Source organism: Bubalus kerabau, chromosome 12 (genome assembly GCF_029407905.1).
Source record: "Bubalus kerabau isolate K-KA32 ecotype Philippines breed swamp buffalo chromosome 12, PCC_UOA_SB_1v2, whole genome shotgun sequence".
Lineage (NCBI taxonomy): Eukaryota > Metazoa > Chordata > Mammalia > Artiodactyla > Bovidae > Bubalus > Bubalus kerabau.
Window position 1 is genome coordinate 83,366,478 of NC_073635.1, and position 72,089 is coordinate 83,438,566.

Genomic DNA, 72,089 nt, shown 5'->3' on the forward strand with positions numbered 1-72,089 from the left:
AATTAAATTAATTTATTTATTTTTTAAATTTTATTTTATTTTTAAACTTTACATAATTGTATTAGTTTTGCCAAATATCAAAATGAATCCACCATAGGTATACATGTGTTTAATTAGGTCCCATTTGTTTATTTTTGCTTTTATTTCCAATATTCTGGGAGGTGGGTCATAGAGGATCCTGCTGTGATGTATGTCGGAGAGTGTTTTGCCTATGTTCTCCTCTAGGAGTTTTATAGTTTCTGGTCTTACGTTTAGATCTTTAATCCATTTTGAGTTTATTTTTGTGTATGGTGTTAGAAAGTGCTCTAGTTTCATTCTTTTACAAGTGGTTGACCAGTTTTCCCAGCACCACTTGTTAAAGAGATTGTCTTTAATCCATTGTATATTCTTGCCTCCTTTGTCAAAGATAAGGTGTCCATATGTGCGTGGATTTATCTCTGGGCTTTCTATTTTGTTCCATTGATCTATATTTCTGTCTTTGTGCCAGTACCATACTGTCTTGATGACTGTGGCTTTGTAGGAGAGCCTGAAGTCAGGTAGGTTGATTCCTTTTTTTTTTTTTAAGAGAAAAAATTCTTAACCATTTTTAACTGAACCATTGTGTAGTTTAGTGGTGTTAAATTCATTCGCAATGTTGTGTGACCATCACCACCATCCATTTACATAGCTTCATTTTGTGGAACTGAAGCTCTATACCCGTTCAACAATAACCCCTAGTCCCTGAGGAACCACTATTTTACTTTCTGTCTCTATAACTTTGACTACTCTAAGCATCTCATATAAATAGAATCATGAAATATTTGTCCCTTTGTGACTGACTTCTTTCACTTAGCACAGTATCCTCAAGGTTCATCCATGTCATAGCATATTTCAGAATTTCCTCTGGGAGCTGTCTAATATTTACAGTATACATGCACTGCATTTTCATCTGTTGATGAATACTTGGGCAGCTCCCACATTTTAACTATTGTGAATAATGCTGTTAGGAACATGAGTGTAGAGAGATCTCATTGAGACCCTGCTTTAAATTCTCTTGGGTATATATCCAGAAACAGAATCGCTGGATTACATGGTATTTCTATTTTTAATTTTTTGAAGAACTGCCATACCATTTTTCTTAGCTGTACATTTTATATTCCCCTCAATAGGGCACGAGGGTTCTGATTCTCTACATCCTCACCAAACACTTATTTTCTGTTTTGTTTTTGGTAGTAGCTATCCTAATTGTTATGAGATGATATCTCATGGTAGCTTTTGATTTGCATTTTTCTGATAATTAGGGATCTGAAGCTTCTTTTCATCTGTTTATTGACCATTTGTATATCTTCTTTAGAGAAATGCCTGTTCAAGTCGTTTGCCTGATTTTTAATTGGCTTGTTTGTTTTTCTGGTGTGTTGTGTTTAGAAAATCTCATTTTATTCTGGGATTAATCCCTTATTAGGCATGCAGCTTGCAATATTTTCTTCTATTCTATGGGTTGCCTTTCTACTCTAATAGTGTCTTTTGAAGCATAAAAATTTTTAAATTTGCATGAAGTTCAGTTTGTCTTTGTTTGTTATTGTTGCATGTTCCTTTGGTATCAATATCCAAGAAGTCATGGCTAAATCCATTGTTGTGAAACTTTTGTCTCATTTGTTCTTTTAACAGTTTTATAGCTTTAGGTCTTACATTTAATTATTAGATGGTTTTGAGTTCATTTTTGTGTGTGGTATTAGATAAGAGTCTAGTTTCATGCTTTTGCATGTTGATATCCAGTTTTCCCAGCATTGTTTATTGAAAAGACTGTCCTTTCCCCATTGAATGATAGTGGCACCCTTGTCAAAACTCATTCTTCCTGGGCTCTCTATTCTAATCCACTGTTCTCTATTTCTGTCTTTATGCCAGTAACTCCTTATTTTGATGACTGTAGCTTTGTAGTAAGTTTTGAAACCAGAAAATCTGAGCCCTCCAGCATTGTTCTTTCCAAGATTGTTTTAGCTATTCAGGGTCCCTTGAGATTCCATATGAATTTTAGGGTGGGTGTTGCTGTTTCTGCAAAAAAAGTCTCTGAAATTTTGATAAGTGTTATATTGAATCTGTAGCTTGCTTAAAGGTAGTATTGATATCTTAATACTGAGTCATCTAATCCATGAGCATGGGATGTGCTTCTTTATTTATGTTTTCATTGATTTTTTCAAAGCAATGTTTCATAGTTTTCATTGCATAAGTCTTTCACCTCCTTGGTTAAGTTCATTCCTAAGTATTTTATTATTTTTTTATGCTCTTAGAATGGAATCATCTCTATGATTTCCTTTTCATATTTTGTGTTGTTAGTGTTCAGACATGTGGGTTATTTGTGAATGTTAACTTTGCATGCTGGTACTTTGCTTTGTGAGTTCGATCCCTGGGTCAGGAAGAGCCTCTGGAGGAGGGTAGTGCAACCCATTCCGGTATTCTTGCCTGGGGAATCCCATGAACAGAGGAACCTACAGGACTGCAGTCAATGGGGTTGCAAAGAGTCGGACACGACTGAAGCGGCTTGGTGTGCACGCACTTTGTTGAGCTAGTTCTAACAGTTTTTGTGTGTATGTGATCTTTAAGGTTTCCCCCTCATAAGATCATATGATCTGCATACAGAGATAATTTTATTTTTTCCTTTCCAAACTGGATGTCTTCTATTGCTTCACCATGGAATTTTCAAGCCTTTAATAGACTTCAGATTTCCAAAATAGTTATTGTGGACAGATTCGGCCAGAACAATCGTCATTTAGGTTGGGAGATAAATTTCAGGTGGTTCTTACTCTGCTATTTTCTAGAATCCTCCTCAATGTACAGCTTTTATATCTTCAGTTGTGTGAAAGTTGTGGTTATTCTCATAGGTTGACTTATTCAGGCTGTAGTGAATATTTTTGGAAGATGTAGTTGCTTTAATATCATTAGCTATGTCAGCTATGGACTTTTTTCCAACAATGGATCTGAGATCAAAAAATCTAGTCAATGTATTTTTGGAAGGAATAGCTGCAATATTCCAGATAGTTCTTGAAACACATAGGTGGGCAAGGAATTCCATAGACGTTACATTTTAGTCATTTATCTTGTAAAGGTTAAAAATCTGGTCAAACAAGTTGAAAGTATGGAGAAATGTAACAATGAAATATTAAAATAATACTTAAATAGAAAGACTAGAAGGACTATAAAAAAAGCAGTATAAAATAAATTGATAAATGAATAATACAGGTGTTAACTGCTAGAAGATTTCAAAGGAGGGAGACATCACTTTTATGTAACTAATTGGGAAAGGCTTCATGAAGGTGGCAGAATTTTTAGTTTTTAATTTTCCAAATCTTTGCTCAGATTTTTTTTTTTGCTTTTTCCGTTTATATAAATTCTGACAGAAAAATCCATAACGAATCCCAGATTTTATGGAATGATATTCAGAACACTGAGCTATGCATTCAGGTGACCTTTTAGGAGAGTTTTAAATGAAACTAGGATTCATTGATTTTTGTGTGTGCATGTGTATGAGAGAAAGACTTGGAAGTTTCAAATATTATGAGATTATAGACACAGTAAAAAGTGAAAAGTGTCAGTTGCTCTGCATGTCTGACTCTTTGCAGCCCCATGCCTGCCATACTCCTCTGTCCTTGGGATTCTCCAGGCAAGAATACTGGAGTGGGTTGCCATTTCCTTCTCCAGGGGATCTTTCCCATCCAGGAATCGAACCCAGGTCTCCTGCATTGCAGGTGAGTTCTTTACTATCTGAGCCACCAGGGAAGTCCCAGACACACCGGAAAAAAATCATAATGTTTAGCAGCTTGCAGACATGAATAAATCCAAAAGCTACCCCTTGGGAAGTAGTGGAATAGAATTTTCCTCAACGAATAGCTGAGAAAATTGAAGAATAGAAGCAGAAACCAATTTCTCACGTATGCGCATGAAGGCTGAAAAAAGCAGTCTGAAATTTAGTTCTTGATTTAGAATCTTGAACATGAAATGGGCTGGACACTCAGTAGGCATGTTGTTCCTATAAAATCCACCTCAGCCTTTGCTTAGTTGCCTTTGGTATGATGTATTTCATTTTTCTGTTATAATGAGAGTAGCACATTTTGATCCACTTTGCTTAATAAAGTGAGCAGCTATTTCATAGGTTAATTCCCATGCTGTTAACACCTCATAAATTAAAGTATATTTAGAATGAGATCACCTTGCTTGATTAGTTCTCACCTTTTTTCCAAACCATGCTTGAACGCCTTTATCAGACAGGCGTCTGAAAATTCACCTTCTTACCTTTTTAAAGTTTCTGCTACTCTAAACTGGTAGCAGATTGAGGCCACCATGGATTAAAAAAAAAATCAATCAGACATTTAAATAGTTTTTTCAGAAGTTTTCCTTTCACATGGAGCCACATGTGACTTGTTTGACTGTGCATTTTTCTTTTGGCAGGGGGCAGGGTGGGGGCAGGGTGCGGATTTCCAGAATAAAGTGAAGAAAATTAGAAACCTGTTGGATCAGCCAGATGAATTTAATGGTCCCCAAGATGTCCTGGTAGGGAAAAAAAAATGACCAGGAATGGAAGATTCATTTTTTAAAAAGTCTTTATTGAATTTGTTATAATGTTGATTCTGCTTTATGCTTTGGTGTTTCGGCTATGAGGTATACGGGATCTCAGTTCCCTGACCAGGGATGGAACCCGAACCCTCTGTGCTGAAAGTCGAAGTCTTAACTACTGAACCACCAAGCAAATCCCAGAAGACTCGTTTTGAATGAAAGTCTAAACAGAAGCATTGGTGCTTCTTTTATGTTGTCAGAAATACCAGAAAGAAATAAGACAGAGAATAGATATAAGTATGAATTTCAAATTTACTTCCTTTCCTTCAGGTTAGACAAACCTCATTTATCCCTGATGGCTCAGTGTCTCCAATGCTGGAGACTCGAGGTCAATCCCTGGGTACTGGAAGATCCCCTGGAGGAGGAAATGGCAACCCACCCCAGTCCCCAGTATTCTTGTCTGGAGAATCCCACGGACAGAGGAGCCTGGTGGGCTACAGTCCATGGGGTCACAAAGAGTTGGACACGACTGAGCAATTAAAACTGGGCATTCATGACGATGCTGTTCACCATTTCTTTTCTTTCTGTGTCACTTCTGAGAGTCACTTCATTGCTGTGTTACTCCCTCCAACACCAGAGGGCTTCAGGGACATCCTGATAACTTAGCATCCATGAGGTCCTCTGGATGGATATCTTTGTTATGAACATCAAGGATCTACCCTGTAATTACAGGTTCAGCCATCATTCTTCTTATTTTAATTCAAAATTGAATTGTAAGTTCTGTAAGGGACTGTGTTTTACATACTCTTATGTGCATCGTCTTCCTACAGTGTCTTTAGCAGAGGTTGGGCCCATAATAGATGTATCTGAGTAAATGAATTATTTTAGAAAAACTGTTTATGTTTTTAATTTTGCAAAATAAGTACATATTTGGAGAGTTGTAAATGCCTTCAGTTTCTAAAAAGCTTTGATGTGAATTTTTCAGAGTCACGTTTTAACACAGTATTTCACACAGAATAATGCAGAGGAAGACATCCTACAAATATAAGAATTTATGATAATATTGGAGGTGAAATTCTGTAACACATTCTTGCTCATTCTGCTGACCTTTTTGTGACAATGCAAAAAGAAGAAAATAGGAGATTATCTCAATTTAAAGCACTTCTGGCTTCCTAATATTCACTTTGACAAACCCAAAGCATGCATTTATGGTAACCATATCATAATTTAGCAAACTCATAATAGTCAAAGACATTTTTAGTTTCTTCTTGATTTAATAAAAAAAGTCATTTTCATAGAATGTGTTTTAGATTTACTAAGTTACACATTTTGCTGTTCATGCTATTTTTTTTAAGTGGAAACTTATACTTTAACTAAAATCAATGACTTTACCAGATAGGAGCACACTACATTTTTAGACCTCTTCTGCATCTTTGTATGTGCAGCTCAATGCATTAAAAACAGTTCACTCAATTGTTAATCATTCCTTTACCTCTATGGAAAGTGGCATCTTGTTATTCACATTCTGTAAAGAGGGAGTGAAGTTGCATTTGGGTCAAGGGTGCCAAAGACCCAAGATATGTTGAATAGTAATCTTGAGGGTGCTGGGTTTTGAGGTGCATTGGGAAAGCTTGCTTACTCCATGGGGCCCTATAATTCCTTCCTTAGGCCTTATACCTGCATTAAAGGAGAGAATTCTCACCATGAAATAAATTGAAAATGTTAGTTGCTCAGTAATGTCCTACTCTTTGTGACCCCATGGACTCTAGCCCACCGTGCTCCTCTGTCCATGGAATGCTCCAGGCAAGAATACTGGAGAGGGTTATCATTCCTTTCTCCAGGGGAACCTCTCAACCCAGGGATTGAACCTGGTCTTCTGCATTGCAGGCAGATTCTTAACCATCTTAGTCACCAGGGAATTTGCAAATACTACTAGAGCGAGTAGCCAATTAGGCCACAACAATTTACTGCAAATTCTTTGAAACAGTTGAGAGTCTGAGAACATTAAACAGCCAAGAGGTGAAATGTCACCTTATACTAGATCCAGGTCCCTTCCTCGAGGCTTGAGTGCCCTTGCCGTACTATACAGTTTCCATTTTCCAGTAATGTGTTCAGTTTATCCACACTGGAAAGATTAGTGTAGTTCATTGGCCCTTCAATGTCTAATTGTAGAAAGATGAGAAGATCCTGTGGTCAAATTAATTTGAAAAATGATGGAGTAAATAAAACCAAATTGAGTTGTTTCCCACTGATTGCTGGGAAACTGTGAGATCATCAGAAATGTATGACATTGGGAAAATTGTATTTACTGCAAGTTTAGTTGTCAGAAATTGGGTGAGTTACTGTGATATGCCTAGATTTCCACGTGTAAGAGTCTATCCCATGCAGTTCCCCTTGTAATGAAATAACTTGATATAAAGGACAAAGTACTGTTTTGTTTAGTTGCTAAGTCATATAAGACTTTCTTGTGACCCCATGGGCTATAGCCCTCCAGGCTTTTCTGTCCAAAATATTTTCCAGGCAAGAATACTGGAGTGGTTTGTCATTTCGTTCCCCAGGGGATCTCCTCAACCCAGGGATTGAACCCAGGTCTCTCGCTTTGGCAGGTGGATTCTTTACTACTGAGTCACCAGGAAAGCCCAAGGGACCAAGCACAGGACCATCCATAAAGGACTGGAACATGGTGGGTGCTTCTGGAATATTGGTTTTCTCCTCCTTTACTTTTTCTCCTTTTGCTTTCTGGAAAGTCAAGAACTTCAGATCAGTACTAAATAGAAATTAGCATATTGTAATTTTGACTTTTTATCAATTGGCTTGTAGACCTTTCCAAAGAATTTTTGTTAGATTTTTTGTTAGGAAATATATTAATCCTTTTCTATTACACATTTGATTAATATAATACTTCTGTTCATTTCCTGAAGGTTTTTATATATGAATTTATTTATGTGAAGATTAATATTTAAAGGATATGGTAATAGTTCTATATAAAAGTGCATGGCAGATTTGAAGTATTTTAAGATAATTATTGACACCAGCCTTATGGCAGAAAGTAAAGAGGAACTCAAAAGCCTCTTGATGAAAGTGGAAGTGGAGAGTGAAAAAGTGGGCTTAAAGCTCAACATTCAGAAAACGAAGATCATGGCATCTGGTCCCATCACTTCATGGGAAATAGATGTGGAAACAGTGGAAATAGTGTCAGACTTTATTTTTCTGGGCTCCAAAATCACTACAGATGGTGACTGCAGCCATGAAATTAAAAGACGCTTACTCCTTGGAAGGAAAGTTATGACCAACCTAGATAGCATATTCAAAAGCAGAGACATTACTTTGCCAACAAAGGTCTATCTAGTCAAGGCTATGGTTTTTCCTGTGGTCATGTATGGATGTGAGAGTTGGACTGTGAAGAAGGCTGAGCGCCGAAGAATTGATGCTTTTGAACTGTGGTGTTGGAGAAGACTCTTGAGAGTCCCTTGGACTGCAAGGAGATCCAACCAGTCCATTCTGAAGGAGATCAGCCCTGGGATTTCTTTGGAAGGAATGATGCTAAAGCTGAAACTCCAGTACTTTGGCCACCTCATGCGAAGAGTTGACTCTTTGGAAAAGACTCTGAAGATGGGAGGGATTGGGGGCAGGAGGAGAAGGGGACGACAGAGGATGAGATGGCTGGATGGCATCACTGACTCGATGGACTTGAGTCTGAGTGAACTCTGGGAGTTGGTGATGGACAGGGAGGCCTAGTGTGCTGTGATTCATGGGGTCGCAAAGAGTCAGACAGGACTGAGCGACTGATCTGATCTGATCTGAAGATAATTATTGTTGGTCTTTTGCTAGTTACTTAGATCATGCAAATTTGAAATAGACTATTAAATAGATGATATTAAAATTTATTGAGTATATGTTATAGGCTGGATATAATTTGTCCATTTAAAATCAATTTTTTTAGTTTCAGATTGCAACAAGTGTTAAAATTTTTGTAGGTTTTGTCTGGTCATCTGAAATGAAAACTGAGTTCCCAAGGCATGTTTTTGTTTACTTGCTAAGTTGTGTCCAACTCTTTTGCAACCCATGGACTGTAGCCCTCCAGGCTCCTGTCTCTTCCTATGAGAAATCATAGGATTTCTCAGCAAGAATACTGGAGTGGATTGCCATTTCCTTCTTCAGAGGATCTTCCTGACCCAGGGATCAAGCCCATACCTCCTGCGTGGCAAGTGAATTCTTTACCACTGAGCCATCTGGGAAGCCCCTCCCAAGGCATACTTATGTGCATTTCTTAGAATTTGTTTTTAAAAGAAAATCGAGGTTAATGATTATAAGAAGTGACATTCAAGAGCATTTGATGAAAACTAAGAAATTCTTCAAAAAAGTAGCAGCTTTACAGTTATTGAAAAGACTATGACAGAAACTGAAATTCTATGTATAAGAGTTTTTGAAGCAGCCATCTTTTATTTCAGTGTAATCTTTTAGGATATCTCTGGGTCAATATGGCATTTACTGGTGGTTCAACCCAAATGAACATCCAGGTAAATAGATTCGGAAGGATGATGACAGCCTACAGGTGCTCTAGCCTTACTAAATGCCACACTCCTTCATGTTTAATTCACTTATTGAGATGTCATTTCCAAGTTGATTTTTCAATTGTCCCAGCCATTGTAATGGAACAAAAGAGCCCTTTATAGCTCTTAAGGACAGTATTGCAAGAAGATTGGCTCAGATTTAGGATAACTAGACATCTATGCTCTTCTGATAAACAGCAGTTTTCAGAAACATTTCTCAGTTCATTGTGCAAAGTTGTTGACATTTTGCCATTGTAATCCTTTTAATGTTGTAGCCCTTTGAAATTTGTGTAAAGGCTTTGCCTCACATCAAAGTAGATGAGAATATAGGGAGCGACCAAAAATAACATCTCTGAGAGCACGCCTGGTATTGTAGGGATTTATGATGCTATCACAACATCTATGGATCAGTGAACATGAATTTGTTAAAAACAAAATAAAAAAGCATAGTTACCAGGAGAGTTTCAGAGAGACTGTTTAAAGCCTGATAAACAAAATCCACCAGTGGGGCACACCGCTGCTGCTGCTAAGTCGCTTCAGTCGTGTCCGACTCTGTGCGACCCCGGAGATGGCAGCCCACCAGACTCCCCCGTCCCTGGGATTCTCCAGGCAAGAACACTGGAGTGGGTTGCCATTTCCTTCTCCAATGCATGAAGGTGAAAAGTGAAAGTGAAGTGAACTAAATACTATATCTTCTTTATCCATTTCTCGGTTGAGGGTCATTTAGGTTGCTTCCATGTCTTGGCTATTGTAAATAGTGCTGCCATAGGGTTGGGAAGATCTCTGGAGAAGGGAACGGCTATCCAGTCCAGTATTCTGGCCTGGAGAATTCCATGGACTGTATAGTACATGGAGTCACAAAGAGTCAGACATGACTGTGTGACTTTCACTTGGAAGGAGGTGAGCTCAGAGTCTTCCTACTCTGTCATCTTAGCCAAGCTCCCTCATGTATTATTATTATTAATGAACATTGGGGTGCATGTATCTTTTTGAATTAGAGTTTTCTACAGATACATGCAAAGGAGTGGGAATGCTGGATCATATGGTAACTCTATTTTTAGTTTTCTAAGGAAGCTCCATATTGTTCTCCTTAGTGGCCACACTAATATACACTCCCCCCACAGCATAGGAGGATTCCTTTTCCTCCGCACCCTCTCCAGTATTTGTTCCGTAGACTTTTTAATGATGGCCATTCTGACTGGTTTGAGGGGATACCTCACAGAAGCGTTTTTAATTCAGTTAGCCACTGTCTTCTCCCTAGCAGTCTGTCTTATGTGACTTACACAGCAGTTCAGGCCAGCCTCTTCATTCTACACTATTTGCGTATCTTAATTCATAAGTGAAAGTGAAGTCCCTTAGTCATATCCAACTCTTTGTGACCTCATGGACTGTAGCCCACTAGGCTCCTCTGTCCATGGGATTTTCCAGGCAAGAATACTGGAGTGGGTTGCCATTGCCTTCTCTAGGGGATCTTCCTGACCCAGGGATCGAACCCAGGCCTCCTGCATTGCAGACAGACGCCTTACCTTCTGAGCCACCAGGAAGCCCACCTTAGTTCATAAGAAGTCTCAAATGCCCAGTACAACCCTGTGCAACTCATTAAGAATCGAGTGGAGGACATCGAATGACTCTTCTTATGCGTCCTGTTCCCAGGCCTCCATCTTCTTTTCCTCTCAGAACGTAACTGCCTGTCCTGACCTTCAGAAACTAGGCTGATGATGAGCTTTGTGGTTTCTCTGTCATCCTCTGCTGCTTAATAGAAATCCTTCTGCTGCAAGTTGAGCCCTTTTCACTCTTCAGCAGCGTTTTCCTTTCTTGGTCTACACCATGGCTTCTCCATCTCAGGCTTAGGGACATTTGGGGCCGGATGAATCTGTGGTGGAGGGTGTGTCTCGTGCACTGTCGGATGCCTAGTCACTGAAAGTCGGTGTCATCCTCCTCCCGTGTGACTAAAGTGTCTGCAGACATCACCAGCTGTCCCCTGGGGGATCAGAGCTCCGCTGCTGAGAACCACTGGGCTCCACATGCTCTCCAGAACTCCGTGGACATCTAGGTGTCTGATGTGGCCGAGCCGGTGCCTTGTTCAGCATCTGTATCCTTCCTACTGGTCACGCCAGCTCCCTGGGTACCGCCCTGCCCCGAGTCAGAAAAACACTGAAGGCGCCAGCTGTGAGGTCATCTTTTGCCCTTTGTAGCTGTTGAAACTGTGGAGAGTTTTCTCTGGGGCTCACTGACTTTCACTTGTAGCATCCTTGAAACTCAGAGGTGGTGATGTGTTGGGCAATGATCAAACCTCATGTCCACACTTCTGTGGGTTTCTCTCTAACATGGAAAGGACATGAGCTGAAAAAAGACCAGCGAGAACCTTGATTTCAATTTAATTTCTTGGAAAAGAAATCATTTTTATACGTCTATTCATGTTATATACTTTGTAAACAGTTTTACTTTTTTTCATGCACCAGGTGGGATCTTAGTTCCCCAACCAGAAATCGAACCTGTGGCCCCTATAGTGGAAGCTTAGAGTCTTAGCCATTGGAACACCAGGGAGGTCGCAAGCTATATCTTCTTAAGCCTGCTGTTCTTCTCAATGTATAACTTTGCTTCTGAAGGGAATTTAATAGAAACAAAAGAACGAGGCTCAGAATCTGGCAAGTTTTTCCTTCCTCTCCTTGCGTTCCACTCATTGCACACCCTGGGTGCCTCTTCACTGAATACCTTCAGCATCTGTGGGCTTGTTTCCTTCTTGCCCTTCTGCTTACACGCTGAACTCTCTTACAGATCTCTGTTTGTCCTGTTTTCCTAGCCTGGTTACAGCTGAGGATCTATTTTTCACCTGCATTTGACTGTCTTTGCTTTTGCCACTTAATAATATTTGTTGTGCGAGGATTGTGTTTCAAGAGTCGTTCCCCCTCAGGAGACAGGCTTCCTGCTGTCTGCTGTGTTTGAATGACCGTGTCTTTAACTCTTCTGCCGTCCCTTTGGTCTCTCTGACAAATTCAGAGCAGCGGTTTGGAATATTTAGCGCAGGGTTTCTCTCACTGAAGTTAAAAGGGAAGTGCCTCTGTGAACCTTCCTTCTGAGGTTCACGGCGCAGCCTTGTTTTCCAAACAACGTCTCTCCTGGGTGGCAGCGGCCGTGGGTGGTGCTCCACTTTCTCTGAGGTAAAAATGTCTTAGAGAGGCGTCTTAATTTTTCTGGGCTGATTTTCCCCTGATACCATTTCTCCAGTGGGTCTGAAAATGTTAGCACAGTTCTTCACACACACACACACACACACTGACACAGGCCTCCTATATTTCCAAATGCAAGAACAGGCGACCTCAGCTGAGCATCTGAAGCCAGGGCCCTGTGTCCTGGCCTCTGTGGGATGGTAGGAAGGGGCCTAGTCCAGGTGGTTCTCGCCTCCTTGCCCACACTGTCGTTGTTCCCACTTCCCTTGCTCCTCTCAAGCCCCTATGGGTCCCCCACCCTAATCTCCTTTTCCCTCTAGAACGCTCCATTGCAGGGAGAGATAGTTAGGGACTGTGGGATGGACAGATACACTCTGCTGCATTGAAAACGGAGAACCAACAAGGACCTGCTGTAGAGCACAGGGAACTCTGCTTGACGTTGTGTGGCAGCCTGGATGGGAGCGGAGTTTGGGGGAGAATGCTGCTAAGTCGCTTCAGTTGTGTCCGACTCTGTGCGACCCCATAGACGGCAGCCCACCAGGCTCCCCTGTCGCTGGGATTGTCCAGGCGAGAACACTGGAGTGGGCTGCCATTTCCTCCTCAACTGGGCGAGAATGCATGCATGTATATTTAGGCCGTGTCCCTGTGCTGTCCATCTGAAACTATCACAATATTGGCTATGCTCCAATACAAAGGGAAAAGTTTAGGAAAAAAATAAAGAAAATGCTCCATTGCTGTGTACAAACTGGAGTTAACTCCACACTGATGTCTGTCTCTTCCTTAGAGCAGCACTATATTATAGCTTAAAATCCATCCTTACCACTTTAACTAGCAGCCAGCATTGTTTATCACTGATGATGGCTATTTAGACCCTAATATCCTTGGGTCAGTCTGAGGTCTCCGTATTTGGTAACAACAGGTGGGCGATGAAAACAGAGTTAACAGAGCTTCTGAAAATAGCAGATCGAAATACCACGATCAGATAGGCCCCACCTAGCGTGGCAGATGGGTTATCCTTCGGTTTTCTAGCTCCTTGCTAGCCGAACTCTCTGAAGCTTTACAGGGGATGTCATGGACTGATTCCTGCTTCACCTGCCACCTTCAAACCCTGTCACAGGAGTTCTAATTTTCCAGCAAGCAAGAGACGGCTCTGGTTTCCTTTCTCCAATTAAGTTCTATACAGGTGACCTAGAAATGATGGAAATGTCCTTGTGAGATGCTTTATGCAATCTAGTTTAAGAGAACATTCTAATTCTGCAGATATCATTCCCAAGAGCTGCAGCTTTTGGTTGAAAGGACTCTGCTGTTTTTCGCCTGCAGCTCTGTTGAGGTATGGTTGACAAATAAAAATTATACATACTTAAGGTGTGCGGCCTGGTGTTTCGATCTATGTACATATTGTGAGATGATTACCACCACCAAGCTAATTAACATATCCATCACTTCGCATAGCTACCACGGTGTGTAGGTGTGTGTGACGACAGTATCAGAGATCTATTATCTTAGAGAACTTCAAACACACAGCACAGTATTGTTAATTACAGTCGCCGTGCTGTTCATGTTCATTCCGGAGCTTGTTTGTCTTCTAACTCAGTGTGGGTTCCCACTGACTGACATCCCTTTTTCCCACTCCTCAGTCCCTGGAAACAACCATTCGACTCTGTTACTGTGTTGTTTTTGTTGTTGTTCAGTGAGTTTGACATTTTTAGATTTCCTCCCTGTAAGTGAAGGGGGTTGTTTTTCTGTGTCTCGCTTATTTCAGACACGTAATGTTCTCCAGGTTTATCCATGATGTTGCAAGAGGCAGGATTCAAGTCTGAAAGAGTTCTATCATCTTTCAAGTTTGAGTGTCTTAAGGGATCAAAAGCTAAAATTCTGAGACACTTAGCTCCTCAAAATTTACTCCACTGATTAAATTTTACCCAACAACCGCTAACTGATTTAGTGACATCTTCAAAATTCACCATATTCTTCACTCCTCTGTGCCATTGGTTCTCAAAACTGAAAATGCAGAATCACCAGGAGGGATTGTTAAAAACACCAATTCTAAAAGATATATGCACCCCAATATTCACTGTGGCATTATTCACAATAACCAGGACATTGAAGCAACCCAAATGTCCATTAACAGATGAATGGAAAAAGACGTGGTACATATATACAATGGAATATTACTCAGCCATGCAAAAGAATGAAATACTGCCATTTGAAGCAACACAGATGGACCTACAGATTATTATACTAAGTGAAGTAAGTCAGACAGAGAAAGACAAACATCATATGATATCACTCATATGTGGACTCTAAAAAATAACACAAATGAACTTATTTGCAAAACAGAAATAGACTCACAGATACAAAAAGCAAACATAAGGTTATCAAAGGGGATAGAAGGGGGTCGGAGTGGAGAAATAAATTAGGAGTCTGGGATTAACAGATACACAGTACCAACAAAGTCCTACTGTATAGCACAGGGAACCCTACTCAATATCCTATAATAGCCTATAATGGAAAAGAATCTGGAAAAGAATATAAATATATGTGTATAACTGAATCACTTTTATGTACACCTGAAAGTAATATAACATTGAAAATTAACTACACTTTGAAAGAAAATCAAAGCAAACAAACAAACAGAAAACCCGTTGCTGGGACCCACCATCAGAGTTCCTGATTGGTGGGTCTGGGGTGGGTCTAGGAATATGCATTTCTAATCAGTTTCCAGGTCATCCTGATGCTGCTGGGTCAGGGGCCACACTTTGAGAACCACCGCTCTGCACCGATCTTAGTAGTAAGAAGGCTATGTTTTTAAGGTTATATTTTGGGGAAAAGAAGAAACTGAGCTATGGTCTGTGGAGTAAGGGAAGTAATTGAGAAAATTGGATCTCCAGGTGAGAAGCCGGGAGACTTGAACCTGGGTACGGACAGTCAGGGGACTGGAAGGACCGGTGAGGTTAGAACATTCTGACTTCAGGTGAAGTCACCAGCAGGCTGGGGGTGTGGGCCAGGGCAGAGGTAGGGGGTCTCCTCCCCAAGCAGTTTTCAGCTGATGGCGTGACTGATGGACCCCAGGAGTTGCATGAATCAACTCTGCCTACTTAGAAACTCTAGGCTAATGTTCACAGTCCTGCCTGCTCTTTAGTATCACCTGGAGAACTTTAAAAACTACCCATGCCCAGGCCACTGCAAAGCAATTAAATTCACTCCCAAGGCTGCCATGTGGGCAGTGGAAGGTTTCAGAAGCAAATCGATTTGGCAGCAAAGATGTGGCTCAGATGGTAAAGACTCTGCCTGCAACGCAGGACATGCATGTTCCAGCCCTAGGTCGGGAAGGCCCCTGGAGGGAGGAATGGCCTCCAACGCTAGTACTCTTTCCTGGAACCTTCCATGGACAGGGAAGCCTGGTGGGCTACAGTCCATGGGGTCACAAAGAGTCAGACATGACTGAGCAACCAGCACTTTCTTTATGGCTGTGCCCCACCTCAGAGACGCTGGTTTAATTGACCTGGGGGTGGGGAGGAGCATTTTGAGAATTATCCAGTATTTGTGGTTTTGAGAGCCTCATCAGTGACTCTAATGCTCACTTGGGTGAAAGGACAGCAGTGTGCAGTAGACTCCATGAGGCTGAGGGTTTGGGCCTCTGCCATCTGTGTGCTCAGCCTCTTGTGCTGTATCTGGCTCGGAGGACCTCAGTCAACACGTGGTGAGTGTGTTCATTAATGATTTCTGTAGTGTTAAGCCCTTAGGAGGCAGGAACACTGATAAAAAAACATCTTAGGACCTGCCTCTCTTTCTCTTTTTGTCAACATGGCTCTTAGGACATTTCGCTTATGAGTGGCTCATGTTTTGATGAGAAGTAAAAAAATGAGATGCTCTGGGCATAGGTGGGATTTGCAGTTCTTTTTTCATTTAGCCAGGGGTTTAAATCTACAGCCTGAGGGCCACATCTGGCCCATTGCTTTTTTTTTTTTTAATTAAACCAATGTTATTATTTATTTTGGATGTGCTGGGTCTTCTTGCTGTGCAGACTTTTCTATTTGCATGAGTGGTGTTGGGGGATATGCTGCTTTTCGTTGTGGTATGCCAGCTTCTCATTGGAGTGGCTTTTCTAGCTGCAGAGCATGGGCTCTAGGGAAGGCAAGCTTCAGTAGTTGTGGCTCCTGGGCTCTAGAGGGCAGGCTCAACAGTTGTGGCTCACTGGCTTGGTTACCCCGCCACGTGTGGGATCTTCCCAGAGCAGGGATCGAACCTGTGTCTCCTGCATTGGCAGACAGATTCTTTACCACTGAGTCACAAGGGAAGCCCTGGCTCACTGCCTGCTTTTGGACAGCTTGCAAGCTCAGAACAGATTTTACATTTTTAGGTGATTGGAAAAAAAAGCAAAAGAGAGATAATATTGCATATGAAAGTCAAACGTCAGTGTCAGTAAGTTTCATCGGAACAATCACGTCCATTCATTGTCGTGTTGTTGATGGAGATTTTTGTGTGACAACAACGGATTGAGTACTGGCTGCTGAGACCACGGGGCCTTGCAAGACCAGCAGTGCTTACTCTAAGGCTCTTCCTGTAAAAGTCTGCTAACCCTTCACTGAAAGCCTTAGCCCTCCCTAGAAACACACTGGTTACAGTGGAACGTTGCCCAGCTTGCTGTCTCTAGGTCTTCTATGATGCTTCCCAGTAGAGCTCTTTTTCAAGCAGAAAAGGACAAGAGGATTGTTTTATTCATTCAGGTCCCAGTGGACCTCTTTGCCAAGTGTATAGCATCGCTTTTTTTAAATTGAGGAAGATTAAAATCTGTGGACCAAAGACAACATGTGGTCACGAATGCATGGTCCCTGGGGCGTCCTGAGTTTATCTAAAGCGGCTGAAGATGTCTGTGAGGCGTGATGCTCTTTAATCTGGAAAGACAGCCACTCCGGTTGTCATTTAGGGACAGGCGGCCATCTTTCCTTTTTTCCTTTTCCCAGCCCCGCTTGCTCGCTCTCTTGCTCTGCACGTGGACAGTGAAAGGGAGAGGTGACTGTGGTTTTCAAGCTGTGGGTGGACACATCCTGAGGCATCTGTCTCAAAGTGACGGGCCTTTGTCTCCAGAGCAGTTCAAGGCCCCAAGGGACCACATCAAATCAACCTCATTTTTGAGACCATTTCAGGCACTTTAGAAGTGCTTTGGACTTCTTCTCTTGTCTCCTCTAACATTGCTTTTGAATATTCCAGCTCTTTAAAAAAAAAAAAAAAAGAAGAGCAATTAAATGTTTGGGAAGTCTCTGGAGGTCCAGTGGTTAGGACTCAGGGCTCTCACTGCCAGGACCCATTTCTTCCCTTTCAGGGAACTAAGATCCCACAAGCTGCTCGGTGGGGCCAAAAAAATAAAAAGCAATGGAATGTTCCAGCTCCTCATAATTACCTGTTTTGCCTTTATTTCCGTCCCCTTATAAACTAACCTTCACCCTGTCTTTAGAATTTCTCCCAAATTTCTTGCAGATTCTAAGAGCTACATAAAGACTTGGGTGTCAGCAGACAGTGAAAGGCAAACAAAGGGCTGCTCAAGGGCTGAGGCTGGTACGGGGAGGGGGTCTCTACTGGACACACCTGTAAAATTGTACATCGTTGACACTTTCACCTCTGGGACTAACCAGTGACCAGGATCGCCTTGCTTCCCTGGTGGCTCAGTGAGTAAAGAATCCACCTGCCAACCAGGAGACATAGATTTGATCCCTGGGTCAGGAAGATCCCCTGGAAGAGGAAATGGCAACCCACTGTAGTATTCTTGCCTGGGAAATCCCATGAACAGAGGAGCCTTGTCAGCTACAGTCCATGTGGTCGCAAAGAATCAGACACGACTGAGTAACTAAACCACCACCACCAAGAAGATTGCCTTAACATTCTCCTTAGCTTACTTCTTGCTGACTTCAGGCTCCTGACCTCCCTTTTCTCACAGCATTTCCTTGAGAACATTGCAGTTGTTCATTCTGCCTTGCCCCTTTGGGATGTAAATCTTCTACAACCCAGCAATGTCTTTCGCAAGGACCTGGGAGCCATCCCTTGGAATACAATTATTAAGAAAGCTAGTGCCCCATCTACTGGTCTCTGTGGGTGGGTATGAGCCTAAGTGCCATCAGCAACAATCGGCCAGCACAGATGCTTCATCACATGAGCCAAACTCCTCAATAACGTTCTTCAGTATTTTTCCACCAGCTTACTCCTGTGCTTAAAACATCCCTTGTGTTTCAGTGGAGCTAAGCTTGATCTCTCCCACCTATTTCAATAGTCTTGATCTCCTCTCTCTTGCAAAATCTTGTCTAACTTGTCCATGCAATTTTCCTTACACCAGTTACCTTGTGAGTTGTTATTTTTGTTGTTGAGTCGCTTAGCTGTGTCCAACTCTTTGCTAACCCAAGGACTGAAGCACACCAGGCTCCTCTGTCCACGGGATTCTCCAGGCAAGAAGACTGAAGTGGGTTGCCATTTCCTTCTCCAGAGGATGTTCCCGACCCAGGGGTCTAACCTGAGTCTCCTTCATTGGCAGGAGGATTCTTCAACCACTGACCCACCTGGGAAGCCCTGTAGTGAGTTGAATTGTCCCCATCAAAGGTATGGTTCCTATGAATGTGACCTTATTTGGAACTAAGTCAATGTAGACATCATGGAAATATAAGTGAAGATGGAGTCATCCTGGAGGGCAGGGGACCCTTGATCCAGTGTGGCTGTTGTCCTTATGAGAAGAGGCAGAGATAAACACAGAGGAGAGAAGGCCCTATGGAGATGAGACAGAGATAAGAAGGATGTGGCTACCAGCCAAGGAACATCCAGGATGCCTGGCAAACATTGGAAAGCAGGAGAGAAGCATGGACGAGCTTCTCTGTCAGAGCTTCTGACAGGGACCAACACAATACCTTTTTTTTTTTTTTCCAAACACAAGTTTTCACATATTTATTACTGAGCCACAAGAACACTAGTGAGGAAACACCAAGAGTCAAACATTCCATTTCTCCCATGAGCTGTTCAGACAGCAGTGATGCTCTGTGATTCAGTTAAGATGCAACAGACCTTGACGCAGCAAAAGTGTGTGCCACTTTGTATATGAGGCTCCTGATAGACCCAGTTTGGTTCTCCAGTGTCTTCTCTTGGAGTTGTTCAGTCTCAAAGTCGTGTCTGACTCTTTGTGACCCCAGGGACTGCATGCAGCACACCAGACTTCCCTGTCCTTCAGTATCTCCTGGAGTTTGCTCACACTCATGTCCATTGAGTTGGTGATGCCATTCAAACATCTCATTCTTGGAATTGGACCTGAATTTATGACCGGTTTTCTTTCGAATACATTGGGAAATGGAACAACTCTGCTTCTGTTTCTTGGCCAGGGATCACTTGACTCTGAAAGTTTTGTGAGAAGACATGGTGAGGAGCAAATTCAGCTGTGCACAGGAGAGTGGAGAGGAGAAAAGAGGGGCAGCCAGAACCTTGATTTCAGATTTCTAGCCTCCAGGATCATGAGAGAATAAACTTCTGTTGCTTTAAGCCACCTCGCTTGCGGTACTGTGCTACAGCCATCCTGGGAGACGAATGCGCCTAGAACACAGAGACTTTCACCAGCCCGTTTGGATGCCCAACACTTTCCGTCAGCGCCTGGTGCTCACGTCCTAACTTCCACACTGTGGTCTCGCCCATGTCCACGGTCTTTCCCATTTAGATACGTCTGCCAGGAGGACCTCACCCCCCATCCCTGTTCCCCCTCCCCATGGCTGCTTGGCAAAGTCCTATTTGTCCTTGAAGACACAGCATAAAGAGAGCCTCCTCTGGGGGTCCCTTCGATCTATGGGACAGTTTGCTGCCCTGTCGTCTGAGCTGATGTGTGACATGGTCACGCATCTACACACCTCCCCTTGTATCAAAATTGACTGGTGGTTGTGACTCTCTTTCCCCAGATTTTGCAGCCTTGTCTCCTTTATTGTTAGGAAAAAAAAAATTATTTTTAAGGGAACGCCCTTGCCCTTTCTGACTTCCTGGTAGAACAGTGGTAAAGGATCCACTTGCCAATGCAAGAGACATAGGAGATTCGGGTTTGATCCCTGGGTGGGGAAGATCCCCTGGAGAAGGAAATGGCAGCCCGCTCTGGTATTCTTGCCCGGGAAATCCCATGGACAGAGGTGCCTGGACAGTCCATGGGGTCACACATGACTGAGGGACTGAGCGCATGCACACACGCCCTTCCCTCTCAGAAAACATTGGTGGGTGAATGGAGCTAGGTGAGGAGGGGGCTGCAGAGGAGGGTCTTCTTTTTCTCCTCTGTGTGGGATGGAGAGGCCAGGGTGCCTCTTAAATCGGGTCTGGAGGAGAGACTCATCAGGTATCACTTCTTAAATACACAGTCAGCATGAAAAAGGACTAATCGTTTAAGAAAAGCAAGCCCCATAAATCAGAAAGGAGCACCATCCATTCCCACGAACATGTCCACTGGTCTTGCATCTTGTTTGCTAAAGGACCACGCGGTGATATAGACCTGCTCGGTAGATTTTAAGTTTTTATTGGAAAGGCTAAAGGAATAGCCTTTCCTTTAGAATAAAGGAATTTCCTAGAATAAAATGAGGTTTGTTTGTTCTGGTGGCTGTTTGTTTAATTTGTTTTTAGTGAGCTGAGGAAATGATCCTTGAAAGGAGTTGGTCCTTTTCCCCAGGTTTCCAGCCTTGGGGAGGCTATCTCGCCCTCCACTGTCTCCAGGCCTCAGATCTTTGTTTCCTCTTCTGCGATTGAAGAGGAAGGAATGACATAACAAGTCTTTTTCTTTAATTGCGTTTTATCAGGCTTCCCAGGTGGGCTCAGTGGGAAAAGAATCTGCCTGCAATGCAGGAGATGCAGGAGATGTGGGTTCTATCCCTGCATTGGGAAGATCCCCTAGAGGAGGGCATGGCAACCCACTCCAGTACTCTTGCCTGGAGAATCCCATGGACAGAGGAGCCTGGCGGGCTGCACTCCATGAGGTCATGACGGAAGCCACTGAGCCTGTAGCGTGCACGTTACTGGAGTATAGCTGACTTACAATATTGTGTTAATTTCAGGTGAATCAGTTATGCATATACTAAAGTATATGCAGTTGTACATATACTAAAGAAAAATCTAAAAGATTCTTTTCCTATATAGGCCATTACAGAGTACTGAGTAGAGCTCCCTCTGCTAGACAACAGGTCCTTATTACTATCTATTTTATGTATAGTAGAGTGTATGTGTCAATCCCAATCTCCCAGTTTATCCCTCCCTCCTTCCCCCTTGGTAACCATAAGTTTGTTTTCTGTGTCTGTGCCTCTCTTCTTGTTTAGTAAATAAGTTCATTTCTACCATTTTTTTTAGACTCCCCATGGAAGTGTAACTCCTTTTGTGGATGATACAAGGCTTCTCTGCTCTCAGAGCATCTCCTCTCAGCTCTCACCCCTCTCCGCCTCCCTGAGCTCCCAGAGAACTCCGATGCCTCTATCTGGGGAGGAAGTGCTTACAGGCCTTGTGGGGTTAGAAGCCCCAGGGACCTCTCCTGATCTTGACTGCCCCTGTTGTCCTTCCTGCCGGTCTCCTCAGAACAACCCCTTCCTTGAGGCTCACCCACTGTGCCCACCCTAGACAACCACATGTTGGTCACCCAGGGATCCCCTCCTCACGCCTCAGGGATGGACAGGACCATGATAAGTGAGAAAAAAAGACTGATACACACAGAACAAGGCCTCTTGAGGGTGTGCAGGACAACAGATGATGTTATTCCTGTGAGTTTTGTTGTTCGCGAGGCCCGAACATCTCCAGTCATTTCCTTTTCTGCTTTGTCCAGAACCACGTGGGTTGTGTTCACTGGCATCTGAAGGGTCCAGCCTTCAACGGGGCCATGGGGACCACTGTCCTGTGCTTGGGTCTCTCATGTTCCAGCAGAACTTGCCTTTGTGGCCTCAAGAGACGAGGCAGCTGCAGAAATCCCCTGACAGATTTTTTCACTGGGATTGCTATTAATACTCAGATCATCCTGGGGTTTCATTTCACGTTTTCTTCCTCTGGGGTGACATGCACCCAGTACATCATGTCGATATATCCTTTTATTTATATCTTAATATACCATCAGTTGCATGATGAGATCACTTGGAATTTAATAGAACTTTCCCGAGAGAATCAGCTGAGATAGATCGCGGTGAAATCTCGGAGCCTGCAGAAGGGAGAAGGAGGGTGCTCGCACACTCCTGAGTCAGCACAAAATAGCAATTTTCTGTGTCCTCATCACAGATACTCGAGAATAATTACTGACAGCCTGTGGAGAACTCATCGGCCTCGGCTCGCCAATAATAAGTCATACGATCACGGTAACCGTGTGAATGAAGTTAGAAATTCCAAGAATACTGATGATGTCTCGTTAGTTTTCTACCTCCAGAAAAGCCAATCTGCATAATTGATGCCGTAGGTAGGAAAACATTTTTTCTTTTTTTTTTTTTTAATATTAGATTCTAAATCAAAGAGTCTTTAATAAACGAGGAGTACAGGATCACCAGAAACGAATAGTGACCACAGGGGACAGCAATTACAGCATTTGTAATTGTCGGGCAGGTGAAAAAGTAAAAAATGCTGGTGTTTATTTTCTAAACCTCAGCATGCCGTGTTTCAAAGAGAACCCTCAATTGACTAGGAGAGATGGACTGGGCAAGTTCAATGTTTAGCGAGAGAGCTTATTAATGAGTTTGTGCAGGGAACTTGTAAACGGGCTGCCCAGAGAGTGACTGGCCTGAAAGCATGATGGTCTGGCTGCCAAAACCCTGATTTTTCCATTTGGCTGAAATGAGGGCTCTGTAACTCATGGTGGTGAAAACACATTAGAGCTTTTATTTATTTATTTTTTTGTGTGACTACTAATTAAGGAGCTGAATTTTTTGCTGGGTGATATTTTGATGCTTTCCTTAACAGGTTCATTAAAGTCTATTCTGGGTGTCAATATTCTTTATAACAGACACCAAAAGCAAATGACATGCATCTGTTTGGAGGAGTAGATGATTGCTAAGTGAAATCAGTTTGCCATGCTTCCATACAGGACTGTTTTTAAAATATATCTTTTAAGGAAGTTTTTTGTTTGTTTGTTTTTGTTTTTAATGGGGACTGTTTTTAAGGTCTTTATTGAATCTGTTACAATATTGCTTCTGTTTTATGTTTTGGGCCTTTTTGGTTATGAGGCATGCAGGATCTTAGTTCCCTGACCAGGAATCGAACCCACACCCCCTGCAATAGAAGGTGAAGTCTCAGCCACTGGACCACCCAGGGAAGTCCCCACACAGAGCTTTGAAATGTAGTTAGCCCTTCTGTGCTCTCTTGGCACTCAGATATCACAGTTGGATGTCATAGCTGGGGGCTCTGGTTTCTCTGTACCAAGGTTCGTCTGGATCCGAGGCGTTGATTTTGACCCCTGTGGGGGCATCTTCCACTTGTACCTTTCCGCCCTTCTCTTCTTAGCCTTGTGGCTGACTTGTATGAAGTACACCAGTGGCACCTTCAGTGTCTTGTTCTGCTTGGTTGGTCCAATGGGCAGCCCCAGGAAGAGATCAGACAGCAGGGAAGGGGGTGTGGTTGGGGTCTTGAGTCCCCAGAACTCTCCCTGCAGGGTAACCTCAATCAGAGGTCATGGCTCCACCAAGGCAGTCTCTCTCTGTAAGTCTTGCCTTCAGGATCTGGTCTGTATTCTCATATCCCTTCAGACCTTTGTTGGGGGCCGGCGTGAGGCACTCCGCCCATGGCAAAGGTCATGAGGAAGGAGGCTCGGCATACGCAAAGACGGGATCGAGCCTCAGGAGTCCCCCTGGAAATCCTCGAGCATCTACCCCCATAACCAGAGCCTGCCTACTTTACTACTTTGTGCTCTCCCCTACGCCTCTGGCTTTACGGGGGGCTGTCCCCCACCACCTCTTTCGGAGAAGGAGTTAACTTAGAGCTCCAGTTAATAATAATTCCTGGGCGTGATAGGAGTGTTTCAACCTACAAACTCCTCTGAAGGTTCTCTAGCCTGCCTGACAGGCTTGTCTGGCCACATGTGATTGCTCACAGCCTCCCAACCGTCAGAGGCACGAGATGCTTTAAACCTTCTAAAAACAGGTTCTTTAGAAAAGTTAGAAAACTATTAGTATAAGTATAATGGGCTGATTAGAAATTGTATTGGTGAAGGGTTTTTCATTTGTTGAGCCAATGTTTACTGCTAAGTCTCCACATCCCCTGCCCTTACACACATTAATGAATATATAGAAGAAATAAGTATTAACCTTTGATATAAATCACGTTAGACCTTAGGCTAAGTAAATTCTTTCCTTAACTAAAACCCAATACACCCTCACCCTATAGGAATGTAACTTTATTTGGGTGGCATCTGTTTTAAGAATAATCACCCCTGGAGAAATAAGTGTCCTGGTTGACTGACTGCTGTCACAAGGAGAGGGTCATAAATTGTCAGCAGGCCCCCTGGCCAGAAGATGATGTAACACCCCTAAGACCTCTGTATACATTTGTATGAAGCACCTGACTTTGATAAAAGTCAGGACTGCTGACCCCACGTGACTTTTGCATAACATCTCAGTGTATAAAAGTAGACCATGGAAAATAAAGAATTGGGATCAGTTTCATGAAATACTGGTCTCCCCATGTCTCTCTCTCTCTCTCTCTCTCTCTGGTTGAGTCTCCATCTGGAGCACGGAACCCACCAAGCTTACTAATTTTGCCTGGGCTTCTAAGATCTGACCGGGGAGGCCTCAGTGTCTCCTCTCCTTCAGGAGAACGGAAGGACGCCTGCGGCCTACGTAAGTGGTGCAAGCTTCTTGTCTTGAAGTTTTATTGGTCCCCCACGTAAACCAAGCTACTCAGCCTCTTTTCTCCACTGAATTTTCCTACTGAGCTATCCTCATTCTATTACTCTTTATATCTTTGATGAATGAATAATTAAATAGGTCGCCGACGTCGTCCCCGCTTCGAATACCCTGGATCAGCCAGGGCGGTGATGGCAGCTCCTTAGCTTGTACCTGTCTTGGGATTCCGCACTCGTGTGATTTCCCAGTGCCCTGCCTCCCTGCTTGTAAAAACTCTTTGAATAAACCCTCCTTGAAGAGTTTAATTGGAGAAGGCAATGGCACCCCACTCCAGTACTCTTGCCTGGAAAATCCCATGGATGGAGGAGCCTGGTGGGCTGCAGTCCATGGGGTTGCTAAGAGTCGGGCACGACTGAGTGACTTCACTTTCACTTTTCACTTCCATGCATTGGAGAAGGAAATGGCAACTCACTCCAGTGTTCTTGCCTGGAGAATCCCAGGGACGGGGGAGCCTGGTGGGCTGCGGTCTATGGGGTTGCAGGGTCAGACACAACTGAAGCGACTTAGCAGCAGCAGCAGCAGAAGACTTTAATAAACCCTTCTCCCGGTGTCAGCATGCCATTCTTTTCCTTCTGGGATTCCAACTGATTTAGGTTTTAAACGAAAGATGCTTGGTTTGGATTTGTTTCTCCATTTCTTTAGTTGCTTTGTCCTGTTACCCTTTATTTTTTTTTCTTTTTCTTTTTTTTTTCCTCCTTGCTCACTGATCATTCACATATTCTCTCTGAATTTGACCCTTTCTTATTTTTCTGACTTCATGTTTGCTCCTTTTTTTCCATATAAGTTACTGCCCACATGTGAATGTTCTCGCACTGACATTTCCGGAAAACTCTGGGTTGTCCCCACTTGAGCTGACATGGACTCCAACGCTCCTGTGTGTTGCTGGCAACAACCCTGCTTCTCTGGTTATGAGTCTCATGTCCTGGCTGATGTGGGTGTCCACGTTTAAAGGATTTTTGCTTCATTCTCAACCTATCTCCATCTTCAAATTCTGCCCTCCACGCCTCCCCTTTTAAGAGTTTACTGTCTTAGGCCTGACATTACTTCTCCATTTCCTGTAATGTAAAATAGCAACAACAGAACTTAGAACACAGGGTGTTTTCTAAGTTCACAAATTATATCGCCTTTGGGGTTGGTATTTCTTGATTTTTTACTCTCACATGCATCCATTATCACTGATTAAATCCCCCCCCCCATATCAGCAATACTCAGAATAGAAGAAGAAGCCATAATATTAGATGCAAAGTTGGTGGTGGTTCAGTAGGAGGAGTGGACAACACCCCTGGTAGCACATTTAACAACCTTGCTTGCCTAGAAATGTTTGCTAATGGCGTCTGAATATCCATTCTGAAGCTCCAATACTTTGGCCACCTGATGCAAAGAACTGACTCATTGGGAAAAGACCCTGATGCTGGGAAAGACTGAAGGCAGGAGGCGAAGGGGATGACAGAGGATGAGACGGTTGGATGGCATCACCGACTCAGTGGACATGAATTTGAGCAAGCTCGGGGAGATGGTGAAGGACAGGGAAGCCTGGTGTGCTGAAGTCCATGGGGTTGCAAAGAGTTGGACATGACTGAGGGACTCAACATCCATTCTGAACTTTCCTCTATAAGAATTGCTTAAGAGTTCAAACTACAAAGGGTAGGTCACAACATTTCCATTTTTCATCTCTTCTCTTCTCAAAACTTTAGCCTCAAATATGAGTCATAGAGCAGGAATGCATCACCGGGGCCAGTTAGACTCCAGGCCACAATGTGGAGTGGAGGAGGAGTGTAGGAAGGTCAACCTACAACCAGGATACAGGGCTGGGTTTTGAGGTGAGCATCTAAATTTTAGTTCTGGTGGTTGCTACTTCATAATTCTGCGAACTTGGGTACGGCACATAAATTCTCTGAGCCTTTGTTTCCTTTTCTGAAAAACGAAGCTAATACCCACTCCAGAGAGGTTTCTGGAAGGATTAAACAAGATGGAGCCTGTGGCAGCTCCCGGGAAAGTTCAACGCAGGACTCACGCGTGGCATACTGTGCTTTCTGCAGAACTCTTCTCTTTCCCCTCTCGGCACTGTAACATTCTAAGTGCGCCTGATGAAGGCAGCCACGGAGGGCTGGCTGCCGCCTGGCCTTTTCATTTGTAATCACAAACCTTCATTATGTTTTCATATAAACTTGTTCTGGTTGAACACTTTATCGGGGCCTTTGTTTCTGCTTAATTGTTTTATTTTTCGTGACACTTTGGCTTGATTTGGAGAGAGAGGCACTGCTTTGTTTATCTCCTTCTTTAATTAAGTTGCCCTACAGTGTGGTGTGAGCCAGTCCCTCGGGTGCTGGAGAAGAGAAGCTAATCACCAGCCCAGAGCCCATGGCAGAAGCTGCTTTGGGTCTGAGACAGGTTCTGATGCCCATGAGGATGCTCTCTGTCCAAATCAGCTGGCACTTGGAGCCTGCGTCATGGACGGGCCAAGCATGGGGTGTGTTTTTCAGGCTGGTGAGATAGGAGCTTGGATTTCATTTCTCTTTCTTTTTAAAATTTTTGTTTATTTTTTTTTAATTTTTTTTTTATTCAGAGGATAATTGCTTTACAATGTTGTGCTGGTTTCTGCCATTCAACAACTCTAATCAGCCATAATTATATGTATGTATATATCCGCTCTCTCTCTGCCTCCCTCCCCACTCCCATCCCACCCCTCTCGGTCATCACAGAGTGCCAGGCTGGGCTTCCTGGGCTATACGGCAGCTCCCCACTTGCGAGCTGACAGTGTATATATGTCAATGCCACTTTTTCCATTTGTCCTACCTTCTTTCCTTTTAACCAGGGTCCTGCTTCCATCTTCTGCACTTTCTACCTGAAGGCCATACTTTCCATTAAAATGGGTGCTTTATATATTATTTAGGACTCCAGTCTTTTCAAAGAGCTTTTACATCCATCTTCTTTTACCTCCTGAAAATCCTGGGGATGTAGCTGTCAACATCACTGTGTCTGGATGAAGACGTGGAGTGGGCACCTGGCTGGTCTGAGGCCAACCAGCTGGAAACCAGTAGAGGCAGATGAGAGCTCAGCTGTTCCAGAAACCGGGTCGAAGGCCCTTCCTGCCCCATGGGGCGGGTAAACAGAAGGGGAAGACTGTACTTCTGCTCTCGTTTCTTGGACCTTGGCCTATGGATCTTACTCTTTCTTTGCTGAACAACTGCTGTGTTGTCTCAGCTCTAAAAAGGCACACGGTATCCATCAATTGCTACTTGTCCCTCTCCTTAACTTTTGCACATGAATCCCCTACGTGTGGGGTGGTTACCAGTGTCCTTGTGGTGTCTGCTGTTTACTTGGGCAGCCATTCTGTCAATCAGTTCCAACCAAGTGAACCCTCTATGCCCTGGGTAGGCATGGGGGGAAATTAAAAGCCAAATTAAAAAGAAAAGAAGTTGATGAAGTCATAGTACTTGCTGGAAGGAGTGTGGAATCAAGTAGTGGCCAGGAGATGTGCTCAGTTTAGAACCTCAGTACCTCTTTTTTTTAATATTGATTTATTTATTTTAATTGGAGGCTAATTACTTTACAATACTCTTGTGGTTTTTGCCATACACTGACATGAATCAGCCACGGGTGGACATGTGGCCCCATCCTGAGCCCCCCTCCCACCTCCCTCCCCATCCCATCCCTCAGGGTCATCCCAGTGCACCAGCTTTGAGTGCCCTGTTTCACGCATCGAACTTGGACTGGTGATCTATTTCACATGTGGTAATATACATGTTTCAACGCTGTTCTCTCAAATCATCCCACCCTCGCCTTCTCTTGACTGCATCCTTGAAACAGTCTTCCTCTGCTTCTACCTGCTCTGTGCAGATCCTTTCACACCCTGTGCTGTGACATGCACAGCCCTGCTCCCTGACTTTTCAAACTTTACCTCGTCACGTGAATTACACGCCAGCCACACTGGGGTCCCCGCCATCTATTACATATTTCCTTTTCTCAGGCTCTTTCTCCACCTTGAACTCATTTGTTCATATTTACTTGTAAAAGTGCATCCCTTCCTTCACTGCATTTTTTTCCACAATACGCTTCAGGGGCTCAGTATTTCCAGAGCTCAGACCCTCGGTAATATTGTATGTCAGCTATATCTCTGATCAGTTATGTGTGTGTATATTTGTCATCGTTGACTGGACTGGAAGCTCCTGGAAGGGGCTTGGGGAAGGGAACGCGTCTATGTGCAGCAGTCTGCAAACAGTCGGTGTGCCAAATGTCCTTTGTGTAGTCTCTGAATCCCACTGTAACTTTTTTCTTCTTGGGCATCTAGGAAAACTACATTTTTAGCCTCCCTTGCAGTCAAGTTGGGGGTTCTATGACTGGGTTCAGCTAGTGGGGTGCAGGTAAAGTGTTGAAATTTACTCCCAGGCTGGGCTACTGATCACCTACTTGCTGTTCTCCCTTCCTCTCTTTATTAAAATGTGGCTGATTTACAATGTTGTGTCAATGTTGGCTGTGCAGCACAGTGACTCAGTGATTCAGTTCCGTTAGTACTTTTTTCTATATTCTTTTCCATGTGGTTCATCACAGGATAGAGTACAGTTCTCTGCAGCGTACAGTAGCGCCTTGTTGATGCATTCTCTGTATAGTGCTTTGCATCTCCTAACCCCAACCTCCCAATGTGCCGTCCGCCTTGGCAACCGCAAGTCCATTCTCTATGCCTGAGTCCGTTTCTGTTCCGTACATAGGTTCATTTTTGTCATAGTTTAGATTCCACATACAGTGATGTCATAGCGTATTTTTCTTTTTCTTTCTGATTTACTTCACTTAGTATGATAATCTCTAGGTCAATCTATGTTGCTGCAAATGGCAATATTCCATTCTTTTTATGGTTGTGTAGTATTCCATTATATATATAGTAAACAATGCTGCCACAAACATAAGGGTTGCATGTATCTTTTTGAATTTAGACTTTTGTCCAGATATATGCCCAGGAGTGGGATTGCTGGGTCATATGGTAATTGTATTTTTTAGTTTTTTAAGATGCCTGTGTACTGTTTTCCATATGGCTGTACCAATTTATATTTCTACCAACAGCATAGGAGGGTTCCCTTTATCCACACCCTCTTGAGCATTCATTATTTGTAGACTTTTTAATGATGGTCATTCTGACTGGTGTGAGGTGGAAACTTATCATAGTTTTGATTTTCATTTATCCAATAATTAGTGATGTTGAGCATCTTTTCGTGTGCCTCTAGGCCATCTGTATGTCTTCTTTGAAGAAATGTCTATTTAGGTCTCCTGCCCATTTTTTGATTGGGTTGTTTGCTTTGTCATTGTCGAGTTACATGGACTGTTTGTATATTTTGGAAATTGTCACTTCTCTTCCTTTGAAGACCCTGGAATCCACGTGCTTAAGATAAAGGCACAAAAAGATGGAAGGAACTTGGATCCATGTGTTAACCACTGGAAGGGAGACCATCAAGCATGGAAAGCTGCCAGATACTGACTGACTGACTGAGAAATACATCTTGATCTTGTGAAATTACTGAAACATTAAAGTTTATCATGCAGCCTAGACAAAGTTCATTTAAAATGCAGGCTACCCTGGTAAATAGCCTGCAACTTCTCCGAGGGCAGCATAACATCTCTCTGTTCCAATGCTGTGTCCCGAGCTTTTAACTGAATGCTTGGCATACAGTAGGAGGTCAATAAACATTTGCTGAATAAGTTAATAAATTAATATATATTTGTCAACTTATGATTTCTTTGCATTTCACCTGTAAAGGCCAACCTCAAGATTTCACATTCTGGAAAAAAAAATCATTTTTAGTACTAGTTCATAGGGAAGCTTCTATTTTTTGGCATCGATGTCCAGGCATATTTGGTGAGCATGAGGCAGGCTGTTCGCTGTTATCGAAGCTGACTGCTGAGGGGTCTAGTCAATCTTTTCCCAGCATCCTGTGCTGTTCTCTGTGAATGGAATCAGAGGTTACGGTGATCATGGTTTACGTCAGAATCAGGTATTGAAGTAAGGCTAAAAGAAAACTGAAGTCTAATCTTTTTCCAAAAGCACTTACCGACTAAAAACTTGATGAGGCTACTAAGTTGCTAATAAAAAATACGTAGCCAAGAGAGAAGTCCAGGAATGAGCAGGAGGAGGAAGTCAATGTTTGCCGTGTGCTTGCCACCCGTTGTTTCAGACCTTTTGTGACTCTTGATTTTATTTAATCCCCACAAAAGCACTGTGAGGAAGGACTTATTATCCTAATTTTATGGGGGGATAGAAATTGATACTCTCAAGGGTTGGGGACCCTACACAAGGTCACATGTCTAGTAAATTTCAGAACTGGATCTGAACTTGGTTCTGTCTGGCTGAAAACCCATCTGTGTCCTTTCAAATGCGTTGTGTTCAGCCCTGCAAATAACATCAAATAGTAATCAACCAGCAATCTGTCTTGATCCTGGGACTTTAACTCAGGTTGAATCACACGGGTCTAGGGCTGTCATCCCACCTGGGGTGAGGGTGCCCTGGGCATCCTTTGTAACAATTCTGGTCTCGTTTCTATGTTCTTCTTTCCCTCTCAATGCCTGTGCTGTTCACTCCTGGATGTTTGGATACGGCCTTGAGGTTCAGATGCTGCCCTGTCTGCTGGGGCCAGATGACAGCTTTTGTCCCTGCTGTTGGACCCTCTCCACTCACCCTCTGACATGGGTTTGTTCTCACCGGTGGCTCTATTTTGGATAATTGCCATTCTTGGCTTGGCTTTGAACACTGAAGCCTGGGTCTACTTGGCTGGAAGTTTTCTGGGGCCAGTTCTAATGGCCATGACAGGATCAGACAACACTTAAATAATTAATCTACTAATTAAATAAGTGATGTGTTATTGAGTGCATTGGAAAGGATGGTGCTTAGTTACTCAGTCATGCCCGTGGAATTCTCTAGACCAGAATACTGGAGTGGGGATCTTCCCAACCCAGGGATCAAGAATACTGGGATGGGTCACCGTTCCATTCTCCAGGGGATCTTCCCGACCCAGGGATCAAATCCAGGTCTCCTGCATTGCAGGCTGGATTCTTTACCAGCTGAGCCACCAGGGAAGCCTAAGAACACTGGAGTGGGTAGTCTATCCCTTCTCCAGCAGATCTTCCTGATGCAGGAATCAAACCAGGGCCTTCTGCATTGCAGGTGGATTCTTGACCAACTGAGCTATGAGGGAAGCCCTAATCAGGGAAGCTATCATTGGAAAGGGTGGGAAGACACAATTCCTAATGTTAGGATACTTGGAGTCCAGTGACATGTATGAAAACTTATTACCCTTAAAGAATTTTCATGGACTTTAACTGATATCCAACCTTCTGAAGGATCCTTGTAACAGGGGGAAATGGAAACCCCTATTGGTTTTACGAGCTTGCTTCCCTAACAGAGCACTTAAATGGGAGGATGGATATTTGAACCCAGGCTTTACTGCAATGGCTCAGATGGTAAAGAATCTGCCTGCAATGCACGAGACCTGGATTTGATCTCTGGGTCGGGAAGATCCCCTGGAGAATGAAACGGTGACCCATTCCAGTATTCTTGCCTGGAGAATCCCACAGACAGAGGAGACTAGGGGGCTACAGTCCATGGGGTCGCAAAAGAGTCAGGTATGACTGAGCGACTAACACTTTCACTTTCTTTCCTCCTCTTATTACAAACATTCTGCTTTCTCAAAAATATCACTGCTGTCTTCGTGAGAAAGCAGTTTCTTGCAATATCTGAACAGTTCATCTGTTTCTTGTTGCTGCTTGCATGGTTGGAGAGTAGACACATACATTTACAATGATAAGGCTAAAAAATTAATTTGGCAAAATCCAAACGTTATCTTGGTAAAGGCTCCGTGATGTATGAAGTTGCTGGGGAAACCTGCTATGTCCAGCAGTTACACAATGCAGGCTGTTAATGAGTCATGTTTTGTGTCTGTGGATTTTTATTTTCAGAAACCTCAGAGGAAGAGGGTGGAAATTTGAGGCTGCTGCCATAATTATAATCGTTGTTCTAGGAATGTTAATGTGCTTGTAGATATTTTTATTTTCACTCAGCAAGATAAAGGGGGAAGAGACTGACAGTTCTTTAGCCCAATCTGGAGCCTGGCTTCTGTCCTTTAATCTACTGCGTTCTCATTTTTCACTTCCCTTTCCTCCTTTCTCCATCTCAACATCTGTTGTCCCTTCTTCTACTTGAAATTATTTGTTAGTGTTGGCGAGTGTTTTCTAACTAATTCTGGCTGTCTTTTGACGGAGAGGGAGACTCTTTAATTATGTTACTGATGGACAGTGGCTGCTTGATGAGAGGCAAGGGAATGTCCATGCTGTCACCAGCGATATTTCTAGACTGCAAAAAAAAAATACCTGGTCTACAAAAAGATGCCTAGTCCTTGGGCTGTTTGCAGCCTCACATTAATTACAGAATGACCTGGGGACATGGAATGGTAGTTCTATTTCAGCTTTATTCTTTTCAATGAGAAAATAATCACTTTTTGTGATGAGTAAAGGCTTTTTAATAGCTGCAGTAAGGTCATGTATGGATGCGAGAGTTGGACTGTGAAGAAAGCTGAGCGCCGAAGAATTGATGCTTTTGAACTGTGGTGTTGGAGAATGCTGGGGTCCAGCCCCGGTGGATCCAGGAAATTCTAAGCGGGGATGGCGTCGGTGAAGATCAGGGAACAATTGCTTAATTAAATGTTAATTAAGGATATAAAGAGTGGTGAAATAAGGATAGCTCAGTGAGGAAATTCAGTGGGGAAAAGAGGCTGAAATAATTCAGCCAGAAGGTGAGAGAAAGAACGACATGCAGAGACCAAGTTTCGGTGAACAAGGCCCGCACTTTATTTTCCAAAGTAGTTTTTATACCTTAAGTTATGCATAGAGGATAATGGGGGAAGGGGTAGAGTCATGCAGTAAGCCAGGCTTTCTTCCTGCAAACTTATCATATGCAAAAGTTTAGGTGATTTGCATCATCTTCTGGCCCGGAGGCCTGTTAACATTTTAAGTCCCTTTCTTCAGAAAACTTATTTTTCTCTAAAGGTGATTGGTCAGGAGCCACCCTCCAAAAGCATTAGATAAAGTTGCATTCCTATAGGGCAAAGGTGTGGTGGGCTATAACAAGAAAGAATTAACTCAAGGGTCCCAGGTTACAAACACTGCCAGGGACACAGCAGATAAGGGATATGGAGACTTAGCAGCAAACATTGGCCCAACAAGTGAAAAACCCTTCACCAATACAATTTCTAATCAATCTTTTAACTGCTCAAAGGAATCTGTATTTAGACAGTTTAGAACATCTCATGCCTCTCAGTTGGGAAGCTCTGAGCAATCACATGTGGCCGGAAAAACCTATTCAGGCAGGCTAGAGGACTTCCAAAGGAGTTTGTAGGTTGAAACACTATCACACCCAGGAACTTTATTAACTGGAGCTGTAAGTTAACTCTTTTTTTCAGAGAGAGGTAGTGGGGGACAGCCCCCTGTAAAGTCAGAGGTGTAGGTGAGAGCACAAAGTAGGCAGACTCTGGTTTTGGGGGTAGATGCTCGAGAATTTCCAGGGGGACTCCTGAGGCTTGATCCCACCTTTGCGTATGCCAAGCTTCTTTCCTCATGACCTTTGCCATGGGCGGAATTCCTCACGCTGGCTCCCGGCAGTGATAGAATTCCAGTTGAGCTATTCCAGATCCTGAAAGATGATGCTGTGAAAGTGCTGCACTCAATATGCAATATGCCGGGAGATGGCTCCCGGCAGGAGAAGACTCTTGAGAGTCCCTTGGACTGCAAGGAGATCCAACCAGTCCATTCTAAAGGAGATCAGTCCTGGGTGTTCTTTGGAAGGAATGATGCTAAAGCTGAAACTCCAGTACTTTGGCCACCTCATGTGAAGAGTTGACTCATTGGAAAAGACTGATGCTGGGAGGGATTGGGGGCAGGAAGAAAAGGGGACAACAGAGGATGAGATGGCTGGATGGCATCACCGACTCGATGGACATGAGTTTGAGTGAACTCTGGGAGATGGTTATGGACAGGGAGGCCTGGCGTGCTGCGATTCATGGGGTTGCAAAGAGTCGGACACGACTGAGCAACTGAACTGAACTGAACTGAACTGAAGCATGTAGACTTCAGCTCTCATATTAACCAGTAGAGAGGATCTCTCTACTTGTCCCCAAGTTGTTTCTTTTTTTTTTTTCTTTTTTAAAAATTGAAGTATAGCTAATTTACAGTGTTGTGTTAATTTCAAAGTGATTTAGTTTTACATATGTGTGTGTGTGTGTGTGTGTGTGTATATATATATATATTCTTTTCCAGAGTCTTTTCCATTTTAGGTTATTATAAGATATTGAGTATAGTTCCCTGTGCTATACAGCCTGTTGTTTATGTATTTTGTATACAATAGTGTGTATCTGTTAATCCCAACTCCTAATTGGTCTCACCCCTCTCCCTGCTCCCTTCCCATTTTGGTAATCTTAAATTTGTTTCCTATGTCTGGGAGTCTATTTCTGTTTGGTAAATAAGTTCATTTGTGTCAATTTTTTAGATTTCACACATAAGTGATATGTGATGCTTGTCTCTCTGACTTATTTCACAATCCTCAAGTTGGAAGGAGAAACTTAGGTATCTGATGTCTTCAAATATGCAATATTTCCAGCAAATCTGATAGTTGGGTTCATATCATCCTTTGCACTTCAGAGGAAGAATCTTCTATTCATTTAAAACTAGCTGAGTGGCTCTCAAACTATAGGGTGCATAGAGAGGTAGGGGGAGCTTATGGAAAATGTAGATTTCTCTATATTGTAATAAAAATCTGGTTTTAACATGAGATTATTAATAATCGTTTCATAAATAACATCAAAGTACCTTGAATGTGAGGTGCAGTTCTTGGCTTTACTAGGTCTAAATCAAGGACTGTTTTGAAGTACTGATTTGACTTACTGTGAAGGGAGTTATCAGGTGGGTTGAAAATGGATCTATTTATATTGGCAGAGTCCATAATAGATGAGTCAAGTATTGGCTATTAGCCATGCATAGTATTGATTATCAATCAATTACTTCCCCTGGTAGGTCTCTGCTAGTTTCATTGCTACACAAATTAGCTGGCCTCATGTCAACCAGAGTTACTTGAGTTAAGTGTACCCTTAACTCAAAGAACTTAAATAACAAATGGCCAAGACAGTTATTTTTTCCTACTCACCAGACTGAGAGAATTGAGTCTTATGAGACATGCTAATATTTGTGAGGTTCTGTTGTGCTTCATATGACAGGCATTTTCTCCCCCACAGATGCAGGTGAGTAACTTTAAAACAGCAAAATAATTTCTTCAGCTATTTCATTAAGTATGATAATGAAAAGTAAAGCATCTCTCTTCTCCCACTTGTTACTTTCCCAGCACGTTTGTCGTAGAGTGGATGGGGGTTTAGAAGGTTAATAATAGAAAACACAAGTACTCTGGACAATTTATAATGTCAGGAAAAGCAGAGGAAGAGAAGATTACCAAATAGTATATAACAGCCTCCTAAGTTAAGACCCAAAATGCTGAAATGGAAAACACAGGCCCTTTATTGTAAAATGGGCCAACGTTTGTCCATAATGTTGATGAAGCTGACAAGGTTAGCAGGGGCTTTACCATCCTTATGTATTTCTTCCTGCCCTATTTTGCCTCTCCAGAAGAGAAGAAGGAGAAAGATACATGCAGCTACATTAATCTCAGAAAAATCATTTCAATGAAATTTTAACCTCTGCCATCTGCCGAGTGCAGATAAATACCTTGCTTTTGTGTTGGGTCTACATATTAAAATCCCCATCTTCTTTTTAATGAGACCTGTATCTAAATTGCAGCCTTTGGATGATCACACTAATACACCAGACAGAAAAGAGGAAAAACACCACCGCAAAGAATTGATGATAATTGGAGCTGGGCTGGGTGAGAAAAGGGCAATTAGCATTTCTCACTGCTTCCCTTCTTCTTACGTGAAGGGCATTTGGATGACCTTTAGCATTTTGCCCAATGACACAGGTGCCCCGCTCTTGGTGAAAACTCTCTAGTTAGTCCCACTGTTAGAAAAGAATTTCAGCTGATCATGGTTTGTAGTTACAATCACAGTGAATGTGCAGGCAGAATTCTGTTTCTTCTTGAGCAAAGAGGAGTCTTTATTTGTCCCATTGTCCCAAGCCTAGGTTTAAAGATTTGATACTGACTTTGCCAAAAAGTCAAAATAATTTACTGATTGGTAGAAACTGTATTTTGGTAATTTCTTTGAAAGTAAGAATCATTAAAAAAAAAGTCTGTGCTTAAAGTTAGTTTTAAGGGGAGTACACAGATTGTTGGTAAGATTGTTAGCTGCTAGTCATGTCCGACTCTTTGTGACCCCATGGACTGTACCCCACCAGGGTCCTCTGTCCATGGGATTCTCCAGGCAAGAATACTGGAGTGGGTTGCCATTCCCTTCTCCAGAGGATCTTCCCAACCCAGGGGCTGAACTCGGGTCTCCTGCATTACAGGCGGATTCTTTACCATCTGAGCTACAGGAATGCCATTGTTAGTAAGAGTAGGTACCTAATATATACAGTGGAATATTACTCAGTCATTAAAAAGAATAAAATAATGCCATTTGAAGCAACATTGATGAACCTACCTACAGAGTGTCATACTGAATGAAGTAAGTCAGACAGAGCAGGAGAAATATTGTATGACAGCCCTTATATGTGGAATCTAAAAAGAAATGATAAAAATGAGCTTACTTACAAAACAGAAAGAGACTCATAGACTTACAAAATGAACTTATGTTTGCTGGGGGGAAGGGATACTTAGGGTTTGGGATGGGCATGTACACACTGCTATATTTAAAATGGATCACCCACAAGGACCTAATGTAGAGCACAGGGAACTCTGCTCAATATTATGTGGCAGCCTGGATGGGATAGGGATTTGGGGAGAATGGATATATATATATATATATATATGTACGGCTAAGTTCCTTTGCTGTTCACCTCAAACGATCACAACATTTTTAATCAGCTATAACCCAGTAGAAAATAAAAAATTGAAAAAAAAAATGAGTAGGTGCCTGAAAGTTTCTCTACTGTGATTCCGGTGCCCCAAACCCGTCAGAGAGGTGGAGTTGAACTTGGAAGTGGGGATGGAGCCTGAAGGATTTCCTTTTAGACAGAAAAGAAAATCATTAATACTAGTTTTTAGATGTTGTCCATCCTTCACTGTAGAAAGTGACAGCCTGATTTTGTCAAAAACTAACGATGATGGTTCCTATGGTATAAAATATGATCATGGTTGTGTACAGCACATCACCCTCCTCACCTGGTTGTTCTGGCGGAAGTTCTCATTTAGTCCAAATTACCTGCTTTGGGAACAAGGATGGTTTTCTCAGGGGGTAATTACCAGAGCGATCAGAGTACCATCTGTTTACCTTCTGTTCTGTGGATGACTCAAAGGAGATAGTTTCAGGAGAGACCTGGAAACAGAACATTTCAGGAGGGAGGAAATGAAGATAACTAAAAAGAAAGTAGTAATTAAGAGTTTAAAGAGAAAAAGCATATGGTATTGAGTGTATAATGTACAAACCAGCATCCTAGATAGACCCCTGGCCCAAGTGAGTTTTCCCCAGGAGCCAGAACTGAGAGAAATCCAAGGTTAGAACAGAGGGTGACCGGTTAGCCTGCAGGGAACCTCCAGAGAGGCCGGCAGAGAGGACCAGCAGATGGGATTCATTTGTGACGGGGCGGTGGAGAAGTAGCCGCAGGCTAGGTGCATCCGGTTAGAAGCTTGCTTTCCACGTTCTAAAGCCAAACTTTAAAAGGAAAGCCTGAGTACCCTGGAGGATTTTCTTGCAGTCATCATTCATTTAAAAAATACCTTTAACACCTCCTAAGCAGGATGTCTTTCACTAGGCTCTTGGGCAGATATGCTGATGTGTACATTATAGTTCCTTCCCTCGGGGATCGCAGAATGCAACTGGGAAGTTGGGAAATAAGATGTGTGCATGTCCAGATAACTACCTTCCGGGGCACCTAAGTGCTGCATTAGGAGACTAAGTGCTTGCTGGGGAGGTTCACAGAGGTGACAGTTCCCGTTGGGGAACTGGGAATGGCTTCGCAGAGGACGAGGGCTTTGAGCCCATTTGAGTGGACGGGGAGAGGATTTTGCTCAGCAGAAACTTCAGGGACCTTAAGTAGAGTGGTTCAGGATTTTAATATTTATCTGATGAGACAATAATTATATAAATTTTTTCACGCTTAAAATACATCTGAAATGGGATCCGCATTCTTGGGCAATTAAGCTGTGTTTGAAGAGATGTGCACAATCAACCTTCAGTCGTTTGAGCTTTAACATATGTTAATCCTGCAGCTGTGACCCCAGAAATAGAAATTTAGGGAGAATAAATTTTTTTTACATATTTAATTTCTTTTTAGCTTCGGCAAACAAAAGGGGAACGGCTTCAAAGGCAAAAGCCATGGCTGATGCCAGATTTTCTCCCACTGAAGGCGAGGCTGGGGTCTTGTTTGGGGGAATCAGAGTTTCTTTTGTCAATCTGCACCCTGTTCTCTGCGTGAACTGGTCTCTGCCTCTTTTCTCTGGGTGTTGTGGTCAGGTCTGTATAATGGGAATGTTTGCAGTTATCATTTTTATACTGTCATAAAATAAATAAAATCTTCCAGTATTTTTTGAAGGCTCAGATTGCAAAGAATCCCGCCTGCAATGCAGGAGACCTGGGTTCAATCCCTGGGTGGGGAAATGGACAAATTCCCTGGAGAAGGAAATGGCAATCCACTCCAGTATTCTTGCCTGGGAAATCCCAAGGACAGAGGAGCCTGGTGGGTTGTGGTCCATGGGGTTGCAAAGAGTCGGGCATGACTGAGTGACTAACGTTTTCAACTTCAACACTTTTTGAAACTGGGAAAAAGTAACATTGGAACCCAAGATATTGTGTCACAAAGACAAGTTATTCAGCTACCCTTTTTTTAAGAGAGTGAAAACATCAAAATCACCACCCTAAGTATGTCAAGCCATATTTAGTCAAAACGTACTCATTTTAGAAGTGGGCAGCAGAGGATGAGATGGTTGAATAGCATCACTGATTCAATGGACATGAACTTGGGCAAACTCTGGAAGATAATGAGGGACAGGGAGGCCTGGCATGCTGCAGTCCATGGGGTCCAAAGAGTCAGACACAACTTAGCAACTGATTAGCAACAAACTCCTTTAAGTGTATTTTCTGTCCTCTCTTGATTTTCATTTCACACACTGCCTTTTTCCCCTCCATCCTGTCTCCATAGATCTCCCTGAACTTCCTCCCTTGTCAGCCTTCAAATCTGTCAGCAGCAGAAACCTGGACTTTCTGCAGAGCTGATGGGCTCAGTTGAGGTGTGAATTATGTTTAATTAAAACCTGTCACTTAGAAGTAAAAGAGCATTTAACCTCAGCTCATTCCACTTCAGCTCCTCGGAACCTCCCAGGGCTCCACTCCAAGGGGTGAGTCTGCTGCTTGTGGCCAGAGCAGGCCGCCAGTGGTCCTTCAGCATCCGTGGGCTGCCAGAGGGCACACTCACATCAGAGGGCACACTCACAGTGCAGAATCAGCATGCCCAAACAGTCCCAGTGCCTGTCCATCCTCTACTCTGCTCACATCCAGGTGTGTGTAAGAGCCCAGGAGCGTGAGCTTCCCTGCCTTCTTTTCATGGACACACCACAGTTCTGCAGGACGGCCTGGCACACTCCATGGTCCTCTCACTGTGGTGATGACTGAGGATAATCGTCACGAGCTCTCCCAACTTTCCAGAATTCTCCACACCCATCCTGCCTTTCCACTGGGACTGTCGCCATCTGCATTCACCTAGATGCCTGAGAGTCAGTCTGGCTCAGCCATCTATCGGTGGAGAATCCTTGGACATGCTGTGTCCAGTAGGATTTTAGAAAGCCCTGGGGAGAGGTTGCTGGGGCTAAACTGCGAAGGTCCAGCACTCAAGAGCTGTCTGAAGTCAGTGGCAGGCCAGCATGGTGAGCGTGAGCTGCGGATGAATGGAGGTGGCAAGCCAACCCATCAGGTGGAAGGGCTTGTGGCTGGGAAGGCAGAGAGGAAATCAGGTGGAGCTCACATTGAGGATTTTTTAAAATTAATTTATTTTTAATTGAAGGATAATTGCTTTACCATGTTCTGTTAGCTTCTGCCATGCATCAACGTGAATCAGCCATAAGCATACACATGTCCCCTCCCCCTTGAACCTCTCTCCCACCTCCCATCGCATCCCACCGCTCCATGTTCTCACAGAGCACCAGGCTGAGTTCCCTGCACTATCCGGCAAGTTCCCACTAGCTAAGGACTTTACACGTGGTAATGTATATGTTTCAATGCCACTCTGTCAATTCGTACATTGAGGTGTTGATAGAGCAAATGTGGCTTTAGAATTAATGGGAGTGGGACTTCCCCAGGGGTCTAGTGGTTAAGGCTTCCCCTTCCAATGCAGGGGGTACGGGTTCAATCCCTGGTTGGGAGCTAAGATCCTACATGCATCACATCTAACCCCCTCATGCCCCCCACCACCAAACATAAAACGGAAGCAATATTGAAACAAATTCAATAAAGACTTAAAAAAAAAACGGTCCACATCAAAAAACAAAAATCTTTCAAAAAAAGAATCAATGGGAGTAATATTTTTCCAACACAGACATCTTCCATCGATGATTTGCACACCTTGCTGGGCTGGGGGATGCACCTAAAATTTGCAGAAATACCACACACATTTGTACCTATGGAAATGAACTTACCGTCTTCTGTTTCCTCGTATTGCATTGACTACGAATGGCATCATGGTTCTCCCAGGTACTCAAGGCTCTGTGATTCCTCCTCCCTGGCATTTCCCTGCTCATTTGATGGCTAAGTCCTCTTTGCTCTTTCTCTGAGGTGTCCCCGGCACTCCAGGACCTTTCCCTTCCCTCTCTTGTGAGGTCGATGGCACTAGCCTCCTACCTGGCCATGTGTCCCGCTGGGGTCCCTTCTATTTTTCACACACAGATGGCAGTCTTCCCGAAGTCACCTTTGACTATTTACTCGCAAGCTCCAAACCCTTCAGAGATTTTCCATTCCCTCTAGAATCAAGAGCAGTTCCTCAGCTGGTGTGCTAGTCTCTCTTTGATCTGGTTTCAACACGTTTTAACAAATCTGTTTCCCATCACTCTGCTTCTTCATGAGCCGTTGCTGCAGGCAAATTAAGGGGAAATACTGCTTTTTATTCCCAGACCTCATGTTTTTCTCACCTTCATTGGTCTTCTTCCCTCTGCCGTGACATGCCCCTTTCACCTCTTTCTCCCACCTCCAAATCATCAAGTCCCATCTAAGCTTCCCCAGTTCCAAAGCCATCTCTTCTGTGAAATCATCCATCATCTTCATAGCTGGGGTGGAGATTATCCTTATCTCCCTGAACGCCAGAGCATTCATTTGCATGAGTCTTAGTTTACTTTCCTTATTATGTATCTGTTTTATAATCCCTGTAGGACTGAAACGTATTTTAGGTCAAGACTATCTTCTGTTCAGTATTGTAGCAGCCTAGCTCTTAACACAGTGCTTTGATAATCCATGATGTGCAAGAAATATTTCGGGTTTCCCTGTTGACTCAGTGGTAAAGAATCTGCCTGATAACGCAGGAGAAGCGAGTTGGACCCCTGGATGGGGAAGATCCCCTGGAGAAGGGGGCGACCCACTCCAGTATTCTTGCCTGGGAAATCCCATGACAGAGGAGCCTGGCAGACTCTAATCCATGGGGTTGCAAAAGAGTCAGACATAAACAACAATAATAAGAAATATTGCTTGAATGAATTAATAAATGAATGAAATATAGAAAAAATATTTGTTCCTGTCAATACATGTACTAGAGATTTCTCTATTAATATTGCTATGGACAGAGGTGTGCTGTGAATGTAACTTGGGCTCAGAGTGTCATAGGACTGTGAAAGATGAAGGAAACAAATATTAGATTTAGGAGGAGTTGAATGGAGAGCGGAACTTGTACTTCTAAATAGTTTGATTTGAGAGGAAGTTATTTGCTAAAATGCCTTCTGGAAAAGGTACATGATAGCCTGATGAGTCATGCCGAAGATTAACACAAGCCATAGAGTGTATTATTTTGGGAACATTACCTTGGGGGTTGGGCCAGGGGACAATACATTCGGCCGGTAATCCCATCAGGCTAATCCTTTGGTCATTAGTATTTCCTTTTGTTTTTGCTTACCTACTTAGCCAGCTCACTGGGAAAGTGATCTTCTCTGATTGCTAAATGAAAACACTGAAATTAACTCAGAAAGGAAAAAAAATGCCATTCTTTCAGTAGACTTTGTATTCCTTGCAGTTTCCTTGCATCATCATTAAGGCAAAGAATTTCACCTCCTTTTTGGTTGACCCCATCGGAATGTAGGCTAATGATTTTGGAGAAGAACAAGCAGTGTGATCTGAGCCCTACTGTGTCCTTCCTGGGGTTGGGAGTGGGGGAAGCTTAAAAGGGAAAAGAGTAAATTCTAGATAAAAATTAGATTATCTTAACTGATAAATCAGAAACAATATTTCATTTAGCCAGTTGTGCAAATGATTCTTCAAATCTCATCATATTGTAAAATAAGAGGATTTCATGGTTGTTGCCCAAATGGGATGCTTTGGGAAACTGTATTAATTCAAGCAATACAAATTTAATAGGAATCTGTAGAAGTTCAAGGGAAGGTGTTCTGGAGTGACTGGACAGAAAGAATCTAACTTAGAAAATGGGCCAAGCTCTGAACAGCTAAACAAGGCTAGTTCTGGTAAAAAGAGACACTCTAGGGGCTTCTGTTAATAGAATCACTCCAAGCTGGACACAGCTGAAGACACCCCTGGCCTCCCACTGAAGAGTCGAAGCGGCTGAGTTTGTGAGACACGAAGAGATGGGGTGGCCCAGGTGGAGGGAAGGAACAGGGATACAGCAAGGTCAGGGCTAATTAAAAGTAAGAAGCCTCTTGTTCAGTTGCTCAGTCGTGTCCGACTCTTTGCGACCCCCCACCAACTGCTGCACGCCAGGCTTCTCTGTCCTCCTTTATCTCCCGGCGTTGGATCAAAGTCATGTCTATTGAGTCGGTGATGCTATCAAACCATCTCATCCTGTGCCACCCCCTTCTCCTCCCGCCCTCAAAGTTTCCCAGCATCAGGGTCTTTTCCAACGAGTTGGCTCTTTGCATCAGGTGGGCAAAGTATTGGAGCTTCAGCATCAGTCCTTCCAATGAGTTTGTTGTAGTTCAGCCACTCAGTCCTATTCAACTATTTGAGACCCCCATGGAGTGCAGCATGCCAGGCTTCCCTGTCCTTCACCATCTCCTGGAGCTTGCTCAAACTCATGTCCATTGAGTCGGTGATGCCATCCAACCATCTTCTTCTCTGCTGTCCCCTTCTCTTCCTGCCTTTAATCTTTCCCAGCATCAGGGTCTTTTCCAATGAATCTACTCTTCACATCTGGTGGCAAAAATATTGGAGCTTCAATTTCAGCATCAGTCCTTCCAGTGAATATTCAGGGTTGATTTCCTTTAGGATTGACTGGTTTGATCTTGCAGCCCAAGGGACTCTTGAGAGTCTTCTCCAATACCACAATTCAAAAGCATCAATTCTTTGGTGCTCAGCCTTCTTTATGGTCCAGCTCTCACATCCATACATGACTCCTGGAAAAACCATAGCTTTGACTAGATGGACCTTTGTTGGCAGAGTAACGTCTCTGCTTTTTAATGTACTGTCTAGGTTTGTCATAGGTTTTCTACCAGGGTTGATTTTCTTTAGGATTGATTCATTTGCAGTCCAAGGGACTCTCAAGGAGGCCTCTAGTGGCAAATGAGGAGACATCTGCACTCATTCTCCTGGAAGGTCTATACAGTGAGGTCGTGTCCTTCAGATGGATTCGCACATCAGGGACAGATAACTCCTTCTCTGGGTGTTGTTTCCCCGCATTTGGTTGAAGCCTTCAACTGAAGCCTTGCTTAAGCCTCTGGCCCCCTTCAGTGTCTGCTGCCAGTTAGTGGAAAAGAGGAAAAGAGGCACTTGGGAAGGGGTCGCCCAGCTCAAGGAAGGAAAAGGGGGCATGGTTATTCCAGAGAATGGAGTTGTCCTCTGTGAGTGAACTTTGTCCTCTGAGAGGAGAGACTAATAGAATGCCAGCTGGAGCCATTGCTGAGTCAGCTCAGGTCATGGTCCCAGGCAGGCAGCTGCTTCCAGCCTTGGCAAAACTTGGGTCATGAGGCCTTTTGTTGTCTAGCACTTCCTTCACAGGAATGTACAGGGCTCCAAAGAGAGTTTTGTTCTATGAGCTGGGGCCCAGACTGAAGCTCTGTTGCAGGGCAGTCCTAGATTCTCACCCTTAGCTGACCATCCAGGTGGTCCTTACCTGCATGTCTGGGTGTAGGTGTGCCGTGCATACACGCATGTGCGGCTGTGTGAGCATTTGAGAGTGTGAGTCTGTGTGTGTATGAGTGTGTGTACATGGGAGTTTTCTGTGTGTGCTTCCATGTGTGTGCAGGAGTGGAAGTCCTGAGGAGGAAAAATGGGAAAGAAGTCCTTTACTTTATAACTGTTGTCATTTATTGGAGAAGGCGGGAGTGTACACAGATCATCCAGTCTTCATAAAGTTTTCTCATTATCCACAAGTGCTTTATTTCAGTTTGGGGTAGATTATTTTTCCTAAAATCTGAGCTTCCGCATAAATGACTACCACAATCTTATAAATGGAGTGAGGGAGAGTTATAATGATATTAACAGTGTTTACCCTGCAAATGATTCCAAAAATGATACTGTGTTCAGTATAAATCTAGGCTGTTTCAAGCAAAGTTTGAGTTAAGTTGTAAATGTTACAAACTGTTTAGAAAGTTAAAAATAAATTATTTTAAAGGAAAAAGACAGTTGAGTTTTAGAAATGTAATATTGGAGTTTGGCTAGCTCACCTCTGCTAAATACATTCCGTGCGGCACTACACATCATTACCATACATCTTCATTTTATTATCTTCATTTTGAACGATTTGATGGTTCAGAGGTGTGGTAATAGATATGAATTTTATTTTGACATGTGGAAGAAGGCATTTAGATGCGGGTGTGTGTGCACTGTGAAATGATTAGAAATTATTATGGGGTAGAAAATTTGTGATTGAGTTTGAATAACTGAATCTATTTTAAAATGTGCAGAGCTGTTAGCTTTCAAAATAATTTGTGCAGTCAAAAGAAATCAAAATTCATTTCAGTGATTCATATTTTATTTTTGAAATAAGCCACAGTTATTTTACTTTTTTTTAAAGGAATGGCTAAACTACAACCCCAATGCTCCCGAAGAAGAAGGAGCTATGGAGAAATGGAGAGAGAATGGTTTCTTTAAGATGAAATTATGAGATAGTAAACGATGATGCCGGTTGTTTTTTCATTAATTATCAGTTTCTTCTAATTTTAGCTGATATAAATAAATGGCCTGTTGTGTTGTTCTTTAGTCGCTCAGTCATGTCCGATTCCTTGTGACCCCATGAACGGTAGCTCGCCAGGCTCCTCTGTCCATAGGATTTCCCAGGCAAGAATCCTGGAGTAGGTTGCCATCTCCTCCAAGGGATCTTCCCAACCCGGGGGCCAAACTCACTTCTCCTGCATTACCATTGAACCTCCAGGGAATATGGCTTGTTGTGTTAGTGAATGGCTAAGAGTTTTGGGTTCGTGAAGAGAAAAGAATCAGAAGCTAGAGGGTAAGGTAAAAGATGGATGGCTGAGGTCTAGGGATTTGTGGAAGAGGTCAGGCATTTCAGGTGAATAATGAAAATTTAAGAAGCTCATTTAAATCCATTCTTTTCCTATTATTCCTTTAATTGATTCCTTTCCATTTCTTGGGTCCCCTCACTGGGCTTCCCTGGCAGCTCAGTTGGTAGAGAATCCACCTGCAGTGCAGGAGACCCTGGTTTGATTCCTGGGTTGGGAACATCTCCTGGAGAAGGGATAGGTTACCCACTCCAGTATTCTTGGGCTTCCCTCATAGCTCAGCTGGTAAAGAATCTGCCAGCAATGTGGGAGACCTGGGCTCCATCCCTGTGTTGGGAAGATCCCCTGGAAATGGGAACAGCTACCCACTCCAGTATTCTGGCCTGGAGAATTCCATGGACATGAGTTTGAACAAGCTACGGGAGCCGGTGATGGACAGAGAGCCCTAGCGTGCTGCAGTCCATGGGGAAGCAAAGACTTGGGCACAACTAAGCAACTGAACTGAACTGAATGGAATTGATACAGTCATGTATAGTCGCCAAGAGTCAGTCACGACTGAGTGACTTTCACTTTTCCTAACATAAAAACTTTTGACTGTGTGGATCACAATAAACTGTGGAAAACTCTGAAAGAGATGGGAATACCAGACGACCTGACCTTCCTCTTGAGAAATCTATATGCAGGTCAGGAGCAACAGTTAGTACTGGACATGGAACAACAGACTGGTTCCAAATAGGAAAAGGAGTACGTCAAAGCTGTATATTGTCACCCTGCTTATTTAACTTCTATGCAGAGTACATCATGAGAAATGCTGGGCTGGAAGAAGCACAAGCTGCAATCAAGATTGCAGGGAGAAACAACAATAACCTCAGATATGCAGACGACACCACCCTTATGGCAGAAAGTGAAGAGGAACTAAAAAGCCTCTTGATGAAAGTGAAAGTGGAGAGTGAAAAAGTTGGCTTAAAGCTCAACATTCAGACGAGATCGGGCGCGTTCAGGGTGGTATGGCCGTAGTAAAGCTCAACATTCAGAAAACAAAGATCATGGTATCTGGTCCTATCACTTCATGGGAAATAGATGGGGAAACAGTGGAAACAGTGTCAGACTTTATTTTGGGGGGCTCCCAAATCACTTCAGATGGTGACTGTAGCCATGAAATTAAAAGACGCTTACTCCTTGGAAGGAAAGTTATGACCAACCTAGATAGCATATTCAAAAGCAGAGACATTACTTTGCCAACACACGTCCGTCTAGTCAAGGCTGTGGCTTTTCCAGTGGTCATGTATGGATGTGAGAGTTGGACTGTGAAGAAAGCTGAGCGCCGAAATATTGATGCTTTTGAACTGTGGTGTTGGAGAAGACTCTTTAGAGTCCCTTGGACTGCAAGGAGATCCAACCAGTCCATTCTGAAGGAGATCAGCCCTGGGATTTCTTTGGAAGGAATGATGCTAAAGCTGAAACTCCAGTACTTTGGCCACCTCATGCGAAGAGTTGACTCATTGGAAAAGACCCTGATGCTGGGAGGGGCTGGGGGCAGGAGGAGAAGGGGACGACAGAGGATGAGATGGCTGGATGGTATCACCGACTCGATGGACATGAGTTTGGGTGAACTCTGGGAGTTGGTGATGGACAGGGAGGCCTGGTGTGCTGCAATTCATGGGGTTGCAAAGAGTTGGACACGACTGAGCGACTGAACTGAACTGAACTGGACTGAACATAAAAACCATAAGAAACTACCATCGGAATCTTACTAGAATTCCAAATGGAGACTTGGATGAATGATTGAAGAAGAAAGAAGCAACTCTTTAGTTATTTGGACTGATCATTAGGGTACACCATGTTTGCTTTTTTTGTTTTTCTAATTGTAGTCTGATTTTCCAGGGACACGCAAACATTCAGTTGCAGATCCAATGAAACAATAGTTAAATTACTGTTTTCAGCACTGTGGAAAACAGCATGAAATGAGCAAAGATATGGGAAGAGAAAATGTCTGAAGTCTCAAAAAATGACACGTACCTCTTTTTTTATCCATTTATGTTTGCATTAAATAACTTACTAAATGAAACAAGTAAAGCAGTAACACTGAAATCTTGCTCCCCAAAGACTTCTCACTCCCTCTCTATTTTCTGTGTCAGATGTCCCAAAGCAGCGGAGATGGCATCTAGGGAAATCTTTTCCACTGGTCAATGGACATGAAGGGCACAGATGAGAGTCTTAGGTCATCTTTTTACCTTCCTAGTATCTCCTGGGAGTGTTCTTTGGCAGAGGTTTCCCCCCCACCCCCCCAGAGGTCTTCAATCCATAAAATATACCTATTTGTGGTCAGAAAAGTTTTCAATGGCCACAGAAAATTTTGAAATGCCTTTTTTCTATTTTATTCCTAAAGTTCTGAAAATCTGCCTTTATTCTTCACAATCATGGCACATCATTGGATATGACTTGATTTTTATTGCCTTAGATATGTTTATACATATCATTACTTTATGACCCATGCTATTTATCTATTAGATGGATTAGCAGTGATTTACAAGCAAAATATACAATACCTCCATTATAAGAAATTTAATTGTATAACAAGAGCAGCAGTAACAGCACCCAACATTTATTCTGCTTTTTTAAAAATTTGCAGGCAGTCACATGTACTAGTTCTCTAACTTTTGCACTAATCCTTTGCAGTATACACTATTTATATTTTTATTTTATTTATAAGGATAAGGACATTTAGAGAGGTTACTGTTGCTGCTGCTGCTGCTAAGTTGCTTCAGTCATGTCCGACTCTGTGCGACCCCCACAGACGGCAGCCCACCAGGCTCCCCCATCCCTGAGATTCTCCAGGCAAGAACACTGGAGTGGGTTGCCATTTCCTTCTCCAATGCATGAAAGTGAAAAGTGAAAGTGAAGTCGCTCAGTCGTGTCTGACTCAGGGACCCCATGGGCTGAAGCCAGTAAAGGCTCCTCCATCCATGGGATTTTCCAGGAAAGAGTACTGGAGTGGGGTGCCATTGCCTTCCTACTCTTGCTCAAAGTCTGTAATGAAGGAAAGCAGGAATTTGATTTTTATTGAGCAATTACTATGTGTCAAGAGTTACAGGATGGTTCCCTTAGGGAGTGAAGAAGTGAAGAAAGTCTTTACAGCAGAATCCCTGCACTAGGAAAATTACACATTATCAAGGAGAAAGTTTTTGCACTAAATGATCTGGTCACTTTGTGCTCAGTCCTGTCTGACTCTTTGCAACCTCATGGACTGTAGCCCGACAGTCCATGGGATTTACCAGGCAAGAATACTGGAGTAGGTAGCCATTTCCTTCTCCCGTGGATCTTCCCAACCCAGGAATCACACCCAGGTCTCCTCTATTGCAGGCAAATTCTTTACCATCTGAGCCAACAGGGACGGGCATTCTTAGTGAAGTCTTTTCCTCTGTGTACAGAGATTCTTCCTTCCTCTGTTTGCAGGTAAGCTAAAACTCTTCTCTGGAAACTTTTTTGGATGTAAGAAAATTCTTGAGTCCTTGTTTGGCTGAAGACTTAAGCTTTCTGCTTTCTAGAAAATTCTAGAAAATAAGCGTGGAAGAATCTGAGAACAGATATAGTGAAGTACAAAATGTCCCTCTATTTACAGATAACTAGATCAGTTGACCTACAGAGAGATATTATAAAATTTAACTCCAGAGGTACCACTAAATCTATTTTCACCATACTCAGGGGTGTGTAAATGATTTGATTTAATGGCATCATACCGTGATAGTTTGCTTTTACTTAAAATCTTACCAGTGAACCTTGAGGAGACACCCATACAGACAAGTCAGGAGTCTTTCCTAAAAAGAAAAAAAAAAAACAAAAAACCTAGGAAAACTCATATGACCCTTGCATTCTTACTGACTTTCTGTTCAAAAGGTGTCCTGGCAGTCAACTCCCTCCCTATTGGGTGGACTGACACAGTGAGACACATTTCTGAGACTATGCTGACCTTTAACACTTCCGGAATTGGTTTATATCTGAGCCTATTTCTTCTGTAGCAGGATATAGGGCAGGATAATGACTGAGCTGAGTTTGTTCAGACTTCAGCTGAACTTGAGACATTTACTCAGTGTCCCCAGTTTCCCATCCTTACTATTATGGGGTGGGGGGGGGCGTTTATTACCCTGAGCTTGGTAATATGCACACTTATTTACTAGGATATTTGTAGGAAGATGCTCGTTTTGCAGAGGTCACAGAGAAGTCAGCGTGGAGGTCTGGCACTTGCTCTTTATCGAGCAGGTAATTTTTTTGAGGAAGCATCCTTGGCGCCCATAATGAGAGTGAATGACTTAGCCCTAAAAGGTTCAAGACCCTTCCCAGGCATTTGATGGAATGAAACCTTTGAACGACTGCCCTCTCCCTGCCCCCGCCGGGATGTCATTTACCAGGTAGGGATTGTGGTGGTCCTGGAGCAGATGTTTGCAATTTGGGGATTCAAAGAGTATTATCAAAGATAACGATGCACCTCTGAGTCACCTGGAGAGCTCTGTCTTCGCTTGAAAAGGATAGGACTGCGGAGGAACACCGAGCATGCACGACCCCTTCAAAGGAGATGCGAACCCTCCACACACTGAAATCAAGGGCCAAGAGGCACGAAAATGAAGGTCGGCGGGCAGCAGTGTCTGCTCCAGGCCTTTGGAGTGCAGAGTTGTCTTGGTATCAAGCTAAGCTCTGGCCTTTGAAGATGTTCAGTGTCAAAGGAGCGCTGCGGAGAGCAAAGGTCCCTTCTCTTCATGGGATGCGTCTGTCTGAGCCTTTTCCTGCTGGTTATGGGTGGAAGGGAGCATTTTACTCGCCATGGAAATGACCTGCCATTTGAAAGGTTAAGGTCACTAAGTCAAAAGCTCCGTGTTGCTGATGACTGAGAAGCTGTCTGTGAAGGTCCCCGACACCCAGGAGGGGACCGCGGCTCATCTCAAAGCCCCGAAGAGGCAGAAAAAGTCAGAGCAGCAGGTCATAGCGGCACAGCCCACCAACGGGGACCTCTTCTTTGTTCGAGGGTGGGTCACACTTGGCAACCTGGCAATCACTGGGATTTGATGAGAAAAGAATGTTGGCCTAAGGAAAACGTGCGGCATTGTATGGGGTGCGATGTGTGATGAGCTGTGTTTGCCTAAAAACGTTCGGAGGACTTGAACCATGACCCAAGAAACCGCGATGGTCATCTTCTTAATAAAAGAAGTGTCAGTCGCTCGGTCGAGTCCGATTCTTTACGACCCCATGGATTGTAACCAGCTCCTCCATCCATGGAATTCACCAGGCCAGAATACTGAAGTGGGTAGCCACTGCTTTCTCCATTTTAATAAAAGAAAACATTGCTAATTTACTGCTGGACCCAAAATGATCCAAAAGTGATAGAGGCCCCAGCTGCTGTGCGTTAGAATATATTTCTGATGAAATATGGCAAGTACCTTCAAAAATAAAGATACAATGGAAATACTCTTTCTAATGAAACTGGTTTTTTTTCTTTTTGAAACTCAAGAATTCATGAATAATATTCGAAAGCAGAAAACATGGTCCCTTTATAACCTTCGCAAATTCAGTTGAGTGTTAAGCTTCCTTTAAACTCTATTTACAAAGAATTCTACCAGTTTTCTACTTGATATAGTGGATTTAATTTTACTGTGCAATTGGAAAATTGACTTCTGTATACTCCTGAGGATTTTTTTTTCTTTTATACAAATTGGATTTCTAAAATTCGTTATTTTTAAATAAAATGCATAGCTAATGGTATTAAAGCTTTCTAAACCTTTCTACTTCCTTTCCCTTTTGCTTGAGGTAGATATGGGCTTGTAGCTGATGTATAGGAAAAATAAATCAGAAAATACTTTAAAAATGAGAATTCTTAGTATGCCAGGCTCACATTTTCCAGTAGGGGGCAAGAAAGTACTGCATATAAAATCCACAGTTCTTTTTATTTTATTTTTCCCGAGCACCTTTGCAAACCAATTAAGTTCCTGAATAGTGAAATGCTAAGCATGGTAGGGAAAGGAATATTTAAATCCATTAAATATAATCTTGCCTTTATATCAGAGGGCTATTAAGCGTGATCTTTAACTGCTCAGTGGATCTCTCTGGGAGACAGAAGAATGAATTGGGGAATTTGGGAAAGGCCAAGAGAATGGGTTGTATAGCACTCGGGCCAAGGTGTCTTGTTAGCGCCAGGAGGCATCAGTGGAGCTCAGCCTCAATGCCCAACTCTCTCTGCACATCGCCAAACAAAAGTAAACCACAAAAACAAACAAACAAAAAACCCGGCCTGTTAAAATGCTGAGTATCTTGTAAGACAATTTACTGTACTGACTCACCCTCCTAGTCATTCAAGTGGCCCTGTCAGTCTAAAGCGACTGCTGTTAGTCTGTAGTAGAGACAGGCAGTCTTTAATTTATGTTACGGATAACCAGTTCACGCACACACCGGCCAAAGCAACTGAGAGAATCTGTTACTCATAACTGATCCAAGCTATAAACTTTCTAGCTACGGTGCAAGCACTTGAACATCATCTATCTAGTTCTTCCAGAACAGATTTCTAAATCTAACCTGTACATTTTTACTGGGCTTAAAAAAAGAAAAAAAAAAAAAGATCACTAATTCAAATGCATTTTCTGTGTTTTTTTCCTTCCTCTAAGTTCTTAATTTTGATGGGGTGTTTTTTTCCTTAACTTCGGTTTTTATGGGACAAATAGCTTGAAAATCAAAACAATTTAGTGCATAATGCATTTGGGATAAATACATATATGTTGTCAAAAGCATAGTTTTGGAAAATGCTCAGTTGTGTTGTTTCAAGTATAGTATTGGCAATCATTTTCGTGTATTGTAATACATCTAAAGGAAATATAATGCCATTTGTCATAAATTTACCACTATTCCTTGGTCTATGTAATATTTATTAGCTATATAAGTCAATCACTTCCACATGATCAGGTTATGTTCCTTTGGTTACTTGAAAAACAGATGGTGATTTGAACATAAACTAAGGTTCTTAGGGGAAGAAGTTTAAGGTACAATGATGTAAAGACTATGGTAAAGTTGTTTCAATCAGGTAAGTGGCTTCCCAAAGGACATTGTCATAGTTTATAATCTCTTCCTTGGAAATAAATTTACTTTGTTTACAATACATTGTATTTTGGATGATTTATACAGACACTAAAATGGAATACTAAACTTGACTTCCTTTTAGAAGTAAATTTTAACTTTTAGTAGACTCGTTTCATTTGTGATGGAAACTTGGAAGATCAAATGTAGGAAAAACTGCTTGGCATACTGGAGTAATGGTCAGGATTCCTTAACTTATAGGTGACTTTGACATGACAAGCAGGCAGAACCTTCAGATGAATTAAGAAATGGTTTATGGGCATTTGGGGGTTTACTGGATTCTTCTGGAAACTCATTCCTCTACTTTTGCCATGTTTGTTTTTATTGTATTTCTAAGCATTTGTTTCGCTTCTGTTTCCTTTTGCAGACAGGAATTTGATGGGTTCTTAGTAAAACATCTATATCAGTCCTATTAAAATGCTTCTGATGGGGCATCAGTAGATATTTTTTCCTCCCTGATTTGTATTTGATAATTTTTCTTGCCAGTTAGAAAATCAGGATGTGTGGGTGTAAGGAAGAGACTCAAGACACGTTCCACTTATTTTAGTTAAAATCATACTCCTGTAAGAGGGGAATTGAAGTGGTTTTCTCAAAGAGGTCTTCAGTAGAAGGGAAGTTATTTTTACTCATCTCTGGTCTATAAGTTTGAATTAGCTTCCTCACTGGAGAAAAAAAGGAAAATGTTTTAAAGCAGAACATAGATTGAATTTTTAACCAGGTTTCTTCATATCCTTTTTATAGAGGACATTCTACATCTTTAAAGTTTTATGTTTTTTAAAAATTATTATTACTATTTATATTTGAAATATAGCTGATTTACAATGTTGTGCTATTTTCAGTTCAATTCAGTTCAGTTGCTCAGTTGTGTCTGACTCTTTGTGACCCCATGGACTGCAGCATGCTAGGCTTCCCTGTCCATCACCAACTCCTGGAGTTTACTCAAACTCATGTCCATTGAGTCACTGATACCATCCAACCATCTCATCCTCTGTTGTCCCCTTCTCCTCCTGCCCTCAATCTTTCCCAGCATCAGAGTCTTTTCTAATGAGTCAGTTCTTCGCATCAGGTGGCCAAGGGATTTCAGCTTCAGCATCAGTCCTTCCAATGAATATTCAGGACTGATTTCCTTCAGGATGGACTGGTTTGATCTCCTTGCAATCCAAGGGACTCTCAAGAGTCTTCTCTATCACCACAGTTCAAAAGCATCAATTCTTATGTGCTCAGCTTTCCTTATAGTCCAACTCTCACATCCATACATAACTACTGGAAAAACCATAGCTTTGACTAGACGGACCTTTGTTGGCAAAGTAATAGCTTTGCTTTTTAATATGCTGTCTAGGTTGGTCATAACTTTTCTTCCAAGAAGCAAGTGTCTTTTACTTTCATGGCTGCAGTCACCATCTGCAGTGATTTTGGAGCCCCCAAAAATAAAGTCTGTCACTGTTTCCATTGTTTCCCCATCTACTTGCCATGAGGTGATGGGACCCAATGCCATGATCTTAGTTTTCTGAATGTTGAGCTTTAAGCCAACTTTTTCACTCTCCTCTTTCAGTTTCATCAAGAGGCTCTTTAGTTCCTCTTCACTTTCTGCCATAAGTGCTATTTTCAGGTATACAACAAAGTGATTCTGTTATATGTATATGCTTATATTTATTTATATATATCTCAATTCTTTTTCAGATTCCTTTCCATTATAGGCTATTACAAGATATTGACTAGAGTTCCCTATGCTATACAGTAGGTCCTTCTTGTTATCTATTTTATATATAGTAGTGAGTATATTTTAATGAAGACGTTCTACATGTAAATCAAACTGAATCATTAAAATACTCTATCATAGTTGATTATGGTTTTAATTATTCTATTTGAAATTGTATGAATTTACATATACATTTATACAATGCTAAAACAGTGACTTTCAGATCAAGTTTTCCTCCCCATGTTAGAAAAGGGGAAAACTGCTGAATACAGGAAGATGTTATGCATTTGTTTTCTTCAGCATTTTTGGAAACAACTGGATAAAAAGAACTTAAGAACGGAAAATTAAATGGTCATATTTGGATACTTATGTATTTTGCAGCCAAATGAACTCGACACAATTTACGGTAAAGAGGAGGGCTGTTGTATGCAAGTTCATTCTGGTCTTCTTGCTTTTGCAAAGTGTAAGAGTTCAGAGAAACATTTAGAGTGTGTGGTCCCTCCAATGGGGAGGTTTATTTTCACACTCTGCTTGGAAATCCTGAATGGCGTAACCTCCTTTGGCACTCAGGCTTGTGAAATGAGAGTCTGTCTGCCACTTGGGGTGGAGTTCCTTAGGCGCTGGTGGATGCTTTGGGTGGAGTGAACTAGACATTAATTACCATTACCTGGAAAAGCTGCAGAAACTGTTTCTTCTATTCAGATTGCTTCTCTTCCAAATTGACTTTATTTTATAAGAGGAGCAGTCACATATTCTATAGAGAAATGGGATCTCTAATGACTAGTGGATGATACAAATTTTAAAGGATCGTAGGCACCTAGGAATATTTGCATTTTAGCAACTGGTTTCATCTGGTGTCTGAATTAGTAGACAGAGACACCGTATGTCATACGGTCCCTAGATATATCATTCTAATCTCCCGTTTTATCTCTGCCATGGTTCCCTTTCGGCATTTGTTCTAGGAAGGGTCATTCACTATTTACGACATACAGAATTCATTTGCATTTGTCACTCTTCTTAATTTTTAAATTGCCAAAAACACGGAGTACGGGGTACAAATCTGTGACTGTTATGCAAATCATTCTGCAGGAGTTTACTGCCTGTGACACTTTTTATAAATAGTGTATGTGTAACAGTTTAGACATCAGAAAATAAACTTTAATTGGATGTGTGCCCCGCCCTTCTGTGCAATTCCCCAAGTGTGAACAGAGCCCATTTTGAATGGTTTCTGCCAATTTCCTATCTAGCTAATGTTTGTGCTTAGTTTGGTTTGATCGTACATCTGGAAGAAACAGTCCTCTGAAGGGTTCCTGTGCGATATCAATACCTACTCATATGTGGAAACAAAGGGCTTTCTGACCAAAGACTGTAGTGTGTTTTGTTGTGATCAGCACTTTAAAGCCAAGCTATTTTGGTGTTTCATGCATTTACAACTGTAAATTGAAAATTTCTCATTTTGCTTTGAAACCCAGGAGTTGGCATTTTTCAACAATGCCCCCCTAACTGTAATGTGACTAGATGTATTTTATTCACATATTGCAGATGGTTTGCCCATGTCCCCCAGGACGAAAGGTATTTAAAAGACACTCAAAAACAGAGTGATACAAACTTTCTGAATAAAAAAATAAGCAAATAGAAATGAGCTCCTCAGCTTCAAAACAATCCCCAAATCCCTGGTTTAGATAAAAGCAAAATGAAAAGCTGTCTTTTAGCTTGGGGTCATTTGGACACAGGCCGAGAGACATCAGGAATGACAATTTATGAGACTGATTATTTTCTTATTAACTTTGCCTTGACTAGAAAGAGGAAGATCATTGAAAACCTAACACGAAAAACGTTTCCGAGGAACTGAACCCGAGGGATAGAATTGGGTCCAGCGACCACCATGCCATTTGGAGTCTGAGTTTGGAAGAAGAGGCATTTTGACTTAATAAAGAGAATATTTATCTCTCCAGTGAGCTTCCTTAGGGGATATAACGTTTCTGGTCGCTGGGAGAACAGATGATCACTCGGGACACATGTGTTAGAGGGAATATGAACGTGAACTGTGCGTTGAATTTCAGTTCCAAGGTCCTTTAACCATTAGCGTCAAGGTCTCTGAAGTTCCTCCTTGTGGGAATAAGCAGGATCCTCTCTGATGCTCAGGCATTTCCTGTGTCTTACTCAGATGGGGATAGAAACCATGCAGACGGCCTAGTAAATGATATTAACAACCGGACTACATGATCTATAACTGTTCCTCTTTTTCCCTCGCTCTCCATTCAAATTTTTCTCCTGTAATGCTAAGAAGTCAGTTATTTCTCACCAGGGACAGAGTGGGTCAATCACTTTTCCAGTGGTTTCTCTGATTCATTAACGACTGTGCTATAGGAGGAAAGTAATTAAGAGAGGGGAAAATACCCAACAAAATCTACACCCTGAAGCTGAGGAACACAGTGATACCAAGAGCCAATTCCTTGAAGGAACCGAGGCTTCCAGACCTGCCAATCTGGCAGGTCTTCAACATTTAAAAATTTTAAAAAGGGGAAAAATACCCAATCTGCCAAGTGTCACTATATTGTCAATAAAATCAAATTAACTGCTTTCTCTGAATATTGGTCCCCAAGGAAAAGAGCATGCTGATTACTTGAAACTGATCACAGATTTTGAAAAAGTGCTTTATTCCAGATATTTTTCCTTCTTAACTATTTTATTAAGAATGATCAAGTATTTTTCTATTATAAAGTTGACCTTTGGGATAAATTAATCATTGACATTTTAGACTATATAGATTGTGGCAACTTTGGAGCAAGGCTTTTTATTTTTCCCTCGCGTGCCTAGAGGCCTAATAAAAGTGAATCGGAATATTAGACCTATTAGTACTGTTTGATTGGAATACGATTTTTCCTACTTTGGGATTTTCAATGTAACATTTATATATTTTCCAAGAAGCATTGACATAAAACTCAACCTGGAATGTTGACAATGAAAACAAAACAAGAAAAATAAAAGTTGAACTTTCATTTGCGAAAGAACCGAAGTATGATTATCAGTGAAAAACTACAAGCACTATAAAAGGCAAAAGGGATCAGAAATACAAGTTATCATCCAAAACATACAGAGGAGAAGGTGTTTCTAATGGGCATTTAATGAGGAATAAGTTGCTGAAACTGTAGTTATTTCAGTGTTGGCTGGAAGGAAATGAAAATGTGGCACTAAAAACAAAACATCTTTTGATTAACTACAATTTCAAAATCAAATTAAAAACTGAAACTGATTATAAACAGAATGGGTAAAATCACAAAGTTCAAAAGATCTCGGAGACTCCACATGTTTTACCACTGGTCACACGTGTTAAAAAGATGTTGCTGTTCGGTCACTTAGTTGGTCCGACTCTTTGAGACCCCAACGAGTAAGGGACTTCATGCCTCCTTGGCAAGGATTATGTCTGCAGCCTTCTCCAGGTAATCAAGGCGAATCTCAAACACACGAACCCTGGAGTGCGCAGGTTGCTTTGTGAATGACCACATCTGAGGTGGTTGCCGTGATGCTTCTCAAAGCAAATGGTGTGACTCCCACTGTACAAATCTCTTGTTTTCAGTGCTGTGTGACCTTGGCCATGTCAGTCACTCACTCTGATTCTTAGTCTCCTGTGAAATGCAGCAATAGTACAGGCCACGCATGATGACTGTGGACATTAGAAATTAGATGACAGTTTCACACACACGTTTTTTTCCCTTTCATATGTGTATGTAGATGTGTGTGTGTGCTGGTGTGTGTGTGTGTACTCCATATATTTCTACTACTGCTTCCATCCTCTAGCCTGCCCAATAGACTTGACAGAATGTTGTTGCTATGTGACATCAGTATTAAGCATTAATGATTTGCACAGATGTTGGTCTTTTAAAGACAACAGAATTGGATGTCAGAGGTAAGCTGTGCTCTCGTGCATGTCCTGATAGCATCTATTAATGTTTGTAGGTCGTTTGTGCTAAGCTGAGGGTTCTCTTTACTCATTTAGCTTCTCATCCACCCCATGGAGGAGGTGCTGTTATCTCATTTTGCAGCGGGAGAAATTGGAATCTGGAGAGCTGGGGTGATCTGCACAGGTTAGTAACTAGTGGGGTTGGAATACACACAGCAGGACCCCAGACCCCGCCCCTCCACATTGTACCACAGCATCTTCCCCACCAGACTCCATCACACACAGATTGAAGTCCGGCATGGAATCGTCTGTTTTACTGGGACAACAGTGTTCCCAAGGGTGGTGACATCTTGCTACAACATCTGAAGGTTGAATCATACTGTTACTAATTTAACCATACTTGCACTGCAGGAGGATTCTTTACCGTCTGAGCCACTGGGGAAGCCCCCTTACTCTTGCTAGTCCTGGTTGTTTTCCTTTGGGAAACGTTATTGTTGTTGCTCAGCTTCCCATTGCGTCCAAGCCTCTGGAGCCCCATGGACCATCTCCGGCCAGGCTCCACTACCTGTAGAATTTTCCAGGCAAGAATACAGGGGTGGGTTGCAGTTTCCTACCCCAGGGGATCTTCCTGACCCAGGGATTGAACCCACATCTCCAGCTTCCTGCATTGCAGGGGGATTCTTTACCACTAGCATCACCTGAGAAGCCCCTGGGAAACATTAACAAACTGAATTAAAGAAAATTCGAGTAAAATGTATTCTGTCTCTCCAAAGATATCAGCAAGTCTGTGCCTTATACACTGTAAATTTTCTAGGACAGAACATCCTTTTTCCCCCCCTCTCCAGCATGTTGATGTGTCCCTGGTATTTAGCATAATATCTGGCAAATAGCCGGTGTTTAGAAAATCATTTTTGACTGAATATAGTACAAGATGTTTTGGAATATAATTCTGGTTTGGTCAAAGAGTAGGATTGCTTGAAGATAATGCAGACTGCTGTCTACCCTCACCTTGGGAAGTCTTACTTCCTCTCTGTACAGAATCGGGTTTGTATCCAGACTTATGGCTTCATTGTTTGGAGCAGGCATGATTATTCAGGTTCAGTTCTGAGTTTTTTTTCTTTTTAAAAATCCTCCATTGTTTGTTTTCTCGGGTTGGATCTGGATGTGTGATAGACTCAGTTTTATTAAGACTGAGGGGACACTTAGCTCAGGGCCTGGCACAGAGCGATGATAAATATTTATTTCTCCTCTTTCTTTTTAGTACTTAATGACATGTCTGCTGACTCTGCCACTGTTGATATTTGCAAAATTTCTGGACTAACAATGAGAGTGATGTCAGTGAAACGGGCTGAATCCATCTTTTGTTTTAACAATATGCATTATCCCCAAGTCTGTGATGAGTTTTCCGTGAGTAAACAGGGTGTTCAGACTCCAACTCAGAAGACAAGTAGAGATTCCTTTGTTATAAAGTTTCATAAAATAAGTTATCCTTGCATTTATTTTGTTTGACTTTATTTGAACGACAGTTTTAACATATCAGAACGCTGATTTTTTTTTCTTAAATTGCGTGTAACATCAACATCTAAGAAGAGTAAAATCTCTTGATCTAGAGTGTATTCTCATTTCTTGCAACTGTCTATTGCTGTCATTCCATCTACATGGTTGGAAATGACCACTGTGCATATGTAAAATCCATACTGGGAGCTTCCACAGTGTTTATCCCGTGTGTACAAAGTTGCTGCAGTCGTGTCTGACACTTTGAGATCCTATGGACCATATAGCCCACCAGGCTCCTCTGTCGAAGGGATGCTCCAGACAAGAATACTGGAGTGGGTTTCCATGCCCTCCTCCAGGGGATGTTTCCAATCCAGGGATCGAACCTGCATCTCTTATGTCTCTCATATTGGCAGGAGGGTCCTTTACCACTAGCGCCACCTGGGAAGCCCTGTTGTTCAGTTGCTAAGTCATGTCTGACTCTTTGCAACCCCATGGACTGCAGCACGCCGGACCTCCCTGTCCCTTACTGTCTCCTGGAGTTTGCCCAAGTTCATGGCTATTCAATCAGTGATACCATTCAACCATCTCATCCTCTGTTGTCCCCTTCTTCTCCTTCCTTCAATCTTTCCCAGCATCAAGGTCTTTTCCATTGAATCAGTCCTTCACATCAGGTGGGCAAAGTATTGGAGCTTCAGCTCCAGCATCAGTCCTTCCAGTGACTATTCAGCCTTATTTATGGCCCAACTACTGTACCATACATCTGTACATGACTACTGGAAAGACCATAGCTTTGACTAGATGGACCTTTGTCAACAAAGTGATGCCTTTGCTTTTTAATACACTGTCTGGGTTTCTCATAGCTTTCCTTCCAAGAAGCAACCGTTGCTTAATTTCATGGGTGCAGTCATGATCTGCAGTGATTTTAGAGCCTAAGAAGAGGAAGTTTGTCACTGCTTCCACTTTTTCCTCTTATATTTGCCATGAACTGATGGGGCAGGATGCCATGATCTTAGCTCTTTTAATATTGAGTTCTAAGCTGTTTTTCCCACAATTACTTTTGACATCTAGAGGCAGAATTTGGCTCTTCACCCAGACTTAACATTTTTTTATCCTCTGCCTTTGAAATAATCTACTGGCAGGTGGTGTTTACTTACCCTGGGGTTCTGGAAGTTCCCTGGAGTTTTAGAAAGCACTTTTCCGCATAAGCTTCCTGTGGAAGTTACTGCTTTGTTTCACCGCTCCCACATGCTTTTTTTGCTTCCTGTTTCAGAAGGAATTATCCACTTAAATGGAGGCAGGTCCCCTGGTTACTCTGGTCTGTAAGCAGCGCTGGTCATTGTCTGTTATTCCACCATCAAATGTCTTTGAGCTCTGATTCTATTAGCATCTGTCACCCAGTAAAATAGGGGAGGCTTGCGCTTGTGTGTGGAAAGGCTACTTGCATTCAATGTTGGGCACTGTAGATACACAAGTGGAGGGTTGGGTTTTTCACATTTCATCTTAGTGCCAGGGGATCTTTAGACAGAGGCTCTGTGTCTGGGTGGTGCCAGGACTTGGGGCCAGGTCCAGACCTTCTCAAGATCTGTAGGTGCCTTGAGGGTAAAAGGGGGGCAATGAGCTTAGTAACAGGGAACTTGGCACAGACAGACTCTGTGATCAAATATTAATAGACATCTTCTTTCCTTCTCCTTTCTTTCCTTCCTTCCATTCCCACCTGGGAGTAGAGACTGCTTCCATGTGTAGAGAGGTTTGCTTGCAGGGGCTCTTCTTGTTTCTTTCTCTCAAGTTTGTTCCTTTTTCTCATAGCTTGATTCCAAAAGTAGCAAGAACAGTTTGCTTGTGCTATTACAACACTTTCCCAATGGGTTTCCTATTGACTTTTTGTCATTTTGGTTTTTAAAATTTGTATTCTGCACTGTAGTGACGGATATCTATCTACAACATGACTGTACACTGTGTCTCTTCTCCAGTTAAAACATTGCAAGGAGTCCATCTGGCAGCAAGGATAAAAGACACTTCCCACGCTGGCCTCTGCTGAGCTCAGAAATGGACCTTCCTCACTGTGGTTTTCACTTCCCCTGATCACCAAGCCAACTTGTGCTGTATCATATCATTCTTGGGCTAGAATGCCTTTCCTCTTTTGCTCTGCTCATTTTATCTATTTCCATTTATTCTTTAGGGCTCTTTTTAGAGTTCACTTTCCCCAAGAAGTGTTCTCTGATGCATAAATCCAGCCAAAGTGCCCCTTGTATGATAATAGGACTTCCTACATAATCATCAAAGGTTTACTATTGATATTAGTCACAAGGTTATTTTTCAGTATCTGTCATGTTCATTGTTGCAGCCCCAGCATCTATAAGAAGTGCTAATTGGCACTTTTAAATCATTGTATAACTTCCCCTCATCAAACACTTTACCAAGTGTGAATGCTTCATAGTCATTTTTATTGGACTAGACAACTTGATCTTATTAAATTCATACTACAATCGATAGGGTAGCTATTTTCTTTATTTGGGGGATTCCCTGGTGGCTCAGTGGTAAAGAATCTACCTGCCAGTTCAGGTTCAATACCTTGGTTGGAAAGATCCCCTGGAGAAGGAAATGGCAACCCACTTCAGGATTCTTCTCTGGAGAATTCCATGGATAGAGGAGCCTCGTGGGCCATGATCCACAGGGTCACAAAATAGTTGGACATGACTTAGTGACTAAACAACAGATTATCTTTATTTTAATGGATGATGAAGATGACCCTTAAATAGTTTAAATATCTACTCATATCTTTGTTAAATGTCCAAATTGGAATATAAATCTGGGTTTTTCTACTTCCAGAGCCTATTACCTTAATTATTCTAGTAGACAGAGCAAATTTTTTAGAAATTGGTTACACAATTGCATTTCTTGGAGTCTAATTCAACCAAATCATAATACAGTTGGTCTTGCACTTGTGCTGTGTTAGTTTTCCTATTGCTATTGTAACAAAGTACCACAAACACAGCAGTTCAAGATGATACAACTTTATTACGTTCCAGTAGGCTAGAAGTTCAACATGGGTCTTACTGAGATAAAACCAAGGTGCTGGCAGGGCTGTGGTCCTTCTTGCTTTTTCTGGCCTCTAGATAGAGGACACTCACATTCCTTGTCTCATGGCCTCTTCCTTTGCCTTCAAAGCTAAGAAGATAGCATATCCCTAACTCTGCTTCACTCATCACATCTTCCTATGTCTTCTTCTGTCTCCCTATTCTACTTTTTTTCTAAAAAAGATATTTCTCGATGTGGACCATTTTCAAGTCTTTATTGAATTTGTTACAATATTGTTTCTGTTTCATGTTTTGGTTTCTTGGCTCAGAGGCACGTGGGATCCTAGCTCCCAGACCAAGGTTTGAACCTGCACCCCTGTGTTAGAAGGCGAACTCTTAACCACTGGACCACCAAAGAAGTCCCCCTACTCCACTTTTTCAGGATGTTTATGATTACTACATGGCTAATCCATCTCATCTGATTCAGTTCAGTTCAGTTCAGTTCAGTTGCTCAGTCGTGTCCAACTCTTTGCAACTCAATGAATTCACAGCACTCCAGGCCTTCCTGTCCATCACCAGCTTCTGGAGTTCACTCAAACTGGTGCCCATTGAGTCAGTGATGCCATCCAGCCATCTCATCCTTTGTCGTCCCCTTCTCCTCCCGCACACAATCCCTCCTAGTATCAGGGTCTGAGTCAACTCTTCGCATGAGATGGCCAAAGTATTGGAGTTTCAGCCTCAGCATCAGCCCTTCCAATGAATACCCAGGACTGATCTCCTTTAGGATGGACTGGTTGGATCTCCTTGCAGTCCAAGGGACTCTCAAGAGTCTTCTCCAACACCACAGTTCAAAAGCATCAATTCTTCGGCGCTCAGCTTTCTTCACAGTCCAACTTTCACATCCATACATGACCACTGGAAAAACCATAGCCTTGACTACACAGACCTTTGTTGGCAAGGTAATACCTCTGCTTTTCAATATGCTATCTAGGTTGGTCATAACTTTCCTTCCAAGGAGTAAGCGTCTTTTAATTTCATGGCTGCAATCACCATCTGCAGTGATTTTGGAGCCCCAAAAAATTAAGTCAGCCACTGTTTCCACTGTTTCCCCATCTATTTCCCATGAAGTGATGGGACCAGATGCCATGATCTTCATTTTCTGAATGTTGAGCTTTAAGCCAACTTTTTCACTCTCCTCTTTCACTTTCATCAAGAGGCTTTTGAGTTCCTCTTCACTTTCTGCTATAAGGGTGGTGTCATCTGCATATCTGAGGTTATTGATATTTCTCCCGGCAATCTTGATTCCACCTTGTGCTTCTTCCAGCCCAGTGTTTCTCATGATGTACTCTGCATAGAAGTTAAATAAACAGGGTGACAATATACAGCCTTGACGTACTCCTTTTCCTGTTTGGAACCAGTCTGTTGTTCCATGTCCAGTTCTAACTGTTGCTTCCTGACCTGCATATAGGTTTCTCAAGAGGCAGGTCAGGTGGTCTGATATTCCCATCTCTTTCAGAGTTTTCCACAGTTTATTGTGATCCACACAATCAAAGGCTTTGGCATAGTCAATAAAGCAGAAATAGATGCTTTTCTGGAACTTTCTTGCTTTTCCCATGATCCAGCAGATGTTGGCAGTTTTATCTATGGTTCCTCTGCCTTTTCTAAAACCAGCTTGAACATCAGGAAGTTCATGGTTCATGTACTGTTGAAGCCTGGCTTGGAGAATTTTGAACATTACTTTGCTAGTATGTGAGATGAGTGCAATTGTGCAGTAGTTTGAGCATTTGTTGGCATTGCCTTTCTTTGGGATTGGAATGAAAACTGACCTTTTCCAGTCCTGTGGCCACTGCTGAGTTTTCCAAATTTGCTGACATATTGAGTGCAGCAGTTTCATAGCATCATCTTTCAGGATTTGAAATAGCTCATCTGGAATTCCATTACCTCCACTAGCTTTGTTCGTAGTGATGCTTTCTAAGGCCCACTTGACTTCACATTCCAGGATGTCTGGCTCTAGGTGAGTGATCCCACCATAGTGATTATCTGGGTCATGAAGATCTTTTTTGTACAGTTCTTTTGTGTATTCTTGCCACCTCTTCTTAATATATTCTGCTTCTGTTAGGTCCATACCATTTCTGTCCTTTATCGAGCCCACCTTTGCATGAAATGTTCCCTTGGTATCTCTGATTTTCTTGAAGAGATCTCTAGTCTTTCCCATTCTGTTGTTGTCCTCTATTTCTTTGCATTGATCACTGAGGAAGGCTTTCTTCTTTCTCCTTGCTCATCTGATTAGCAACCTTAATTCCATCTACAGTTTTAATTGCCTTTGCCATGTAACTTAGCATATTCACAGATTCCAGGGGATTAGCAGGTATATATCTTGGAGGTGATAGGAGCATTATACTAACTACCACACGTGCACAGTACTAGTAGGCTTTCCTGCCTTTACTGACTCTAAAATATAAAATATGCTCACAAAGATGGCAGAGATTGGAGTGGACTGGTGACCCAGACAAGCTTTAGAGGAACAAAGTACCTTAATGAAACCCTCAGTTTGAATTTTCAGGGCCCCAAATATTAGTCACTCTCTAAGAACTGACAGTGACACCATTTACAAGAAACTAATGAATATCTTGGAATGGAAATTTATTATTTTGCAATAGGAAGCTTTGCAAATTGATACTGTCATCCACAATCCATGTATTCGCTCCCATGGAAGCAAAATTGAATTTAAAAAAGTTAACTGGAGATAAAACTCGAGCTATGGAGGTAGATAATCTTAAGCACACTTCCTCATGGCTAGGACAGTTAAGTGATTCCTGTCCTTAAGAACTATGTTGCCTTAATGGTCAGAAAGACTCAGCCATCTCTCTCCTTTGACCTGTATATGATGAAGTCTGCCAAGATCTCAGGATGTCTCTTTTATCTGTCCCACAATGTAACATTTCTTCTGCCCACATGTTCTTTTTAATATTGAGTTATTACCAATACAGACTTAAGAGATGTGAGTGAGATTCTTAGTTCAGGAAGATCCCCTGGAGGAGGCATGGCAACCCACTCCAGTATTCTTGCCTGAAGAGTCCCATGGACAGAGGAGCCTGGCGGTCTACAGTCCATGGGGTCACAAAGAGTGGGACACGACTGAAGTGACTTAGCATGCACAAATACTAAAGCTGAGCCTTCCACAGGTTTGACTCTAGAATCCATCTTTCAATGACCAGAATTCCCTGATTCCTTTTTTCCACTTTTTGAGATAACACTTCTCCTATGATGACTTCACCTTATGGATACTGTCATCAAGTAGCTATTTCTAGTTTATCTTTTAGAGAGAAAATTACCTTTCTCTTCCCAGGGGTCATTTCCTGTATTGAGTATTTCCTTTGACATCTAACTGGCTGTAGGGATTATATGCTTTTAATAACCTCTTTCCATCAAGCACTCGTGGCATCCTCTATTCAGAATGCCATCATCTACTTATTCTCCACTTTATCAGGGAGGCCCATTACTTTCCCCTGAATCTGCCTTGAGCATTCACTGGTGGCTGAGCCCTTACATTTCCTCACTATATTCTTAATATTAGTGTGAATTCCTATCTCATTCTCCAGGCCTTTCTAATCTGAGATAATGGCTTTTTTTTTTTTTTTTTTTTAACCTAGGGATCTCTTTGGAATTTTTTTTTTTTTTTTTTTTTCTTATTTCCCCAGAAGTAAAACACATCTCTTAGGATCCCTCTGACAGTTTTCACCACCATTTTAATAGTTCATGTGACTTTATATTCTGAGGAATGAGGAATTGTGTCTTGACAATGTAGCAGAAGACCAAACAGGTGGAAAATGTACACAATCTGTTGATGCCATTTCTCTGTCTACCCAGATCTTCTTCATGGCATAATTAGTGCATTTATGCATAGAAACCCTTTTATTGTATCTCAAAGAATTTTCACAGATAAAGGAAATAATTAAAAACTTCCATCTTTCAAAATCCATCTTAAGTCTTTATTCTCAAAGAAAGTGAAGCATGCTGACTGGTATTTTAATACCAGTAACCTATCAAAGTTGCAAATTGTTGATTTCTTTTTACTGTAATTTGCTTAGCAATTAAAATGGTGTCACAAAGATGAAGTTTTTAGTCAGGCTTAGCAGGAGAACCATTCCTCAAGGAAGAGCAGAGAGAGAAAGATTTGGTGTAGGATCTCTTCGTACAATTGTATGTAAGATTTAATGTTGCGGGAAGCATCACAGTTTCTGATAGTGCCTTGCACATGAAGTATTTTACCACTGCTATAAATAAAGTTTTAAAATATTTTAGCGTCTAGGAAAATGGAGGAATTATACTAAAGGACATTATCATTTTCATTTGGCATATTCCAGCTTCTGAATTATGTATAAATTGTTGAAAGAAAGTTTGGTTCTTGCTATGATATATAATAAACAGCCAGGAAACTAATTCAGAGACACCATGTAAGGAAAAAAAAACCCTTAAATCAGAGGTGGCTTGATTTGCACTTCCAGTAGTTTAATATTAATTTTCCTGGTCCTAATACAACTGCATTAAAGTGAACTTTAAAGTAATAAAATTAGAGAAAAGAAAATAAATGATGGAAGTTTATAAGGAAATGGGGGTTTTCATGTAACTCGGGAGAGAGTCAAAGTCACTCCCTTTTCCTCTAATTTATAATGTTAATTTTGCAAGTGTTAATCTTTCTCAAAGAACTTGAATTTGTGATGAAAAGAAACGCTTAGTTTCTGAAACATTAAAGGCCTATTTTCCGAAGAAACTTCTACAGTGAATAGTTTTTGTGAAAAAAAAAAAAAAAAAATTACCATGCCAAAAAAAGCGAGGATAAGGAAACTTTAAGTTCAGATTCCCTGTGAAGGAAAAAAAAAAAAGTGCTAACTCCTGGTATGTGACCTCATCGCTGGAGGAAGTAGTTGGACATTGGAAACGAGAAAGAACCAGAATCTTTGGCCTGAGTGTCCTCACTTCCTTAGTCACAAAGGTGTGGTCATGCAGTCCGTTCAGGCAAGTACTATAAGTGAGCACAATCCTTTTCCCACTTAGCAGCTTATAAACACGCGAGGATTGCACAGGGAGCTGATTAAAGGAATGCTTCTGGAGCTGGGCACCGCCATGCTGATTCCAGTTCCTCTTGATCTAAGGACCTGTGGTTCAAGTCTCAGGGGGAGGGAATTCCTCATGCAAAGGAAAGGCATTTATTGGATGACTAGTAACCGAGGCGGGGTGAACTAGTAGCGTTCAGTGTGGGGAGGAAGGTGGGAGGGTCGTAAGCTCGTTGTTGAGAACCAGTGGCCTGGGCCTGGGGGTGGGCTCTAGGGCAATTTGTTCTTGGGGTCCCCCCGGCAGCTGCTGTGACATAATCAGAAACGGGGCTTATTCTGCGCCCCCGAAGTCGCTTTCAGTGGACCAGGTCATGGGCCGTTTCCCCTGCCGCACCGCTTTACTTTCGATTTTCCCGGCCTTACAGAGGTGTCTTCCAAAGGAGCATTGCGTGCTGCCATTTTGTGTCTGGGATTGCAGGTTCATTCCTCCTCCCTCTCTTTCTCCTTCCTTCCTTCTTTTTTCTTCCTACTTTTCCTCGTTGCTCCTCTCTGAGTCTCCTTACTCTTTTTCGCTCTTAATATGTGCTTCCTCCTCTATTTGTTTTAAACTATTCACTCACTTTTTCCACACTGGAGTGAGCCCTAGGTGTTCAATGTCCCTTCGCCCAACCCTGTACTCGAAAGGATCACCTCTGCTTTATCCTTGTTCATCCATCTCCTCCTCCAATGCTTTCAAAAATGGGAATGTACTACCACAAAAAGTGGTCTACTCTTTTCTGGGGGTGGTAACCTATATGGGGGCTTCCATGGTGACTCAGAGGTAAAGAATCCACCTGCCCATGCAGGAGATGTGGGTTCCGTTCTATCTCCTGGAGGAGGAAATGGCAAGCCATTCTAGTGTTCTTGCCTGGAGAATTCCATGGAGAGAAGAGCCTGGGGGGCTATAGTCCAGAGGCTTGCAGAAGAGTTGGACACAACTTAGCGACTAAACAACGACCTCGTATCTGTATTCTTTTTTTTTTTTTTCTAGTTTTTATTCCATGTTCTGGCTTCTGTTTGTATTTTTCTACCTTTCTGACAAAAGCCTGTGCTAGAACCACCTGTCTGCCTTCATCTGCGAGCTGGTTTCCCACCGCCTGTCATTCATGGATATGGATCACTTTGTAGGTGATCAGAGTTCCACCCTTTATTTCCTTCATCTTAACTCTTTTTAAAAAGGTATACATTTCCTTCTTCAGTTCTCCCAACGAATGTTAATGCTTCTTTCTGGGAAATTGATTCCTGAGGGTCCTCTAGATAAACTAAAGAAAACCTTCCTTTTCAAGTTAGTTTGTGTTCTCCTGGCAATTGATCAATCTATTACCTTCCTCTGAGTCTTGAGTGGTACTGTTATTAGGAATAATTCTTTGCAGTAGAAGGAAGATCCTTGCATGCGTTCATCAGACAGTAATTTAGTGTAACCATATTCAAGCTACAAAAACCTTTGGGGATATTCTTCCAGCATCTGTTTATTCATTCACTCATTCATTCTCCAAAAATCATTGGTTTTTTATTATTCAGAAGAACAAGATCTCTCAGTCTCAGAAGACACTTTTGGGTGTTGCTAAACAAGGGAACATTTTTTGAATTCTGATTATACTTGTTATCTTGCAAGCTAAATTATAAGTTCCCTGAAACGAAGACCATTTTTCATTCATGTTTGTGGCCTCCAGACTCTAATGCTGTCATTGACACCCATAAGCCATTGTCGAATATGAATGACTGAAATAATCATCCTCAAAATGGGCTTGATTAAATGAACTGAATCACTCTTGCGTAGCTAAAGGCTCAGATGAGAGCTAAATGGAGATACTGATGACAAATGTCAGTTAATTTGGGAAATCTGGTTTTTGGTAATATTCTAAATAGGCAAGAAGTCAACATATCATATTTTCTTAGTCTCAGATTCTCCTCCAACCACTGTGACACCTGCTTTTCAATTTCTTCTTTTGGTGGGAGGCAGGTTGAATGAAAATTTTGTTAACGTTTTGGGGTGGGGGTGAGGATTAACCCCATAAGGGTCTCACTGGAGCTGCCACAGAGAGCCACTCAATCAGAGGGAGGCAGAACCAGACCTGATGTTTATTGTGATGAATGATGTTTGACATCCAAAGCACTCAGGACATAACAGTGACCTTGAGAGCTCATGAGAGGGCAAAGGAGAGAGGAAAGATGGGGCTGGAGGGGTGTTTTGGAGGAAGGAAGACATCTTATAGAATGTTTGGGTTTTGGATTATGATATGACATCATCCCATCAATTACAGGTTTTCAATTTCTGGTAAATATTTTATAACTTTTTTTCTTTACATGTTACCGTATAAAATGTAAAGTGCTATGTGCTGTGTGCTCTGCTCAGCTGTATCCAGCTCTTTGCCACCTAGGGGACGGTAGCCTGCCAGGCTCCTCTGTCCATGGACTTTTTCAGGCAAGAATACTGGAGTGGGTCACCATTTACTCCCCCCAGGGGATCTTCAAATCCCAGGGATTGAACCTGGTCTCCTGCAGCTCCTGCATTGCAGGTGGGTTCTTTACTGCTGACCCACCAGGGAAGCAGTGTAATTATTGTTTGTTAGTTGCTCAGTCATGTCTGACTTTTTGTGATTCCATGGGCTCCTGCCAGGCTCCTCTGTCCATGGAATTTTCCAAGCAACTGAAGTGGGTTGCCATTTCCTTCTCTAGGGTATCTTCCCGACCCAAGGATCAAACCTGGGTTTCCCACATTTCAGGCAGACTCTTTATTGCCTGAGCCACCAGGGAAGCCTAATTATTATTTATTTGACATTAAATCATTTGTTATCCTGGAAGAAATATACTTTAAGCAGAAGTATGTTTTAAAATAATTTCCTTTAAAAATTAGAATAATAATTCTATTTGTATTTTCAATGTTTCATGGAGAATTCTATCACTCTTTTCCCCATTC